The 67,219-nt window shown below is 33.8% G+C and overlaps 2 protein-coding genes across 2 annotated transcripts; one reads left to right on the plus strand and one right to left on the minus strand.

Annotated features, from left to right (window-relative positions):
- Positions 1-48,361: 48,361 nt before the first annotated feature.
- LOC132544120 (uncharacterized) lies at positions 48,362-49,540 on the plus strand. Its single transcript, XM_060207687.1, has one exon. The coding sequence runs from the start codon at positions 48,362-48,364 to the stop codon at positions 49,538-49,540; it is 1,179 nt and encodes a 392-aa protein (XP_060063670.1).
- A 5,127-nt stretch (positions 49,541-54,667) lies between these two features.
- Positions 54,668-60,705, minus strand: LOC132544164 (uncharacterized). Its single transcript, XM_060207737.1, has 12 exons — positions 60,648-60,705; positions 58,920-59,027; positions 58,635-58,724; positions 57,952-58,041; positions 57,333-57,482; positions 57,032-57,109; positions 56,610-56,672; positions 56,330-56,425; positions 56,069-56,149; positions 55,675-55,914; positions 55,144-55,366; positions 54,668-54,824 (listed from the first exon to the last, which is right to left on the minus strand). The coding sequence occupies exons 1-12, from the start codon at positions 60,703-60,705 to the stop codon at positions 54,668-54,670; spliced, it is 1,434 nt and encodes a 477-aa protein (XP_060063720.1).
- Positions 60,706-67,219: the final 6,514 nt, after the last annotated feature.

Here is a 67,219-nt window from a genome sequence, read left to right on the forward strand (position 1 = left end):
TCAATATAAGTAAATAATGTCACGTTCCCAAGTAAGAACAAGGGAAACAACAATGGAACAAAACAGGTATACTGACAAGCTTTTAGGAAAAATACAACCAAATTGAAATGCATGTCAATGTGAGACGTGTTACTAATATAAAGATTTATTCAAATGCGATTTTTACACTAAGTTTATAGGTGTTTATTATGCTGATGTTTCGTATAGCGTACTCTTTAAAACGTAGAAATATTGATATTTGGTTTTACCTTTGGGGACAGGTGGATCAACAATTTTTCCTATTTCCAAGGCATACTTCTCTGCTGCAAATAGCAATATATAACGATTTATCATTTAGACATGATACGTATTCTGCACTTTGTAACTCAGATATGTAATGTAAAAGTCACTATTTATTGAAGAAAAGCATATAATATATATTACAATTATATCATAATACCTTTACGAGAAAGATTATCAAATGTATTCTTGTTACGATACAAATCAATCAATGTCTTACACAAATACGAATGTCACCTAGCAATCATTCACAGAATAAAGATATCAAAATATGTATTATAGCATCTGTAGGTCAGAATATATTAAAGAAATAGTATAATACATCAATGAGAAGCATTTCATTGTTTATTGAATCAAAATGGTTTCACATCGAAAGTTTACAGCACACCTGCTTATTCAATCAAATTATACATAGCATTACGTATATCATAATTGCATTGTGCTAAACCATTAATTTTCGTTAGGATCATCTTTCTTGGTTTGAAAAATTCGTTTCTATAGACGCTTAATATTGGTGGATGAAGAGTATTCAAGAAAAAGGACCAATAATTCTAACAACTTGTACCAAACGTTTATCAGTTCATTGATCCAAGAACAAAAATTAACAGTACCCATGAAATCAATGAAAATAACCCCCTCGAAATAATTGACTTAACAGTGTAAATAAATGTTTTAAGTTCTATCATATTGGAAGTACATATATACATATACATATATCTTCAAAAGAATAATTTTACCTGTAACTTCCTTGCACTCTACATCCTGACTGATGTCGCATTTCTTCGTGGCAGTGTTAAACCTAGTGTTACCTGGACACGATATTACATTGGCTCTCACGGAGGAACCAAAACGTACACAGTTGATAAACTTTGTACAATCAAAAGGATACCACACATTTTCAGCGTCCAGACCGAAGCGGGTATCCACCGGTAGATTAGAGCATATCCTTGTAATATTTGTACCTGGTTATAAGTATATCGGTAATTAAGATAATATGATGTCATCTGTATCATTTGATTTTTTTTCTGCTAACATATCATTAGTATTTATACCGTAATATATAACCTCTCATATCTTTCCGTGCAAGTTTTCCCCCTAATTCCATTTAAATTGTTCTAGACCATAAACGTGTATTAACATGATAAATATATAACAAATAAATCGTTACTTTTATAATTAATGATGTGTGTGGTACTCACGGATGTCAAGACGAGTAGGTTTGGTAACAGCTGTAATGAGAGGTAACTACGTCAAAATACATGAGAAAAATACAATGTACGTTATCTTAAGGGGATTCTGTTTATCTAATTAATTAGATAAAAAATGTTTGCACACGTTTCCATTCTGAGGTAGTATAAAATTCTTGTGTAAATTATAAATCAATGTTTTACGTTTTCTGTTTAACAAATAATGCGACAAGTTTGAAACTTATTTTGCAATATCTTTCTAAACTTACCATCGCAGACGGCGTTACCGAGAAAAGCTATGCTCTTATCGTAGTCAACAGCATTTATGTTATCAACCATTATCAAACTTCGAGGCTTGTTTCTTGTAAGTCTCTTCATATCAGCAATTGCGGCATCATTGAATTGTCCTATTCCAAACACCACAAACTCAATATACGTGCTAAGTTTATCGAAGACTTCGAAGGAGATCCCACCAGCGGCAGATTCTCCGTCAGTGAAGATTATGGTTATCAGGTTTGACCGACCTGTGTACAAATTGGTCAGTCTAGCGTTTACCTCTTCCACGACACTCTCAAAGGCCTTCGGATCGGAACTTTTCAAATCAGTGGTAGCTTCAAATAGTTGTGAATTGTAGAAGAACAGGAATTTGAAATTGACGTCATCGCCAACGGATCGGGTTATATTTTCTTGGAAAGCTTCAAACACTTCACGAACCTGTAGGCTGGAAGTCACACCGATGCCAACTTGAGCATCTCCATTGCACACTGTGTGAAAAAGGACAAACGATTAATTGTTTATTGACAAATTCCATCGTGTATAATTAACAAAATTGTGTAGAATGTTATCGCGATTAGTACTGGTTTTCACTCAGTCAACTTGATATGGTTCGTGTTGAGTTCCTTTTTGTCGTTGTTATACCTTGCAAAGATTTCGTCGAGAGCTGTTGTTGTGGAAACGCTCCATTACTTATTTAATGTTAGTATTCATGTTACCATATATAGAACTTGTAAACAAATGTCCTGTCACAATAAATCAAACGATACATTTAATCTTGCACTTAATCAACCTTAATTCTGATTAATGAATTTGTTCTGAAAAGTGTTTCGATGTTTCTCAGATCCAAAAAAACATCATAATACATTTATCATCGATGATACTTACGTTAATAACGCCTACAGTGTTATCAAATAATGACACTGGAAATGAAACTGTACTTAAAACAAATCACAATTGTATGACGCACTCAATATTCCTGGTTGGGTGTGATGTTTACAAATATTATCGTTTAAAAGAGCAATTTATGAAAGGTCAAAATCGGTGTAGCCATCTGTTTTAAATAAGGATATGTATAGGAATAGCCATTAAAATATCACAACTTCTTCCAATAATTGCAATTACAGTTTTATTTCAAATACCTGTATTATAAAAGTCACCACTGATGTGACAATTCATAAGAAAGAATTTAATTAACAAAATGTATTTTGTCGGGTATGAATTCGAGTCGATATTTCACAAGAGTAAATTGTCAGCAACATATATTACTCAAATGATGAAAGGGTGCAATAACATTGATGCAATGCATTTATTACGCCGAAATTTGTGACTAGCAAGTGAGAAGCGCAAAAACGTATAAACAAAGAGGTAGTTTTTGTATTCCGTAACCTTGGCACAGAAGCAAAATCAAATTTAACATAGCATATTCTGTTTCAAAAGATGTCATGTTCTCCAAGAAGAAAACATTCTCGTGATTTCAGTGTTTATTAAATTGTCATAATCTATTTTTGATAAATGCATATTCATAACCATTTTTGGAAAATTACGTGAACAGTATCTGTTTTCTGCCGTGTTTGTTGCTAGAAGCAGCTACAAAAAAGCTCATAGCAAGATTGCTCACTAACTGTTAATTGTTACAATATGCCAAAATTTTAATGATGGGTATTTGCAATCGATCAACAATGACACTATTGTGTAATATAAATTGCCAGTGATAATAGTATACTGAGTTTGAAATCGTTGCCATGCATTTTTCTGTTTTACTTTTAACAATCGGGCCCCTGAATCTAGCCTATCACAAGCACCAATATTAAATAGTCTTGATTCGGTAATGGGTGACATGAAACAAACAATTTGTCCTTTGCCGGCCTACAGGAAAGTATATAAAAGACGATGCCTTTGGTGTATAGCTAAGCATTTACAGCCAGTTTAAATCAAAGGCCAAAGCGCAAATTGAGCCAAACATGTAAGGAGTAAGCACGGCTTTTCGATGACGGTGAAAATGATTAGACAACAAACGACTTACTTACCATGCATAGTAGGTGTTACGGTAGATTGAGCTGACACTGATGTTGCTGATGTTGTTGTTTTTGTTTGTGTGATGGACGACGTTGTTATTGCTGTTTTCAATGTTGGTGTTGTTGATAACGTTGTTGATGGTTGTGCTGTCTTTGAGACTGATGTTGCTGCAGTTGTTGATGATTCTGTTTGTGACGTTGTTGATAATGTTGTTTGTGACGTTGTTGATGATGTTGTTTGTGATGTTGTTGATGATGCTGTTTGTGCTGTATTAGAGAAGGATGATTTTGGAACTGTTGCTATTGTTGATTGTACTGTTGTTGGCGTTGTTGATGATGTTACTGATGTCGATAATATTGTGGGCACTGTTGTTGCTGTTGTTGTTGATATTGATGTTGTTGTTGATAGTAATGTTGATGCTATAATCCCAACCAAATAGACAAATTTTAGATCATATTCCTTTCTATTGAATATTCTGCTGTATTATTTAATAGGTAATGAACTCCCTATAATTAAAGCAGGAATTGTCAGATTTTCTTAATCATGTGATGGAGCAGTTCCAATGAAAGTGAATTACCTATCAAGCCAAAAATTACAATATTATTATTACTGTTATTGTTTTGCAACATTTAATAAATACTGTTTAAATATAATTTATGATATATACGGCAAATTTATATATCCATATGTTATTACACTGGTACGACTAAGGCAATTTTGTAATTATACTTACAATGAGGATCGGACGTAAATGTAGTTGTTGACGAAGTTGATGGTGGTGTGTTTGTTGCTTGAACAACAATAATTAGAATCATTGAAAGGACGTTTTAAGCCATTTTATATAGAAAGAGGCTGAATCATCAAATATATCTTGTATTTTTTTTTAAATCTGTTTAAAAGTCTGATTTGAAAAAACAAAATAACGAATTGTTTTATTATTGTAAAATGATTGGTGTACGATTTCGATAGTGTTGATTCATAATACGTATAAATGAATTCGGTCAATGACAAAGACTTCCTGACATATAAAATTGCATACTCACTAGAGTCATTCGGTTTAATGGAAGTAGATGCTGATGCTGTAAATTTATCACAAAATTGATTTAACAATCTTATCATTTCAGTTATTATGTACGTCATTTAAGATTTGTGTCTTCAAATTTTGTTTTCCCTTTTTCATTATGTACATTTAATGTCACACTAGCATATGTACATGGGTGATACTGTATTTAATTATTAGACATTTGTTAATTTTTTGTCAAATGTGAGAAAACAATTGTTGTATCTTGCTATAATATAGACGGTGCGCGTATTTCATTCCTTAACAGGCCGCTCAGAAAGCATACAGTATACTTACAAAGTGTAGGGGGATAGTTAGTAGTTACAGATGGTGAAACAGCTGTAACAACAACGGCGGGTCAATGAAAACATACCAAAACAAAGATAGTTAAATGGAAATGCTTTTTTTTCCTCATTTTTTGACGTAGTGAATTCTAATAACGCAACTTATTATCCTATTATTGATTAACGTAAACGTGTAAATGATAGTGATGACGATTTGAAACAAAATTTCGACTGTGTGACTATAATTAAACACATTAAAGATATTTTCTTAACTGATTATATTTGATATACATACATGGTACGAATGGAGATTCTGTTGTAGTTGTTGGTTCCGTTGCTGCAAAGTGAAAAAAAATATAAAGAGAACGAAACCACGACTTTATTCGCCAAATTCATCATAAAACTCATACGTCATGAAAGCATGCTTGATAAAGAGACGTAATAGAAACATTTAGAGGTCACTAAAACAGTGGACAACACAGACAGCTTTCACACAGTGTATTATTTGATATTTTTTATGGGTACACAAATGGTGATTTGCTTGTACGTTCAGACAAGACATGAAATTTAGAACATAACTTAATAATATACCAGTGAAATTGACAAAGACAAAAGTAATAACACCGCACAGAACTGTACGAGTAAATCGTATATAGAGGATATCTCATTTCAATTTCAATATAGAATTTAATTAAACATTTCTTTTATCTCAAATCTTCAATACTGTTGGGCGCACTTGTTAAAACAACATATTAATGGATATATGAAATATGAATGGGAGAAACTATCACTATTTCTCTTTTCCCGGTGTCATCACATTAATTATGACGTCATAAGTTATGGGAACTTAAGACAGTCACTTATTAAATATATATTAGTACAGTTCTGATCATAACATAGTCTCTCCGGCCGAATGTGTAATATTTGCTTAAAAGTCCTGGATCTAGATTTCTCCCTTGGTTGGAGAAAATTGTTAATGGCTCAAGACATTCCATTCAGTTACATCGTTTACTTCTAGACAGGGTCCAATGATATTTATATGTGATATCATTTACAAATAAGTTTATTCAAGACAAAAATGCATATAATACTTACATGACTGTAGAGGACTGATTTTAGGTACTGAAATATCAAGAAAAGGGTAGATGAATTCATTTTAACAACACTTGTCCTGGCCTATACGATAGGAAGAATAATATTTTAAGAACTTCTAACGTTTTTGTTACAGGAGTGTATGTTGTATTGACTACTATAGATATTAATGAGTAATATGTTAGGATTGTACATTGTATATATAACCCAGAGGATAAACTGAACTTAAGATGATGTATCTCAAGCTTTTTTTCTTTATATAAGTAACAATTTACTCCAGGACTAGAAAAACACCTTACGCGCTGTCAAGAGTTTTAACAAGGTTTCCGTATGAATAATATATTCCTTTTTTCCAGTTTTGTTATAAATGGACGAGATCAGTATTTCAGCCAACTGCAAATCACGTTGAAGTATAGGTCTGTGTTGTTTAAAGATTTTAAATTTGAAATATAAAATTTCTCCATTTCAGCTATATTTAAGATACAAAATTATCATAAGTTAACAAACAAATTTTACGTATTTGTTAATTGTAACCGTTGAACTAAACCTGGTATTACTGTACGGGCGAGGCTGTATTAATTCACGTCATACACATCTAGTAAATAAATGAGTCTTTTGCCCTTGCAGAACAATACTACAAAGGTAGAGATAAAAGAAAAAAGTATAGTTACATGTCCGTAGTTTGTTGACTAGCCATCTTACACAACTGTTTCTGAGATCTTCCCCATCTGAGGCAATACAGAGATCGTCATCTCCGACGTTGTTTAAGGATAGAAGGTTAGATTGGTTCAGATTGTCTCCGACGCCAATTACTAGTGTATGCTTGGCGTCGTAATCTCTCGCTTTGTCAGCTTTGCTGGCTACCACGGCAGGGAATTTAGGATTTTCATCTGTTATTATAACGCTAACTCCCTGTTTCTGTGTCTGTGACATTCTGCTATTGAGCATCCCTGTAGTAAATTCTATGGCTGATTCTGACCCCCTATCACTAACTTTCATCAGTCTTCTAAGAATGTTTATTATTGTATCCATGCTAAGATTAAAGAAATCATACATCGCATTGTTTTCCAGTGTTATCAATCCAAAATCTGTACTGAACACATAACCATCTGCGGCGAGTTCGAATGCTTTCAGCATGTTTTCAAAGAGAGGGAAATTCCCTTCTAAGGAACCAATCTGGCCAACAGTGAAAACAGTGTGAAACTTGGAATATCCTGGAAAAACAAAACAGATCAATATCAATTCAATGATTTATCGAGACCTCTATATCATTTGTTTATACCTTCTTATATCGTTATAGAAATAACGCAAAAGTATACAATCTTATCACTAACACACTTTGGTCCCTTAGTATTTCAAATTAATCTAACATATTTGTCAATCACAAAATTAACCATACACCTAAACTATGAATTAAGGATAAACAAAAATCCAATACCAGATCTACATGAAGATATATAAAAAAATGTATATCAGTGGATAACATACCAGTCGAAATCATGAAATCCAATATCTGTCCTGGAATGTCGGTCAACTCCAAATTCTTTGCTCGAATGATATGCATAGGATAAAATGCTGAATCTTGTTCCAAACCTTCAATATCGCCTCCAGGAGAGATATCGACAACTACCAGTGTTGTTTGGTTAGCATAGATGTAGTCCCTGAATAGATTGAGTAAGCCTATATATCTCGGACCGTCAGCAATGAACATCACACCAACTGTGCGGACATCTTCATTTTCTTGTGACATTTGAGCCATTTTCTCTACAGCTTTATACAATGGTGGCTTAAGCATCAGATGGGACATCCTGTACAGTTTTCCGACAAATGCATTTCTCGACGCGGGGGAATACTCTGTCATGGGTATCTCAGTGTGAGCGTTGACATCAAACGTACTGACCTCTACTTGTACTGTACTACTCAACCTCCACAGAAGTAATGCTGAAGTTTTATAGGCTTCCAAGAAATCCTCCTTTGACACACTTTCTGAAGAGTCGATAAGTATTGCTATGGAGCTACCATCCTTATCTGTAGAATCAAAGGAGAAAAATATTTATCTTTTCTGTTTATAACATCTCGGTATCTTAATAGTAAATTGATATTTTTGGTGATTAAATATGTTTAAAGATATATATATTAGTTTTGGCGTCTGCGATTTTACATTTAAAAATAACCCCTCGAAATAGATATCTTGACTACTTACATTAAAATAACACATTCTAGAAATAGCAATGTGATATAATATTCGGTAGAAACATATAATTTTGTGATATTTTGTTAATGTAGTACTGTAAAATACAAACCAACCTATTGCCGTCATGATACTCTCCACGGGTGTACCAGAATCTCCCACCAGACCTAAGAAATACCAATTAATCCAAAGTTTAAAAAGACACAAATGTTTTTAGTAAATTATGAAGTTATAAAGAAATACAAATGCATTCTGTTTCAGAACTATACTGTTGTCCACCGTTGGTTTAGGTTCATAAATGTAAAATGCTTTTTAGTAAATGGCGTTGCAATTTTAATGATCATGAAATGGTTCTTTACTTCTGAAAAATAATTTCATGTTGGGGCTCACTATATGATTGCGTTTTACCGTGTATAAAGATCAATTACATATGAGTCACACAGTGTCTTTTATAAATGACAAATTTGTTGCATTTGTGTAAAGCGAAGATATTAAATATATGCATATTATCATTGCATAAAAAGAATCAACTATTGGCGCGTAATATGTTTTGTAAATCATTTGGCCAAATATCTGTAGTGTTTTATATTTCTAGCTCAAACATTTCATCAAAAAATATATTTCAACTAGTTGGTTAATAATATAATACTTGATTAAAGGGGTGCATGGCCGTTGTGGACCTAATGATTGCTAGTGCCAAGAATGTGATTTTACCTGTCAAAAAGACCTCAACGCCAGTTTGACTGGCTTTAATGATGGCATCAGTAATCAAACCCATATCTAAAGGTGGCCTATTGGTTATGATAACCACAAAATCTGGTGCTTGGATTGTATTCACGCGACTGTAATATTCTATTCTTCGAAGAATATTTGCTCTTCGTGTAACCTCTAAATTGTTAAAGAGGTCCTGCTGAAGAGATTGCGTATACTTCATGTCTGTTATCACAGAGTTAATCATTTTTTGTAGATTCTGCAGTGCGTAATCCACGCCAGCTAATTGTTGTTGTGACAAGGTGCCGTCCAATGTAATTCCAATCATTGTCTGAACTGGTTCTTTAACTGTAAGTAGAAAACAGTGTATTAGATTATAAGGACTGTACAAAAGACGCACAAGCGAATGGCACTTCTTATTTCATTTTCAGAGTTAGATACAGTTAAACAATGAATTAAGCTGCATCGTACAGCTTTCTCGACCTTCTAGGATTAGAGGTACCATATTTGAGAATTACCTAATGTTGACATTATGCTTAAACCTCTTTCTTCAGAAGGGTTTAGCTTTCTGTCGTAGTCGACTACAATACCATAACACATTTTACAACACTTGAAGATGCCCGAGCTTTTAATTGTGTAACCTTTGTATGATAAAAACTTTTTTTCCGGAATGATCTGAAAGACGTTGTTTGAAAAGGTGAATTACAATGTAAGCCTGAGTTAAATCCTTGTATTGAATAAAGCTTTATTTATTTATTCATATTGATTTAAATCTTTCAGCTGTATATAAACTTTTATTCAAAATTCTCTATTCAACCCGAATAACGAAAATGACGTGCGTCATCAATTTGAAATTACACAAAATTAATAACGAAATAGACTTCAGCGATTCACAAGTCAAAGGTCATTTATTACCCACAAGATTTACGGTGAAAGAAATATTCGATTGCCGTCTCATTCCTTCATATAAAAACGTGCATTGTGTCACCATTTCGGGTAAAGAAATACACGGGCGGAAACATGTTTAAGGTATCTGAAAATAGCACCCTAGTATTGCCGTTCTTATGAATTAAAAAACGGTCGTTTTTACTGTGGCATTAGCCATTTGGTTGAGGTCTCTAAGAAGACAAAATTATAAAACAAAAACAAAAAACAAATATGTAAAGAGAGATTGAGAGATGAAAGTAACTCATTGATTAAATTATTTGTTTTCTTATTGTAATAATTGATTTTTTCAACACACCATCTGGTAGTTGGTTTTTACACATTTCATACTGCACTTTATAGCCAAAGACATCAGAATAAACGATAAATATCAGGGATTGATGAAAATCCGTACAATTATCACGTTTCGATCTCCAATTGTTAAACAAATAGCAATCAATATAACGTGCGTTTATTGTATACTAACATAAACTAGGGATTCGTTGAATGATGACCTTGACAATACCGGGCATTATGTAGAGCTCATCAAAATTCATATTTGCATAAGCTGCATCGATGATAGCCGCTTTCTGTGCCATGGCTGTACTCGGCGCTCCACTGGCGGTCAAAGTTACAGCCATAAGCATAATATTCAGTGTCCTCGCTCTATCCACGGCACTCTGCAATCCAAATTCTTCATATTCGTCTGTAATCAGTATGATACCCACGTTTCCTAGCGTACTGTCCCACCTTTGTATTACGTCATTAATTATTGTGGTAGCTTTCACCGTTCCAGGCGATCCATCTCTGGCCCAGCTGAGGGAATAATGACTTTCGTAGATATACTCTCGAGACTGAGCAATGATGTCTACTCCAGAGCAGTATGTAAGACTTGCTGTAAGCGAAACGTTTGACGGACCAAAGACCAGTTTCTCCGCTAGAAGTGCCGTGAAATGTCCGTATGTGCCGAAAAATACGTTATTTTGTGGGACTTCCTGGCAGACATCAAATGTAATGTGGACATCCAATGCTCCGCCGAAACTATCAACTGGCAAAAAAATTTATTTAATCAAAACAATTGATTCCATATGAAAAACTGGACATGGCAACAGGCTTTATGTCTATCAACTAACAACTTAGGGAAGACAGACAGAACAGTATTATTGTTTAATTAGCTTTGCCATGTTTGCTTACATATTATATATAAATAACCTGACAATATTAAACATTTGAATGAGAAATTGTAAAACAGAAAGGCACCTGCTGAATCACAATACTTGTTTGTAAATGTATAACTATTGATGGGATGATCTTGTGCAAAGGCCAGATTATCTACCTGCTGTTTACCAAGGATACTTACTTGTCTGCGGTGTGGTCGCTGGTGTCGTTGTTGTGGTTGACGTTGTGGTAACAGATTTAGACGAAGACAACACTAAAACAAACAGAAAGGATTATTTCCCCTTCCACGAATATCGACAAAAGTAGCAATAACAAGCAAATGAAAGATGTTCTGCTCTCATTCATCTACTTAGTTATGTTCTTACGTCATTACGTAAATAACAATATATATCTGTCTACCATACAATGAAATACCTGCTATATAAAGGATTTTTTGTTGCGTTGATGAAGTAATGCTGTTTTTTAGATAGGTTTTGATCAATGAAGTGATAACAAGATTTTATCTATGTAAACGTACTAAGCAAATTCAAACTAGCACATATTCCCTCGATGTTTGGTTCCAAAACATCATTGTAGAATGCAAAATTGTTTATTACTCAATCATATACCAGATGCATGATACATTTTACACCAATTGCGCACAAGAAATTCGTTTATTCGAATTTTTCTGATATTAGATAAAACAAAAAACAAAACAAAAACAAAAAAACCGCATTAACCGATATACCTGTGCAAATACGTTTCAAGAGTTGATTAAAACCGGAAGTGACTATAGAATCCATATCCGCAGAGTTGACCGACAGTTTGTTCACAGTCCCGAATATAGATTCGAGTACCTTCTCCATGCCTTGGATTTGTCTTCCAACAATCAGGGCAATGACGGTAATATCTTGTCTCCTTGCTCGTTCAACTATCTGCTTGGTGCTGATAAGCTTGTTTAGGTTCAGGCTGTCTTTCCAAAATGTATCTTAAGGAGAAAACATGTACATTCACAGCTTTGAACGTGTGATGGTTAATTTGAGGGTAGATATGATGGCTGAATATCAAAATAAAGCAATGTTGATTAACAGCTGATTTATGAAATATTTTCATATTACGTATTCGTATATAGAATTGATTCTCCATAATTGAAGTTTTAAACAGATCATTAAGCATGCTTCATTGTGATGCAAACCTTTACACAGTGATTATAATGTTTAATATATTTACTACACCAATGGTAACGATTTTATTCATATTGTAATGGTACTTGCGTCTTTGAGAATATAGAGTACTGAATTTTCACTTCAGTTGTGATAAAATGTGTGCTTGTCTACACACAACTAAGCCAAGGAACTTTAGTTTCGATACAGGGAAATGTAGAAAAAAAAATAATGTTTTACGCTTAATTTCCTCAGTGTCATGGATAATAAATTCTTATAAAATATGTCTTCATATTAGAATAAACACTTTGCTCAGCGATAAATGACATCATAAGTCAACAACAATACCAATCGTATCCCTGTGTTTGGATGTATGACATCAAAGCTGATTTCCCTTCTTTTTCGGGACAGAGACAGTAAGACAGACTTAATTAAACAAGCCAAGTTACCATAGCATGTTATGGACAAGGATGTAATTGTGGATCGAGTTATTGTGAAATATTGTAAAAATCCAATGATGAAGACCAAGTATATTGATACGTTTATCATAGTTATTTGAATGACCATAGTTTTAAACTGACCATCAATGATCATAACAGCAATTTTTTGCCCAGTTTGCTGCCTATATAGTTTGTCAATCATATTTTGAAGCATCTTATCCGCCGGTATTGCAGTTGTAGTAATATCAGTGATTGATCCCCTTGTGAATTTTGTCACTCTGTGAAAATCGGTGATCATCGTTCTATTTGATAGCGCCGTATAGGTCCCGGGGCTCAGCATGTTAAGTAGTATCAGTAGCTCTGTCTGTACTTGCTCATTCAATGACGAAGATACTTCTACGCCAATAGCTATGGTACCATCCGTCTCGCACGCTAAAAATAGAATTACGTATACACAATATAAAATAATGTATTTAACACCAAATGTTATTTGTACGTTTTTAACATCTAACACTAAATTCACATGCTATATATATGCATTATTAGAGAGGTATAGCATTACATAGTCACTGAAATGGAAAGCTTCGTGTTTTCGTTTATCTATTTTTTTCTACAATACAATGTATACAGAAGGAATTACAGAATAATACCAAGGAGCACGAGACCTTACCATATTGTGATAGAATTACGCTAAAATTTCTACAACTGTTAAAACACAAACGATTAAAATTCCACTTGTAGAATTAATTTTTATTACTTCATATGGGAATATTTATGATTTCCACGCGTGCGATATGTTTTGTCTTACGAGTTAAATGTGTATTTAAATTTTAATAGAAAACCAGTAAATGTCTCTTAATTACATTCTAGAGGAAAAGCAAATAGGACAAAAATTCAAACAAGGCATAAATCACTGTTCAATAACGTTGGGGAAATAGCAGCGCATTTTGACGTCAGATATTTGGACAAAACGTTTAACGTCAAGACGATGCCATTTCGTTAGGGATGCTTTACGCAATGATTCAACATTTCATGCTTCTATCTGGTTCAAGTTACAAAACTATGTTATATGTAAAATCATATAAAACCCTGCAATATACATGGGCCATATCAAACTTATTCAACGTTCGCTTCATTAACAGGAAAATCTTTTCTCTAAGTCAAACAAGAGAAACTCCAAAATAGACACAGAAAATTAATTCATTTAACATTCCATTCATTAGCAGGAAAATCGGCGAATTTCAATACAGAAATACATCATCATTGGCGAAACTGTATCCTCAATATGTTTTTATCAAATTGATGAGTTCCAGTATTCCACAGGTAAAAGTGTAACAAACAGTAAATTTTCTTGTGTGTGGTGTGGTTATAGTTTAAACATAATCACACTTACTTGGTCTTTCGATGGTGTTATCATTGGGATTCGTCACGGACACTGTATAAAGGTGAGGAAGAATAACACATTCAAAACATAAATAAATGTATGCACTAATATACTACTTCTTTAATTTATAGTTATAGAAGTATATTTTGCATAGATACGTCATCAAATGCTTGATTGGCTGACTATTCATGATCGATGATACAATCATCAAAATAATACAAAATGAAGGTAAATTGTGTTGGCTAAACTTAACAGTTAGCATTCTATTTATTTTTTTCCTAACACTAAATCAATCAATTTATTATCTTTCCAGGTTATTCAATATTTAATTCACACAGAGTACTTACAGTGACAAATTGTTTTCAAAGTCTGTCCTAACACCTCAAAATTGAGGTTTGCGAATGTTCCGTTGAGAACATGTTCCCTCCTGCCGACCGTCATGGATAGCAATTCTTCGTAAGCAAAATCATTGCCTACTCCTATAGCTACGATGACGATGCGAAGTCCTGCCGCCTTATAAGCGGCCTCTGTGACAACCTGAAGACCACTAGTTGCCCGGCCGTCTGTCACGATAAACATGACACTAGGTTTGTACGGGTCGCCCTTCATCTTCAGAATTTGAGAATTCATGTCTATTGCCAAGTTCGTATTTGTTTCTGCGATTAATCTTTTGTCGAAATCATCGATGGCTGCTATGGTATCGTTCACGTTCAGTTTATCTCCTACAATTACGTCAACATCTCTGGCGAAAGCAACGGCAAAGAAATTGGCTGCAAAAATGAATTGATGACGATTACAATGGATGTTGTAAGTCTTCATATGTTTAGCTTTATATAACCACCAGACAAATCATAATCCTGTAAAAAGACAAATAATAAGTATTTTTAACAAACGATAAAACAACACTTGTGTATGTATTTCTTTGAAGATATGTAACATTTGCCTTGATATTAGATACTTAACCCCAATTAGATTAAAAATCCCATCTCTATCATATTAAGTCATGAAATGTCAATGAAAAAATGTACGTAAAGATTTTTTTTTTAAAATGATTTGTTAATTGAGTTCATCAGCATAGTATCAACACAGTGTGCATAGGAAATATGATCTTGATTTAAATGAATGTATCCGAATTTCTATGTCTGCTAATTCACATTAGCTGAGAAATACAATTGAACTTATGCGTCATTTAGATAAATAAGTAAATTTCGTAAACAAACAAAGACGTCAGAGCAGGTTTAACTGATCCCAAAAGTGTAATGAAGGTTTAATAAGACCTTTCCTTCACCGTATACATCAACATATATAACATTAACTTATGGTATGGGGTCTATTCTAAATAAATCTCAGAGCGTTGCCATATTTGTATATTTTGACCCGTAGCAGACATATAGAATATCACAAATATACCAACATGTCAACGTAACTGAAACTACATAAAACTATGGCAAAATATGAAGAAAATAAAGATTTGCCCAGAGACTCCAGTAACAGTACACAAGAAATCGAAATGTTTTATAACAAATAATGTTTAAATGAAATGTCTTTCGAAAGTTGATAATAACAGGTTTATAATATATCACATTGAGAAGTTACTAGATCATTATCACTGATTTAACTCCGGTGTTAGCTAATTGTACAATAAGAATAACGTGACATTTGGGTTTTAAAAAAGTTTTACACCTACCTTCATCGTTATCAGTAAGTAGGTTTTCGGCGATCGATTTTGTGAATGCCTTGACGTGGAGAAAGTTCAGCTTTCCGAGACTCTGTGATGCGTCCATAGCAACCGCCACGTTGATTCCTCCTTTACATGATGCTTAATACGTTCAAGATAAAAATGAAAATTAACTTGGGATTGAGCTACATTTTAATCTGAGGACTGTAACAAAGACACAAAAGTAAGCAACATCTTTTCAACACAAATTTATACTTAGTTATAGTAGAGTCAAATTATGAATTAGATTATATCAGAAAGTTGTCTCGTCCTTCTAGGACTCATCAGTGATGTATGGGGCCTTTGAAAACCAAAGGGTGATTGATTGAAACAAAATTAATTGAAAAATAATGAAATCAAGGTAGGGTAGGATATTACTGATATTGTTTGTATAGCACACGCTCTTTAAGTAGGTTCAAAAGCTAAAATAGTTCCTTTTGAAAATTGTCATAAGATATTAAAATATGGAATTTTGATATAATGTATTAACATATGATAAAACGGAATGAATTTTAGAGCGTTGTGCATTATTCATATGCTATGCGGCGTAGCATACCTGATACTTGCTGCCATGACGCAGTGCATAAGACACAAAACAGGAGGGCCAGCGGCAACATCCGCGGCTGTGTCACCTCTCTCATACTTCCTATTTGGGCGCTATCAGTCTGTAACCTGAAACATATGAAAAGTGCCATTTATTTATTTATTTGTTCATTTTCATTTCTTTATTTATTTATCTTTACTTTTTTTCAGGTAAAAAAAAACGTTTCGGAATTAATTGTATTTGTTCATATGTTCTAGAACATTAATCTGTGGCGTGATATATCAAATTTAACACATATTGTATTCCTTAACTGACAGATCCACCTATTTTTCAGAGTATGAAATCGGCACATACACACGCACCAGAGTATAAAAGGGTAAAAAGACAATATATATATATACTCAATTTATTAGGATATTGTTTTCAGAAAATAAAAAAATGTCCGTTTGATTAAAATTCTACTAGATCTTTCATACTACATGTTTAGCAAGTTGAAAAATTATCAACAGAAATAATTATCTTAAAATAAAAGGTAAGGTTACCGTTTGACATATTTTCTAGTTATATTAGTGTTTGCTATTGGTAAACAATATTTTTTGTACTTATATTTTCTTACCTTTTCTTTTGTACCACTTTTAATCCGGGAGTTGATTTGCAAGAGTGTCTCCCTTCGTTGTCTTATTCAAAATGACTACATTTTTGCACTACTTTACAACCTCTGTATTAACATATATGTATATATTTCATATTTAAATATATCTGACAAACAGATCAGGGATGGACAAACCATGATCACAAGAGATAATCGAATTCCTTACTTACGTGTCGGTTCCTCAGGCGTTATGAAAACATATGTAACAATTGATATTTTGCTCGAAGTGAGAATCACAGTATTAGTCAGTGATAAAATATTTTAAGTATCACTAGTACGGTTGTAAATCTATTGTTTATTTCACATTATTTTTGTCGTCTTGTTCTGTTTCATTCATTTTCGTTTTGTTCCGTTGTTGTCTTTGTCTTTCCCAGAATATTTTTAAGATATCTCAACCCTTTCTTAAATGCTTGATAGAAAAAAATCTAACTAACAAGACCGGTATATTTTTGTCTGTGCCCTCGTTTCTAGTACTCCCAGACCAGCAGTATGACCTGAGGACATCATTTATTTATTATCAGCATGCCTGATTAAACATAAATAGTACATATATCTCGATCATCCTTCTAAGTATGCATAATGTACCTTTTTAATATTACATTCTTTAAGCCATCTGTTTATTATCAATAGGTTTTGTGACATAGTACAGTAGTAATCAGTAAGACAATACCGTATAGATAATCAAGTGAATATTTCGGATGCCATTAATTGCTATGTTTAGCTACAACATTTGTCGTCGTATTATTATTTGAACTTATTTCTTTACACTATATTGCTTTTATGTAGTAAAATATAGAAAACAATGTTTAAACAATAAAACATTAGAATCAATTGGTAGATACTAACTTCCGCAAATGAACAAATCCATGGCTTTAATTGACTTTATGTCGTAAAACATATGTATATAAAGAAAAGCAATGTTTTAACAATTAAAGAGTAGAATAAACTACCTGATATTAGCTTCAGGGAATGACCAAATCTATCGTCTTGACTCGGCCAAATTTTCGATAGATTATACATTCAAAATTCAACTCATTCTGATTTTGTGATGCATATTTTTTGACTCAGTCAAATTTTCGATTGAATTTATTCTCTAAATTAAACCCATTCTGATCTATAATGCTATGAGTTTAAATGTAGAATTGTATATCTTAATAAGCCAAAATTTAGATTGGTTTGATAATCAAAACTAAAATCATTCTTATTAGTGTCTCAAGGGATATAACCTTACGTTATATTTGACCGAGTTAAATTTCCAATTAACATAACATTAATGGTGTCCAGATATGAAAAAAAATATCACCAGAAAATATTCTAGAAATATAAACAGGAATATGTAGGGTCAACATTGAATAAGTAACAAATTTCTTGCTGGTAAAACATGCGCTCTTTATAGACAGACGCTAAAGTACTATCCATTGATCATCAGTTTAAAAAAAAATCACACAGAGCCAAACCAAACATCAAATGTCTTCTCATTAGGACGTATACGCAAGCCGGGTATCTAATTTGCATTCAATGCCTTATCGGTCTCAGTGATTTGGAAAAAGGTATCTGTCTTACGTTCTTCTCATTCCGCGAATGTTTTGACAAATTGCTAGCACTAATAACCATGTCTGGCCAAAATTATTTGCCACGATTGATTGCATAAGAAAATTTTATCCTATTATCTACGGTAGTAGTATACGAAAGGGGTTAGAATTTTACATGCTGCCCAAATAACCTTATCGTAAGAGGCAACTCAATTTGGGATCTGATATTTTTCCTCTCTCCAAATAACAACTTTCCCTAATGTCTTTCTTGGTGCTGCCCCCTTTTTGGGAGTGATCTCACATCACTTATATAGGGAAGCTGTTCTTACATGACCATAGGTGGAGATGGGAAGTTAAGTGTTATTAAACCAAGTCAAGAACATAAATAAACAAAAGACTCTTTCCCATTCGTATAGTTACAGTATCAAAAGCACGATAACTACGAGGTTGCATGATACATGTACATAATTGTTTGGTGACCTACGACTAAGACGGCGTATCATCATTTCTGTGATAGATGTCAACTTTTATTTTTTTTAAACCACATGCAGTTTTTTTATGGTGATGTTCACAATTTTTACAGCAGTGGCTATAATTCATTTTTACATGATTTGAGCCTCATCTTCCTTGTGTTTCCTACCCAAGTTCTCATTTTGTTTGTTTCATTTCGATTCAAGGTAAATATGTCTCGAATAGACGTAAGAGAACAAGCGCATTTGAAAACAAATTCAGACTTACACTGACAGGGAGGGTTTGTTAAATGTGATATTTCAGTTTGTCTGATTTAGAACATCTTCCGGAATCCTTTATGCTGGCCCAGGCCCATAGTAGACAAATCAAATATGGACGCCAGCTAACCGTCTTCCTTTTTTCATGACAAACGAGGATCTGTATATTCTGCTCATATATAAATTCACACACTAATCTCACGGATGCTTCTGCACACAAGAGATTAATTGACAGAACTATCGAATCATGAAGCCATCGCCGTGTATCTCAGACTGTGCGATAAACCTTACTGCTTGCGCTAAATATCAAATCCAGTATGTTGGGAAGACTGGTTTTTCCATCAAGCACAAATGCCAGGACCTGCCGGTAAATAACTAATATGTATGCGTATATGGTAGTTTTCTTTACGCAACCAGAACACGTATCAATTATCAAAGCTCTTTCCAACAACCCAATATCCTCATCTCTGAAAAACGCGTTTCTGTCAAAATTTTGAAGTTACCCTATGACTCATCGACTTGACCAGTGTCTTCTCACACAGACACATCTTTCCTCTAGCCACTTAATACATTAATACGTTTTGATATTTCCCCTGAATCCGTCTGAATTTATATTACTATCCTTCTATATTTTGCACAATAACATATGAGACCCAACTGTGCTCCTTGTTTGTTGACGTGTTTTTGTTTTCATACAAGGCTACATTTATTAACGAGATTATCAAAACAGGACATAAATACTTCTCAAAGTCCTTCAATATCAATTCCAGGTGCATTGATGACGACTTCTTTTCAATAACAAGGGATTTATTCATTAAATATTATGAATTTTCCATTATTGGATATCATATCCATGGGCCTGTTCTCAGTATCACGATTTTCGTGCAAGATCCCTTACACTGACAGACAAACCCATGACAAAAGGTTTCTAGCTAGACATGTTTGTTAGTTTGCCTATTGGTCCATTGGTTGAGAACGTCACATATCTTACTTGAATTGACAAAACCTTATGCTGCGGGTGTCATGTATGAAGCAGAAATGCTTACTAATCCGGAACACCTGGTCTTATTCTCAGTGCACTTATTCATGATTCTTCATGTAATTGTTTCGTTTGTTCATATTTTGCTCTAGTTTTATTGAATTTGTAATAAGATGATGATTATGTTTACATTTTGGGATGTTGGTATGTCCTTGTCGTTTTCCACTTTTGTAGAGCCGTTGTTTGTGTGACTGTAAATAGTGTTTCATGTCTTGTATGGTTTATGCCTTGATAAATGTGCGGACAAATGTATTGGAGTAAATTAATCTTAGAAAATTAGTTGACATTGCTGTTAATACTTTCTGGTACTTTTATGGTTTGCATATGTTGAAAGGGATAAACATTTATTATATTTTGTTGAGAACAAGTGCCTCTATTGGGATATATGTATACTGCCTTTGATCATTTATTTGCGTTTAATTTCGTAAAAGGTGCCTTCCAATAAAACCGGCTGACTACCACCAATTTCCACTTTGATCACAGATAAAAACATTACTCACTATTGTTATGGCTTGTGAGACTTTGTGTTATTGTCCGTATTCGTTAAACTTACCTTACGTTAACTTCTTCTTGACCTGGTTTACAAAAACATTTAAAAAACTACAGCGAATAAATGCGGAAATGTCCACAGAATCTTGATTCAAATTCAAACATATTGTTTTATTGTATTTACCAGTGATACACTCACATAAGTAGAACAAACCGTTGAAACTGAATCAAGAACATAAATCCGCTTTCATAAATCAATACCTCCATTGTTTGTTTTAACATGCAAAATACTTTGTATCATACTCGGTATCCACATCAGTTATTCATTTACTATAAAGACAGTAACTGGGATATCTCTACCCTTATATCCTGTTATTGTAGCATATTGTTATTTACTTTTTTCATTATTTGTTATTTTTTGAAACGTTATGTCATTCCAGGGTTTAGAAAAGGATAGAATATACATGTATACCGTTCCGACAATTATTTGGTCTTTTTCTCGTGATGATTGTACAAACGACACAAAAATGAAAAATAACTGAATATAAATTTAGTGATAGATATATCAACCAAATATTGAATCAAACTGCATCATACAGTGGTTGCTATTGGCTCCAGTTTTCAGTACTAAGAGTTTTCCACCAAGCTGTGTGATAAAGGTGAGGATTTAAATTTTCCTATTGTGATTTTTCCACTTCTGGATAGCAATATTCCTGCATCCCCAACCTATGGTGTTTTTACATGTCGCAATTGGTTAGATATTCGAGGACTTGTTCCCTTCATCACGATTTCAGTGTGAGAAGTTGTAAACAAACGGACAAATTCGTAACAGGGTTCTAAATTAGCAGGTTGATGCATATAATTACAGTTTTATGGTCGTCATAGTGATCTCATTGAGAACTATTCTAGTTCTTTTGAGCGATATGAAGCAGAGCTGAAGTATGAATTATGATTATGTTGACATGGTGTGTTTTTTGTTTCATTTTTATACCTTATGGGTATCTTTAATAAAAACATCACTTTACCATGAAGTCATAAACAATATTTTTCTCAATTTTGATGTGGAATGGAAAATTAGTCATTTCTCCAAGATATCTGATAGTAGTTTTCCCATGAATGGGTTTAGTATGTTATGTTTTTTGTCGCTTCATCTCGTAAAATTATCAAAATCACCTCAGACAGGTTTGAATCTCGAGATTATGCCAGTAGATTAGATTACATCGGGGTGTTACAGGGAGAAATGGTTCTATAATTTGCTTAGCAGTTTCTATTGAGGGAAACGTTCCTTTTCTGAAGAAACATATTTGTCATGATGCAAGCAAGATTTTTTTATGAGTGTTAAGGTGTAAAAGGCGACAACGTGTTAGAAAATAACACAATTTGTGGATGACTATAACACCGCTTTTCTTCCAGGAGGTGGAGTGGGGGGATCCGCATGTCTCCACGATCGGTCATGGAATACCAAAGGGCACTTTAAAACACGTCATTAACGATTGCGTCATGTTTCCATCATCCATTAACGAATCAGTATGGCTGAATTGTCGGATCGATAAATATAGTCTCTAGTATCGCGTTTAATTTTCAAACCAGACATTGTCTCTTGAATCTACAAATAGATCACTATATCTGCACTATTACCGTTGTTCACGCCTTTTGTTCGAATCTCTATTGAGTCTCTTATCGATGTCAATTGTATGATTCCAATACAAGGATAGATTTTTATGTGTTTTACCGAGTAATATGCATATGCAATTTGTCACATTTCATTTGAGAATTAAATAAAAAAATACCGGTTCCTTGTGACGTCATTTTTGATAACTCACATTACAATGTCTGCCTTACTGCCAAATATGCAGCCTTAACAGACAGACAATGCGACGTAATGTTAATATTCATAATGGGAATGCTAGACAATTTCTGTCAAAATGGACTGATTTATAGCGGAAAGCTTTTAAATATAGGTTATCTAACCCGACCATTCAAACAACCACAATATCATTGTTGCCCTTTGGGACGGTACGGAGGAAGAGTTTAAACCTCATATTTCAAGGAGAAATTAAAACGATTCCCCATTTTTTTCGTCAGAACGTTTAATTTTTTTTTCAAGCGAACTTTCCGCATTATCTTACAGGATTTCATGATCGCCGAGTGTGCTCAGGAATCATAACTGGGTGGATATATCTGCCGCTTATTTGATATGTTCTGGAAAAAAAAAATTTGATGTTTTCATCATTAAAAGTGTTTGACGTCGGCTTTCGGCAATAACTTTTGATTTATCTTAGCTCGACAAGGAAAATGAAAATCAGTATTTGTTCTTGCCATGAAAAAAATGGGTGCGAAACTACGCTTAAGTGGACCTTCAATGGAGAACATCGTGCTTGCTTCAATTTTTGGTTACTATCAAACCCTTGTAAAGCTGGACGGAAATGTGATATCGTACATTATTCTTCAAATTAGTTTAAGGTTCAGCTATAACAGTAATTACGGAAAACATAGAATGGGATTTGTGCAAAGCAAGCCTACAATGCAATGGTAAAAGTTTCCTAGTTCTTCGTGACATTTGACAAATAATACACAAAAAAAAGCTATTGACGGAAGGATCATGTGTTCAATAAAATTCATTTTGTTGTGAATTTTGCTTCTGCTTAATGCACAAATAAGGACCGGTATTAAATTTACCGAACTGAAAGCACTCTACTGTTACATAGGTTTCTGCTTTCCTTCAGCATGCGATAATCGATTTAGTTGTCAAATGGTATATAAATAATATCCGTTCTCCATGAATTTCACGCAAAACCACAATAAATGATAAATGCTGTCGGATGTTCGTGAAGCTGCAGAAAATGTTTAATTTTAGCAACGAAGCGCCTCAGCAAACCACGCACCGGAAATAACCGTCATTTATTATTGCAAATTATTGAATGACTAATCGAATGCGTTATTTCTGAGTAAAGCAAGAGACAAACTCGATTTCAGATTTACAGCCGTCTGTTTTATACAAGAACCTGCCGGGGACAGTCAGTCGCATGGTCCGAGAAATTCCTCTCACTAAACAACACGTCTCTGTAAGACCACCCGTGATTAATTGAGCGTTTGCGTGCTATGGTTCTGTCAGACATATTCACCCTTGGTTCCTTGCAATAACTTTAGTGTAATGCGTGAACAGAGTAATATCTTTATATTTCTTATATAAGGAGACTTTGTATGGTGACTTATACTTGACATGTCGTCTTTTCACTTTGTTGGCCGCTAAAAGACCCCATCTTCTGTAAACAACGTATCCATGTTACAGTGGCTAGTCTTGGTACCTAAAGCACAAAAGATATGTAAAAAAATGTAGTATAATTCAATAATGTTAATCGTTTTCTCGTGAGGACTCGATTTCATTACTCTTAGCCTGACACCAGATTGCTAGGTTGTTTTATCAACTATTTGTTAATGTTCAATTTACTTATGCTACAATGGTTAGATTTCAACTAAATCGGCAGTGGAAATTCGTCTGCCATTCACATGATAATACATTTCCAAAAGAGACTAATTTCTCTCACACTACATTTGTATTCCACCGTTTGCAAGATAAATCTGTCTGGCAAACGGCCGTTCACCCGCTCAAAGGTCTCGTAATCACTTTCTGTGGCGTAACCATGTCACTATTGAACAACATTATCACTTTCAACGTAAACAATTCACCGTCATGGTGGCTCGATCTATTCTTCCAATATATCGCGACTGGCTGGAAAGTATAGAGGGGACAAATAATCACCTTGGAGAAATATGGACCGCTCACTCCCCAACAAAGCCTTGTGTTAAACTTAAAATAAGCTTATCCTTAGATTAGGATAACTCTGTCCACAACACACGGATGTGAACGATTCAATGCAATTCGATAATGGCCGATGTCCGAATAATTAAATTAATCATAATTTACCTTATTTTTGTGAAATGTAAGTAACTATTTATTTTTGGTATAACAATCTGATATTGACTGTGTTGATAAATGGAGAATGTTCCTAACACATACGCATTAACCGATAAATCAGGTGTATGGCTCTTTTATCGTCATTTTTTCATTTTTGATCTTTAATATTTAATATTTACAATAGGTGTGTTCCTGTCTTGGAATCGATTTATTTACTGATTAGAAAATTACGTGTTTATCAGCAGTGATTAAGAATTAAAAAGACCAATTTATTTACGTTATTTGACAACATTGTTTACACACGTGATCATTTGAAATTCTTATAAATTATTAACGTAAAAAAAGATAATTAGTAGAAGAAATTTTACGATTTGCCAACGATGCACTTTCGAGGTATGCATATATGCACGATATACAAACGAGGTACAGACGAAAATAAAACTGGGCGACATTAGCGTTCGTTTTTATGTGCGCATAATGGGTGAACAGAGTTCGATAAAACCACGGTCTGTCCATTCAATACTGGTCATTTAAACTAATATCATAAGTTTTAATTTCTTAAACGATATTTTTCCGTTACACAATAATTTTATATTGTACCGTCACATTTCGACCAATTTATTTACTCTCCTCAGACGTCTCTGAGGCACTGAAAATTTATGATTCTGTAATTACTAACCTGCCATAGGACAAAACAGCTGTAACATTATGCATTTCAATTCATCAAAGCATCCAATTAAGGTGTGTGGTCAGGTGACGCAGTGAGAGTGCACTCGTCTCTCAACTAGACGTCCGGGATTCGATTTACTGAATGAAAGTGACAAGTGATGGAGTGACTTATCCGACTGTTGTATTGTCGTTGCTGCTTTTAAATTTGATAAATGACGCTAGTCTCGTGTGTGTCTTTAATACAATCGACTATACAACCATGCGGCTGAGCTTAACATTGATAACGATAACAGCTTATGTATGCATCACTGAGTTGAATAGAATATCTAGTTGTTAGTACAAAACTGGGCGTTACATTTCCTAATGTTTATCAAACAGAAGAAACGGATACTTATGCAGTAAGACCATTTACAGGATCGGGCAGGATCGGATAGAATCAGGTGACGATTTACAGGATCGGGCAGGATCGGGTAGAATCAGGTGACGATTTACAGGATCGGGCAATATTGGATATAATCAGGCGACGATTTACAGGATCGGGCAATATTGGATATAATCAGGCGACGATTTACAGGATCGGGCAGGATTGGATATAATCAGGCGACGATTTACAGGATCGGGCAATATTGGATATAATCAGGTGACGATTTACAGGATCGGGCAATATTGGATATAATCAGGCGACGATTTACAGGATCGGGCAGGATTGGATATAATCAGGCGACGATTTACAGGATCGGGCAATATTGGATATAATCAGGTGACGATTTACAGGATCGGGCAAGATCGGATATAATCAGGCGACGATTTACAGGATCGGGCAATATTGGATATAATCAGGCGACGATTTACAGGATCGGGCAAGATCGGATATAATCAGGCGACGATTTACAGGATCGGGCAATATTGGATATAATCAGGTGACGATTTACAGGATCGGGCAATATTGGATATAATCAGGCGACGATTTACAGGATCGGGCAGGATTGGATATAATCAGGCGACGATTTACAGGATCGGGCAATATTGGATATAATCAGGTGACGATTTACAGGATCGGGCAATATTGGATATAATCAGGCGACGATTTACAGGATCGGGCAGGATTGGATATAATCAGGCGACGATTTACAGGATCGGGCAGGATTGGATATAATCAGGCGACGATTTACAGGATCGGGCAGGATTGGATATAATCAGGCGACGATTTACAGGATCGGGCAGGATTGGATATAATCAGGCGACGATTTACAGGATCGGGCAAGATCGGATATAATCAGGCGACGATTTACAGGATCGGGCAAGATCGGATATAATCAGGCGACGATTTACAGGATCGGGCAATATTGGATATAATCAGGCGACGATTTACAGGATCGGGCAGGATTGGATATAATCAGGCGACGATTTACAGGATCGGGCAATATTGGATATAATCAGGCGACGATTTACAGGATCGGGCAGGATTGGATATAATCAGGCGACGATTTACAGGATCGGGCAGGATCGGATATAATCAGGCGACGATTTACAGGATCGGGCAAGATCGGATATAATCAGGCGACGATTTACAGGATCGGGCAAGATCGGATATAATCAGGCGACGATTTACAGTGTCGGGCAGAATCGGGAGACATGTTTTTTTGTATGTGTAGCATCATATTTTAATCATTATGAACAGTTTTCAAGTACTTATGTGTAACTCTGCATATGACAACACGAAGTTGCGACGTCACAATGGCAGCAATATAAACCTATCACGTGTCATAGCAAAACTACGTTACCGATAGGTCACTGATCCTGACTATTTATAGTCTTTTTCGCACTATTGTATAATTTGAGTTATTTTAGGAGAGAGTTCGCCTTAAAGGTTCTACAGAGATTTATAGTAACACCCTACAAGAACCATAGGTCAAAGTTGGCTTGCATTATATAGGGAAAAACTCGTGCACGGTACAAGCTATACTGTTCACAGTAATTTTGGCCCATTCTCCAGGGTCCACTTGATCACTCAGTCATAACAACTGAATACACTATTGCCTCAAGCGTTTCATTATCGAGATTTGCAATGGATCAAACGGAAGTCACTGGCCTCGAGACGCTTTATAGTTCAAGTAAGTGAAAATAAGTTGATTTTTACCACCTACTGAGTAGACATTTCGTCGGCTTGTGCATTATAAATGTAAACACTAGTCCCAAAATAAATTTTTCTGTGTTATAGGCAGACTGAAAATTCATTTCTAAGAGGATTAATTGGACTAGTAATTTCTTAGTCAGAGGATTAATTGGACTAGTAATTTCTTAGTCAGAGGATTAATTGGACAAGTAATTTCTTAGTCAGAGGATTAATTGGACTAGTAATTTCTTAGTCAGAGGATTAATTGGACAAGTAATTTCTTAGTCAGAGGATTAATTGGACAAGTAATTTCTTAGTCAGAGGATTAATTGGACAAGTAATTTCTTAGAGGATTAATTGGACTGGTAATTTCTTAGTCAGATGATTAAATGGACTGGTAATTTCTTAGTCAGAGGATTAATTGGACTAGTAATTTATTAGTCAGAGGATTAATTGGACTAGTAATTTCTTAGTCAGAGGATTAATTGGACTAGTAATTTCTTAGTCAGAGGATTAATTGGACAAGTAATTTCTTAGTCAGAGGATTAATTGGACAAGTAATTTCTTAGAGGATTAATTGGACTGGTAATTTCTTAGTCAGATGATTAAATGGACTGGTAATTTCTTAGTCAGAGGATTAATTGGACTAGTAATTTCTTAGTCAGATGATTAAATGGACTGGTAATTTCTTAGTCAGAGGATTAATTGGACAAGTAATTTCTTAGAGGATTAATTGGACTGGTAATTTATTAGTCAGATGATTAAATGGACTGGTAATTTCTTAGTCAGAGGATTAATTGGACTAGTAATTTCTTAGTCAGATGATTAAATGGACTGGTAATTTCTTAGTCAGAGGATTAATTGGACTAGTAATTTATTTGTCAGAGGATTAATTGGACTAGTAATTTCTTAGTCAGAGGATTAATTGGACAAGTAATTTCTTAGAGGATTAATTGGACTGGTAATTTCTTAGTCAGATGATTAAATGGACTGGTAATTTCTTAGTCAGAGGATTAATTGGACTAGTAATTTCTTAGTCAGATGATTAAATGGACTGGTAATTTCTTAGTCAGAGGATTAATTGGACTAGTAATTTATTTGTCAGAGGATTAATTGGACTAGTAATTTCTTAGTCAGAGGATTAATTGGACTAGTAATTTCTTAGAGGATTAATTGGACTGGTAATTTCTTAGAGGATTAAATGGACTAGTAATTTCTTAGTCAGATGATTAATTGGACTAGTAATTTCTTAGTCAGAGGATTAATTGGACTAGTAATTTCTTAGTCAGATGATTAATTGGACTGGTAATTTATTAGTCAGAGGATTAATTGGACTGTTAATTTATTAGTCAGAGGATTAATTGGACTGGTAATTTATTAGTCAGAGGATTAATTGGGCTAGTAATTTATTTGTCAGATGATTAATTGGACTGGTAATTTCTTAGTCAGAGGATTAATTGGACTAGTAATTTCTTAGTCAGAGGATTAATTGGACAAGTAATTTCTTAGTCAGAGGATTAATTGGACTAGTAATTTCTTAGTCAGAGGATTAAATGGACTAGTAATTTCTTAGAGGATTAATTGGACTAGTAATTTCTTAGTCAGAGGATTAATTGGACTAGTAATTTCTTAGTCAGATGATTAAATGGACTGGTAATTTCTTAGTCAGATGATTAAATGGACTGGTAATTTCTTAGTCAGAGGATTAATTGGACTAGTAATTTCTTAGTCAGAGGATTAATTGGACTAGTAATTTCTTAGTCAGAGGATTAATTGGACTAGTAATTTCTTAGTCAGAGGATTAAATGGACTAGTAATTTCTTAGTCAGAGGATTAATTGGACTAGTAATTTCTTAGTCAGAAGATTAAATGGACTAGTAATTTCTTAGAGGATTATTTGGACTAGTAATTTCTTAGTCAGAGGATTAATTGGACTAGTGATTTCTTAGTCAGAGGTTTAATTGGACTAGTAATTTCTTAGTCAGATGATTAAATGGACTCGTTATTTCTTAGAGGATTAATTGGACTAGTAATTTCTTAGTCAGAAGATTAATTGGACTGGTAATTTCTTAGTCAGAGGATTAAATGGACTAGTAATTTATTTGTCAGAGGATTAATTGGGCTAGTAATTTCTTAGTCAGAGGACTAATTGGACTAGTAATTTATTTGTCAGAGGATTAATTGGACTAGTAATTTATTTGTCAGAGGATTAATTGGGCTAGTAATTTCTTAGTCAGAGGATTAATTGGACTAGTAATTTATTTGTCAGAGGATTAATTGGGCTAGTAATTTATTTGTCAGAGGATTAATTGGACTAGTAATTTATTTGTCAGAGGATTAATTGGACTAGTAATTTCTTAGTCAGAGGATTAATTGGACTAGTAATTTCTTAGTCAGAGGATTATTTGGACTAGTAATTTCTTAGTCAGAAGATTAAATGGACTAGTAATTTCTTAGAGGATTATTTGGACTAGTAATTTCTTAGTCAGAGGATTAATTGGACTAGTGATTTATTAGTCAGAGGATTAATTGGACTAGTAATTTATTAGTCAGAGGATTAATTGGACTGGTAATTTATTAGTCAGAGGATTAATTGGACTGTTAATTTATTAGTCAGAGGATTAATTGGACTGGTAATTTCTTAGTCAGAGGATTAATTGGGCTAGTAATTTCTTAGTCAGAGGATTAATTGGACTAGTAATTTCTTAGTCAGAGGATTATTTGGACTAGTAATTTCTTAGTCAGAAGATTAAATGGACTAGTAATTTCTTAGAGGATTATTTGGACTAGTAATTTCTTAGTCAGAGGATTAATTGGACTGGTAATTTATTAGTCAGAGGATTAATTGGACTAGTAATTTATTAGTCAGAGGATTAATTGGACTGGTAATTTATTAGTCAGAGGATTAATTGGACTGTTAATTTATTAGTCAGAGGATTAATTGGACTGGTAATTTATTAGTCAGAGGATTAATTGGACTGTTAATTTATTAGTCAGAGGATTAATTGGACTGGTAATTTATTAGTCAGAGGATTAATTGAACTGCTAATTTATTAGTCAGAGGATTAATTGGACTGGTAATTTCTTAGTCAGAGGATTAATTGGACTAGTAATTTCTTAGTCAGAGGATTAATTGGGCTAGTAATTTCTTAGTCAGAGGATTAATTGGACTAGTAATTTCTTAGTCAGAGGATTAAATGGACTAGTAATTTCTTAGAGGATTAATTGGACTAGTAATTTCTTAGTCAGAGGATTAATTGGACTAGTAATTTCTTAGTCAGATGATTAAATGGACTGGTAATTTCTTAGTCAGATGATTAAATGGACTGGTAATTTCTTAGTCAGAGGATTAATTGGACTAGTAATTTCTTAGTCAGAGGATTAATTGGACTAGTAATTTCTTAGTCAGAGGATTAATTGGACTAGTAATTTCTTAGTCAGAGGATTAATTGGACTAGTAATTTCTTAGAGGATTAATTGGACTAGTAATTTCTTAGTCAGAAGATTAAATGGACTAGTAATTTCTTAGAGGATTATTTGGACTAGTAATTTCTTAGTCAGAGGATTAATTGGACTAGTGATTTCTTAGTCAGAGGATTAATTGGACTAGTAATTTCTTAGTCAGATGATTAAATGGACTCGTTATTTCTTAGAGGATTAATTGGACTAGTAATTTCTTAGTCAGAAGATTAATTGGACTGGTAATTTCTTAGTCAGAGGATTAAATGGACTAGTAATTTATTTGTCAGAGGATTAATTGGGCTAGTAATTTCTTAGTCAGAGGATTAATTGGACTAGTAATTTATTTGTCAGAGGATTAATTGGGCTAGTAATTTCTTAGTCAGAGGATTAATTGGACTAGTAATTTATTTGTCAGAGGATTAATTGGGCTAGTAATTTATTTGTCAGAGGATTAATTGTACTAGTAATTTATTTGTCAGAGGATTAATTGGACTAGTAATTTCTTAGTCAGAGGATTAATTGGACTAGTAATTTATTTGTCAGAGGATTAATTGGACTAGTAATTTATTTGTCAGAGGATTAATTGGACTAGTAATTTCTTAGTCAGAGGATTAATTGGACTAGTAATTTATTTGTCAGAGGATTAATTGGGCTAGTAATTTCTTTCAGAGGATTAATTGGACTAGTAATTTATTTGTCAGAGGATTAATTGGGCTAGTAATTTATTTGTCAGAGGATTAATTGGACTAGTAATTTATTTGTCAGAGGATTAATTGGGCTAGTAATTTATTTGTCAGAGGATTAATTGGGCTAGTAATTTATTTGTCAGAGGATTAATTGGACTAGTAATTTATTTGTCAGAGGATTAATTGGACTAGTAATTTATTTGTCAGAGGATTAATTGGACTAGTAATTTATTTGTCAGAGGATTAATTGGACTAGTAATTTATTTGTCAGAGGATTAATTGGGCTAGTAATTTATTTGTCAGAGGATTAATTGGGCTAGTAATTTCTTAGTCAGAGGATTAATTGGACTAGTAATTTCTTAGTCAGAGGATTAATTGGGCTAGTAATTTATTTGTCAGAGGATTAATTGGACTAGTAATTTATTTGTCAGAGGATTAATTGGACTAGTAATTTATTTGTCAGAGGATTAATTGGGCTAGTAATTTCTTAGTCAGAGGATTAATTGGACTAGTAATTTATTTGTCAGAAGATTAATTGGGCTAGTAATTTATTTGTCAGAGGATTAATTGGACTAGTAATTTATTTGTCAGAGGATTAATTGGACTAGTAATTTATTTGTCAGAGGATTGATTGGGCTAGTAATTTCTTAGTCAGAGGATTAATTGGACTAGTAATTTATTTGTCAGAGGATTAATTGGACTAGTAATTACTTAGTCAGAGGATTAATTGGACTAGTAATTTCTTAGTCAGAGGATTAATTGGACTAGTAATTACTTAGTCAGAGGATTAAATGGACTGGTAATTTCTTAGTCAGAGGTTTAAATGGACTGGTAATTTCTTAGTCAGAGGATTAATTGGACTAGTAATTTATTAGTCAGATGATTAAATGGACTAGTAATTACTTAGTCAGAGGATTAATTGGACTAGTAATTTATTAGTCAGAGGATTAAATGGACTACCAAGATATCAGAAAGAGACTTATTGAACAAATAATCTATTAGTCAGAGGAATAACTGAATTATTTATTTCTTGAAAGAATTATTGCTGATTTGACGTTTTAAATAAAGACGAGAGACTCCGTATGTTATTTACGGTGTCGTTGGGGACGTAGAAAACTCTTACCATTCCGAAAATTTGGTTTGAGTACCATGTACATTCTAAATGGTGTATATGAAACTTGCTTTTCTTTTTTTAATATATTTCGATTTTAATTTAGTTTTTGAACTTTTCGAAAACTCAGTTTTAGGATTCTGAAAAAATCCATGAATTCTGACATCAAATCTGGTATCCTAACACATTGGTATCAGTGAATACCGTATACAAACATTGTAAAAACAAGTGAGAAACTGCAATATTGGTTTGACTACAACGGCCATAAGACGGATTTATTTGTTCACAAATGTTTCTTTCGTATGCAACGGCGCGTTAATAAATCTACTTATTGATTTGTTCACTGTTTCAATACTCTAGTGGAAGATTCCAACATCTATTGTCGAATTTGTTACATAAAGGTCAACAGTTTACTAACTGGTTAAAGAAATGTGTCTACATCAACTCTAGAATCTGTTGTCCAATAAAATTTATTGAATGTGTGAAAAACACAGTAGAAGTTTGCCATGCTAATAAGCCCACCGCTGTGCGCTACACCTAATGTTACTATACACCTCCCGGTAAACGATGGACACCTCAAGACGAACGTCGAGATCGATACGGGCAAATATCGATCGCGTGCGGTGGTGGAGGAGAGAGTATTCTGCCAAATTGAGAAGTGATTATAGGTTTGATCTGTATAGTTACTCAGATATATTTATACAACAGTTACTGTAACAAGTCTGACGCTGTTAGGCGGATACATAAAAAGGACGGGTATTTGGAACAATGACGTACTCGCTCAATGCCATTGTCTCAAATATTACTTGCGTTGCTCGAAGCCGATTAATATACACTGATCGTGTCCAGCCCTTGATTTAGCTTGGACTTAACTGCCTTTTTAGTGCAAATATAAAGACGGATTTGTGTCAATATCGAATTTTTGATATGAGAATGTTTTGTAATACAAATACCTTTGTGGCTGCTTGATGGACATTTTATATATATAGATTATATACTTGCTGCAATACACCACAGTTATCTATTCCAGAATGCAGGTTTCAAGTGAATTTTAAAAAATACCAGTGAAATAGGTCTGATTCTAACACCTAAAGGCTCTATAACCCGGGATGCTTTGCTGAACTCTACAAGTTACATTGACATATTGATTACAATGAAAACCAACATTTGTGTTATAGCGCTTGAGTTGACAGTGTAACAAATCTCGAAAGCGATAACACTGCATTGGTTTCACATTAAGTTCGCAATACCGATTTCTACGAGATCCCAAGCCTATCATTCTGGATGGAATGTTTGTGAGAAACTGACAGTTCACTTCTCTTTTCATGGAAGTAATGATTTTATATAAGTACGAATGTGCGAGGTATAAAGGATTGATACAAACACTTAAAGACCAAGCGCATACATTCATATGGTAAAGAGTTCTTTGGTGATAAACCGACTGGGATGTCTTTTATTTATGTTAAGAGGGAGATATTTCAGCTGAACACGTTGAATTAATTGGTTCCCCCATAACTCGGAGACTATTTATAAAGTCAACTGTGCGAAGCACGATCGAACACTGCTGTGATTGTTTACTGTTGTCACTGGTGACGAATCAGAAGGCCATTTGGATTAAACACGGGATATAAAAGACGCTGAAGAGTGGATGTATTGCACGTTCTTTTCACCTTTGTCAAACTTTATATGATTACCAGATGCCAAGTGACCATCATTGACGTCACCTATGCTTACTGACCGAGTGAAAAGATATTTTCCACACATAAAACCTGGTAAGTATATTATGTATATTGTATTATCTTCCCGTGTAACTTTACTAGACAGGTATGTCGACTGTGTGGGTGTACTCCCATTATACATAGCTTATATGTCTTGTTTATTATCGTTATACAATACACCATCTTACTAGGAAATAAAACCTTTCTATAAATTCTTTATCAGTTCCCACTATCAAATCTAACACTCATCATAAAGTAACTCTTAGATTCACCTAAAGTTGTTGGCTTAATGTCTTTGTTTCCCACAGCTGATTTTTTCTATGTATTTATCCGACGTGTTCATGTCCTAAACATGTCTCGTTTTCTTCTCTATCTGTTTAATATGAGAAACCGGTCCACTCCAATGCTGAGAATGTGAGAATCCTATTTCATCATCTTATCTACACTTGTGGCTGTTGTAAAGAAAAACTATCTGGAAGATTGAGCATAAGACATAAAAGGGATTAACACCATTTGATATAGTTTTACGGTTAGATACATTTGAGTCAAGAAATGAAATGGACTGCAAACAACTGTTTCGTCCTTTTAGCACACCAATTTCCGATGGTAATAAAAAAGCAACTTTTCGTTTAATTTTTTTCACCAATTCAGTATGTTTTTTTTTCATATTTTGTTCCGAGTATTTGAACATTATACCTTAATATCCATATATATGACACTAAATACATCAAGACAGCTCAAAGGGGATAAAGCTTTAAAAACACAATATATTTATTTCACATTGAGATTCTGTCAAAGGGGAAACTATAATGAATTGCATGATCCGGTTTTTCAACACCTCGTCTAATTGACGTACAATATGTTTAAACTGTGTTAATGAACGATATGTTACATTATAATTAGCTATAACAATGACTGCATTCTTTTGTGATTCTGATGCAGCAATGTAATAGCACTGTCTATACCGACTGACATGATATTTCAATACATTTTGACAATCAGTTTCAATCATATTTAGATATAATTGATAATCCTGTTAAACGATAAGAACCTTTTTTACGTGATATCTAAATATGAAATATATCTCATTTCTTTAATATATAAAAAAGGTAATTTGTATTACAGCAACAATTTTGTTGTTGGTGCTGCTTTGTAATTTTAGTCAATTTGTAATGTGTTATTCAAGTTTTGGAAATGTAATGCCATGTTTTTGGAAATGTAATGCCATGTTTTTGGGAATGTAATGCCATGTTTTTGGAAATGTAATGCCATGTTTTTGGGAATGTAATGCCATGTTTTTGGAAATGTAATTCCCTGGTTTTTGAAAATGTAATGCCGTGTTTTTGGAATGTAATGTCCTGGTTTTGGGAAATGTAATGCCTTGTTTTTTGGAAATTAGAAATTTCATGCCCTCTTTTTGGAAATTACCACGTCCTGTTTTTGGAAATCTGATGCCCTGTTATCGGAAATTTTGGAAATGTAATGCCCGATTTTATGAAATATAATGTCCTGTTTTTTTAATGTGATGTCCTGTTTTTTGGACATGTTTTGGTTTTGGAAATGTAATGCCCTGTTTTAGGAAATGTCATGTTTTTTTTTTAAATACAATGCTCTGTTTTAGGACGTGTTATTTTCGGAAATGTAATGCCCTGTTTTTGGGTATTCCTGTTTTGGCTACAAATATAATCCTCTGGAAATTTGTTTCTTCTCAGGACTATGGTTGGTGCTGCTTTGTCATCATAGTCCATTTGTGTGTTTGATACAGGATATGTCTTCTTGAAACATGCTGATGGAATGATTCCCATGGTATCATACAGCAACAATGCATTTTATATCCCCTTTCTCTTATTGAATTAGACTGGATCTAATGTTAATTTCTGGATGCATTATACTTCAATGCTAGTAAATAAATCATAAGAGTGTCAAATTGTTAAGTTCATAGCTGCCATATTTATTTACACAAAAAGCCCTGATGCCATTTACATTGACTTATCTTTTTATTTACTGCACAGCAGAATAGGCAACCACAGCTGTTAATGGCCAAGAACATCCTTTTTTTCTTTTTTAAATAAAAAATGCGTCACTAAAAACACACCGGTACTAACAATAGTTCATATAGCCCGCTGTGGTAATATATTTATATATATATATATATGATAAATATAAAAATTAATATACTTTTGACAGTTTAGTTAATCTTGGACGTGATTTTCTACAAAACATATATGAATAAATAAATAAAAACACAAGAGATTAGAGTGCTTTAGACAGACTACAAATGTTGACAAAACAAGTCAACAACTGTTTGTAAACCTTCATGAACAGTTTGTTGTAAACTCATTATAAACGAAACGAAAAGGATCGGAATTTGTAAATGTTTATATGGGATATCGAATTGGATTTATTAAAAGGACTACAGATCAATTTTTTCACTTCATCAACTTTTACATAAATCAATAGAAAAAGGCACTGACATATATGACAATGATCTGTATTTTGAACTTCCGGATAATCACACTAGCTTTCACACCATTGAGTGGTCTATCAGCGTAATTGATTTTTTTATTTGGTAGACAAGCACATTGCTTTTAGATGCTAGTGAGCAGCATTTTAAAGGGCAAAATGTTCGGTTTGACAGACAATATTTCAGTTTAGGGGAAACATTTATTGATTTTGGTGCTGTATGATGCGGCAGAAAAGTTTTTAAAATGTATTAAATGAATTATACTGCGTGAAATATTAACCGATGATCCGTTGTAAGAACGTTTCAACTGAAATATAATAGGAAAAACAATCTGGATCCTTTCTGCAGTCAACTTTTAGTTTTGATTTATCAATACTATTTAGCAAAATTGCTAAAATTCCACATATTAATGCAAGTATCATATTCTTACATTTGCATGTTAAGTATACTAGTTTTCCTAATAACTTCCATATCATTTTAAAATCTGCATAGTTTTCTATATCTTGAACGGCCCGCTGTTTCTCAAAATAAAATAATTGATTTATAGAGTCTTAATGCTGTGTGTTTACGACAGTTTATCAACTTTTTAGGTTGAACACTTAACTGAATGATTTTGATTTCTTTTTAACCGACTTCCTTTTTTGCCGATATTAACTTTTTCGTGGAAGATATCAACTGACGGACAAACTCATGTCATCGGGTTTGAAGATATGCCTTTTGAAGAAAACTTTGGGAAATATTTACGGTCGTCAAGGAGGTCTCATTGCGAGTTTTTTGTCTTTGTGCGATATGAAGTGTGTTTGATGCTGGTTAGTGTGCTTGTTGGTCTTTGATGTATGTCTTAAATGACAATGTGACACTATTTAAAAGGATTAACATAGAGGATAACGCCGATGCAACAGAAGACGCCTATTTTTCTGAAACTCCTTAGTCATAATGTCAAATAAAATCCAATAAAACAAGGAGAAAATGTGACCAGATTGTTAAACACAAAATACACGAAGACTCCTATTTCCTACATATTTCTGTCTGATGATGATAATAATTTGTTTTAACAAAAAATTACTATCGCTAACGAGAGTGTATTCTGGGAAGTGAAACAACCGTCTTGACTTCAAGAGTCGCTGCTGCTGTGCCCACAATAAGGACGTTGATGGTAAAGCGCTGGATTTCATTCATCGTACCTAAAATCACAATCGACCTCTTGTATCTATATCGAGGCGTTATCATATATTTGAAAATATTTATAAATAGACTTTAAAGGTAAAACAAGTGCTAGACACTATAAAAGGAACATTATTCTAGCGGTAGTACGTGTAATTTTATGCTCCATTTGGGTAACGTTGACCACATAAATTGAGTCATTCCAAAGTGTTTACAACAATATCGCGCAGGAATCAATAGGTTTGTATTACTATTAATATGCCTATTTACTTAAGGTCTCAACGGAATATGACTTAATCGATATACAACCGGAAGAAAACAGCTCTGGGCATGGTTTTCACACCTCCATTAAAGATGGATGGAAACTCGTTTATTTCCAGAGACACATTGAGAAAACAATGATTAATGACATGAGTGTGTAATCACAATAGCACAATGAAATGAACTGTATGATATATCAACCAGACTTGTTTTCGCCTTTTTTCAACGGAACATTTTATGTTTGTTTTGTTCTCTTGTATATTGAGTGTCTTCATTGTCACAATTGCGGTTGTAAGTATATAAGTTAACCTGTTTTAACCTAGATTTTATACATTGGATACGGCTGGAGAAAAACCTAAGTCATATGTATTTTTACAATGGACTTCTTTTAGGTTCAGACTGTGATTTAATTTCAATGACTTGCTGTTATTCTATGCTGTTTTGATACTATATTGCTGTCTCAATGCAATAAAGGATCATTTACTGACTTATCGTCACGGGAAAATGGATAAAAGGACAATACTTTGGTAAGGCTCATATGGTGTTTTAGTCATATTATATGTTTAAGCAGGCAAACCAAAACAACCAATGTCTAAATTTCTGCATATGAAGTGATATGATATTGTTTGGTCAGGACTTCAGAATGGAAATTAATAGTCGTCGTTATTGGCACTTCCAGGCAAGGCAAAAATTCTTTGGCACAATTGCGACACTCTAATATATAATAATGGTGGAGCGAGTTTGTGACCACTGCCAACATGTTCATTGTACACAGTTTATACCTACCATGTTGTGATTGTAAGAGAGCGTTTACCCTGGATATGGGTTTGTGATTTGATGCTAAACCAGCATTGGATGTCACGTCTTAAATACATCTTACTGTACTGTAACACATTTAACAGCTATTGTAACTTTGCATGGTATTTAATCTTACTGTATACGCCCAGTCTTTAAATCTCAAACTATTGGATTAACTAATGTAATTTAGTGAGTCTCCACGATTCCAAGTAGACGACATTGCATTCTTGACAATGTTACACTCGCCTTCATTATGATGAACATTGCTTCGATAAAGGATAATTAATGAAAATACGAAGTCTCACTGTCAATCATCTACTTGGAAGGTTCACATTTAAGTATGATATATTAGAAAGATGTTATTTGAAGCTTTTGTATTGTGACACCTTGTCGCTGGCATAATTCGTTACTTGGTTGTATCGAGTCTTCAGATTCATTGAGGCTTTTGGTTTCCCTTCATCCCTGTACATCTAGACACCTCTGTTTTCTGTAGATAAACAGTAAGCTACCCGATAATTTATAAGATATAGGTGTAGGATGTACACTAAGCCTTGAAAATATCTTTATTCTAGGTTGTGTCCATTTGAAGATAATTGATCATCAATAATTGGAGGATGTGTTTCTGGACATCCTTGTGGTCACACAATGACAGTGCTACCATGTCTGCGCCCGGAGACCCCCAGCTGGCTTATGCAACACCATAACTTATCCAGGTACGATATGCACGATTTAGAGAAGGCTTGAAGTGGCACAGGTAAACATTATGAGGTGTTGAATCGATTCACTAAATATTTGATACTATGTAGGTAGAAACCAACACTTCAAATATACACGTCATTTCGGAATTATATTGTATTTGTTCTTTAAACATCGGTTTTGACCGAGCATTGTTTCTGCTGTTGACTCATTACAACATCTCAATATTATTTTCCACTTCACACCCAATAATGAGCTTATCGGTCGCAAGCACCTTAAAAATCGATATATAGATATCAATTTGCTTACATCATTACGATTCTTTTTAGAGACTTTGGCTCATTAAAGAAAGTGACTGTTTACAATCCACCACAGTTATATATTACAAAATAACTCTTTTCACCAGGTTTGTTTGTAAATTGATTCCATTTCAGTTTGAACACTTTAAGAACCCTATTTTTTTAAACTATATGCAATGTTTTATTAAATGTTAGGAAACCCGCTGCACAGAAGACAGTATCAATTTTCATTTCAAAAGCTGCACCATACAGCTGTTTCATCCCTCTAGGACTCGTTTGTAATACCAAAGTACAATTAAAAAAGTACAATTTTTCAACGTTTGAAACGACTGCGGAAAATAGAAAATTGATCAAATTCTAGAGGAGATACATTAGCCTTATAATTCAATTATTTTGTTTGGGTAGCTTCAGTGCGTCACTATGATTAATTTCATCAGATTCTTAGTTGTTAAGATGCCGCCAATTATCTTGCATTGAAAATAATTTGCGATCTAATTGCATTGCCCGTTCAGGTTAAATTGCAAGATTTCCTGCACTGAAAATAGCACCTTGCTTTATATCGCGTGGTAGTCGTGTGCAGGACTAATATACACAGATCTATTATTTATGAATATGCGGGTGAGTCTCTCACCACGAGGCCAGTGGGTCTATCAATATAGGCTTATTAAGTGTTAACTACACACTAATGTTAATCTAGTAGTCCAATATTGACTGAGGGCTAAATAAACACTGGTGATATTTCTGTTGGTCGTTGTCGTTATATAAAACATAAAAAAGATTCCATTCTAATGAAATATATGTTTTACTAGTGGTTTTTGTATACTTTTGTACATTAATAACATATTGTTCGGTTCAGGAATTGTTGCAGAGTGGAAAATATGAAAACATACATGTCATATATACAAGTCTTTATATTGTTTTATGTGTTAAAAGGAATAAACAACTGTAAGATGCGAAGAAATTCAGTGTGTGGCTCTACTGGATCTAACTCTAAATTTGTATTAAATCATGCGGCGCTATTCAATTGTGTATCTTTGTGTAACTCTATAAAGATCGATGCAATATTTGGTAATGTGAAAGAATCCTAAACATTCATCTATAAACTTAATCTCTATATATATATATAAGAGAGATTCATTACATTTTTACCAATGAAATATAAAAACATACATGGAAATGTTTCTTTCACTAGTAAAAATACGAGTAATATTTTACTATCTTTCACGAGTGATAAGTTTAGCATATTAGACACATGAGTGAAATATATTTGTTACTACTATAGACGTACTTAAATATCCTTTATGGCTATAAAATGAGAGAGAAAAAACAACCTACGATCCCAAAGTAGAATGTGAGCATTCACGTATAAATAGGAGTCAATGAGGATACCCGTTTTGAGTAAGCTATATTATTAAAACTATTTACCAGTAATACAAATAATACGTTATGCTTCATAGCATAATTGATTAGCCTTGGTAAACTGCCTGGTTGACATGTATATTGACTATACAGGTTTGAAGTATAGATTTTAGCAAACAAAGTTGCGTTCTATTATTTTTAAAGCTTGAAGTGTTTCATTGTGTTGTGTCGTCTAATTAACTAGCCGTGCTAAATTGTAAAATATCTTTCCCAATTCCCAAGTATCGTTTTTTCGGCTAGCTAAACTAGTTGTGAAATCATTATAGGCGTTAGCTGCTAGACAAGCTATTTTAAGCGATGCCATCTAGGCTAGAAGTTACGAGGAATAGTACCTACATTTGTTATTTGAATGTTCCGTACGTATTCGACCTAATCGCAAACTTACGTGAGGAACAGACATTTCATTCTTAAAGCTGTTTTGAAAAAAGCGTTCTGTCACTAAGGACGTGGCGATAATAGAAATATCAAACCTGCATCGTTTTATCCTTGGGTAGTTACTATAGATGGTGGTAGTCATGTTGTATGAGCACGTAAGTACTGCTACATTCTATGTAAAGTAACCCGTACCTACACACGATGACGTAAGGTCCTTCCAGAATTCAGTAAGACCGAACTCCAAGGATTACCAATTGGTTCAACACATATCTCTTGGATTTTTCAAATTTTAGTTTGCTCTGAAAAAGCATTTCATTAACAATGGTTTACATAGACAAATGTTCTGTAAATATGTACTACGTGTATCTGTTAACGGTTAACACTGGAAGTAGTACTTCAAATTTACACTTTTCACGATAATGTTATCTGCATATATGTACACTAAACTCTGGTAGAAATAATACCTCTTTACACATTACGCTTGTAATGTTAACACATATATTTGTTTACACTTATACTTAGTGTTAGTTCTTCCTCTTAAAACTAAACACTGATGATGGAACGTCGTGTTTATTATTAACATTGTTTGTTTCCACTTTACACTGGCAGTTACACTTCCTGTTAACATTTAACACTTGTAGTGATACCGTTTGTTTCCAATTTACACTGGTCACTGGTAGTTATACTACCTGTTAACATTTAACACTTGTAGTGATACTGTTTATTTCCAATTTACACTGGCAGTGATACTACCTGTTTACATTTGTAAAAGTGTACATTTCAAACTGATATTGGTTCTTACTGAAAACATTCATCACTTGTACTATTAATAACTTTTGACACTGGTGGTGTGATTACTTGTTAAAATTTAACACTATTGTGATTTTAAATTGACCTTAAATTAAATTTTAATCACAAGTTTTAATTCCAAATGAATCGATTAGAAATACAGGTACATATATTTGCTGCTGTAGTACATAAAGAATTTAGAAAATGTTTGAAATGATTTGTTAGAAAACCACGATTTATTATTTTCATATCATATATCCAAGCCAACTCTTGATACATTGAATACGCAGTTGTATATCAGTCATTATTATTTGTTTTACTGTATGTATGTTGCTCTATAGGTCATGGATTCGGACAGCACGTATTGTCTGTATTTAACTGCATTTTTTCACAAAGTGTCTGACATGGATTGAATGCTAGTGTGAAGGTAAATAATGCAGTAAGTACAACACGTTACCGTAACAACTGGCTGGTTGCCCCTAACTACACGTGCGTCATTACCTGTAGTTGTTTCACTCGCGTAAATTACAGACAAGAATAGAATGTTAGTACTTACTTTTACGGTTATATGATGGTTTCTTTTACCTGATCAAACGGAGAAACGATTCAATATTGTTGACTTGCTCATGCAGTGTTGATAACTTGTTCACGAGAAAATATAGAGAGGTTGAGGAAAGTATAAATTGATTTACATATATAGATACGCATAGGTAAAGGAGTGTATAATGCTCATTTTATCATGGTTCTGTAGTTTATGGTGACATTCTGCTAAAATAAGTTTTGTTTATAAACCCACAAACTTCAAATAAACGGGTAGTCGGGTGCTGCCATAGTAACGTCCGCCTTTCACCTAGCCGTCCGCGGTTCGAATTCCGGAACGAACGTGAAGAGGAATTGGGTCACGTGCCCGACCACTTGGGTTTCTCACAGTACGAAAACCCCGTTCGCATTCATACAAGCCAACAACAGTTAATAATATAAGCTGACAGCTTTTTTCTCAGTTGAAATATGAATAAAGTTTATATTTAAATTAACGGCGGATTTGTTGATCAAATATTCACATCCGAGCATAGTTTAACATTCTCCTTAAATTTGATCACTGGAAAATCCATACGATAATGACTTATTGTCGTGATTCAGAATACACACATCGATTTTCTTCTTAAGTTATCATCTATTTGAAAATATTAAAAATTAGGTAGTTAGATAGGACATCTCATCAACTAGATTCTGACATTTCAATTTTTAATGCCTTCAGTCGCCTCCAGGATTTTACAATTTATGCCCTTGACATCAAGGACGAGTTAGAGAAGGACGAAGCGACTGTTACTGGTGAAATCCAATTAATCATATTCCTCTATTGTATCTAATTCTATCATTTGTTAATTCGTTTATCATTTTTTCCTGTTTTATCAGTTCAATAATTACATCCTTTAATTTTCTTCTTCAATACAAAAAATAATTATTCCATTCATTGCAATGGCTTTAAATGAATTTTCGTTTTCACAGTCTGTAGTATAACTGAATTATGCTTCCCATTATTTTAACTCGACGAGACAAGAGTCTGTATTTTCATAATCGACACGATTTACATATAAGAATTGCGACGACCTCAACAAAGCTAAGACACTAAAAATACAGGTAAATAGGTAAAACGCAATCTTTCTATCGTGCAACTAAAACAAATAGACATAAAAGAACACAGGGGAATTCAGTACCCGGTGGTAATTGAGTTTTGTGTTTTTCTCTTTTGAGATAATTGACCAATCATTATTTATTGATAGGCAATACCGATCGTACTGAAGGAACCTGTTACCAGCCATGTCAAGCATGTGCTGGGTATCGGGTATTTATGTCGTGTTACATGGTAAGATAACCCGTAATATATCAAACACTCTTTGTGTCTATTATAAACCTGGTTTAAAGTCCACCTGGGAGTTTAATGCACTTGTTAAAGTTTCAAACAAATGAAGTATCGGAACACGCGAGCATTGCATATATATTGTTTCTGTAACATATATCTGTGGTATTTGATAGTGCTATTTCAGCGACACTTCACGTGAATTATAAGTGGCAAATAAAACAAATAAATGGACTACGCATGCGTTAAGTGCATCGCAGAGTAATCTATATTAAGCATAGTGCTAAAGCATCTTTGATCTTACGACTTAATCATGACGTTTACCTGGTTCATGTAATGTCTAGTTGTTTTAACTTTCACTGCCGTACCTGTATCAGGTGATGCAATTCACACGGATTTTCATCACGGTATATGTTTACATACAAATAGATCAAAGACCATTGTATATTTTTCTACCTCAGTGTTAAAACCTGAAAAGGGGTCAAGTCTAACCTAGCTGTTTGATACTTATCTTAATTTTAGTAATGAAGCCTTGCGTGTTAGCATGGTATATATCTCTCTGTTGTGTTATTGGATATTCTCATCGTAAGTGACTTCCTCTGAAAGTATTGCTACAATACTCTGGATAGATTAGTTTCTTCCATGATTTTGTGTTATATTTGCTAAAGCCATTCACTTCAAACGGTACTGTATAACAATTAAGCTATCTCTATGAGCCTCTGTGGTATTTTAGTGTTTTAATTGTCATAATGTAGCCTCAAGAAAGGAATTGTTGTATGGAAACTATGCTATGAAGCCAAGGTTCAAAACGACTATATCTGTCCGAAGAGCAACAAACACAAGTACACTTTCCACTTGTTGGTTGTGTAGAAATAGTTTAATGTTCAATATTGTCTACAATAATACTCTTTTTTCGCACAACAGTATTCCATCATACTGATGTAGATAGTATACTCTATATAACTGATTAAATTGATATTTGTTCCTGGAACCAATTAGATTCTAAGTTACACCAAAACGACCACAAGTTTGTTAATATCTGGCATGGCAAAAAGAAATGCCTTTTGCTGGTGGTAACAGATCCATTATTTTCAATTAAACCTGCTACAAAAATTTCCCGAGTTAACCGTTGGCATTTATAAAATGATAACCAACAATTTCTTTACGACTGATTTAAAGTGTCAGTTCTAGGAGTTGTTAAAGGCAGATTGAGTAATTGCAAACATTGTAGAAACGAATTAAGATTTTGTTTTCATTAGTGCTGTTGTGGCTCTGAATTATGGCTACGACTTCAAACTCCAATGAAAATCAATTCCATTTCTTAATTTAAGCACACTTAAAACATGCATCGAATTTAAATGTACCATTGTAAAGGGACATCAATTATATATGATCCTAAAGTTGCGTTTTGAAACCCCTATTTAGTATGTGTACCCCATAATGCTTCCTTCATCACTGGCTTAAAGAACAGAACACTCTGAAGTGTAGACACCGTAAGGTGCAAAACGTTACATCGGTTTCTATATTAGACAGTAAATGTGGCAATATGCATATAACATTAAGTTCATTTCGTACTTCAGTAATTCAAATATTTGCATCAATTTCTGTCCCGTCGTGATGAAATTGCAGAGGTACAATATCCATGTAAAACAGTACAAATATCCATGGCTCCTGCCCAAATAATCCGATTGAGATCCATGTATGACACGACTTGGCACTCTTACAGACTTAGGTGCAATAAAGTACCATCATGTGCTATATCTGGAATTTCTCTCGAGATTTACCAATACATTAGTGATTGCTAACGTAGAATTAATCTACAAACTCGATAGTAATAGTATGTTTCGACGTAAAACATTCGAGTGATTTATATATGTGGTACGTGAGTAACAAGAAAACTGAGTCAAAGAAGTCTATGGTATTGCTTTACAGTTGAGGAAATTATTTTATCAGACAACGATTTGCCATAAAAAGGGAAGGTGTATGAATGATCGGGTGGTGTATTGGTAACGCATTTGCAATTCGATTTCAGCAACGGACATTACCTCGTGGTTTTTCCCAGGTGTTCTTGTTTCCTCCCAAAGCTTCCATGCAGGCCATCAGAATCATAATAGAAGAATATGAAGGTGGAGAGGAGGTGGGTGGATGGGTGGGTGTGGTCAGTTGGGAGGGGGATATGCATGTGTTGTAAAACATTAATTTTGATATTTATGTCAAGTAAGAAAAGCCATTGTTTTTTTTTTTTAATTTTTATCGATAGTTAAATGTCATCTACGGTTATTGATTATTGATAGTATATATGTAGGTCAGAGATCATTTATTTAAGTGTGAGGCGAATATTTGTGAGCGGGTCATGGTCTTTTCATCAAGTCATTTAGATTTGATGTCGGTTTTTTATTTTATAACATTTTCCATTTTCATTAATATTATTTGTTCGGAGTAATGCATATAAACAATTACCGAATTACGTTAGTTTCACCGATAAGATGTAGTAATGAACAAAGGATTTACTTTCAAAATAATATCAAGTTTATCTAATAATTATTCTTTATATACGATATGAAAAAGTCTGTAATTTAAAATAAATGCTATAACATTACATAGTGTGAAGCCATACCACCACGTGACACACGTTTACCTTGCATGTTCATGTTCAAATGAATAGTATAAGGTCGGAAACGACGCCATATCAAGTTTGTCCGAAAGACGCCGCCCTTCGAAAATTGTTGTCATTGCTGAAATGTGTTCTTTGGAGCGTCCATTCGTATGTACAATTGGTTAATTTAATCCTTCAAGTTTGCCGTAACCTGCATGTCATGTTTAAGTTTGAATAGTGACACAATTCAGAATATACACTTGCAACTGGCGTGGTGTTGAAAGCATCTCATATTTAACTTTTGGACGTTCTTGAACTTTGGGCTAGTGTGCCTCCAAATCTGGGTTTTGTCATTTCCTTAGAATTGATTTTAATTAACCTCACTTGCCTCCTCGGCTTCAAACTTTAGGTTCCCAGTATCACTGACATGTTCTACAAAATAGCTATATGATGCAGCTTTCATTCTCATGTGGCTATATTATATCTAACTCTGAATTTGTTCTGTAAGGTGCTTTTAACTTATATGTATTTTGTAGAATCTTGATGTACTCGTGACACACCAAAACGTACATGATAGAGTATGTTAAGCGACAATGATACTTCCACACGCAACTTCTGGCTTGTTTGGAAAATAAAAAAAATCCAGAAAAATATTGATCTTTGGTCAAACATGATCATGCATGCAAATGTACACATAGTTCTTGTTAAAACATATTCACCCATAATTTTCATACTACCTCACACTTCAATGATTGTACAAAAGACATACAAGAGAACGTGCCACCTTTCAATGCAAATTTAGAATAAGATACACTAGATACTAACCTTAATTTGCATCTAACAACCGCATTTCTTGTACTCATCCGTGAATGATAGTCTAAAATTTTAAAATCTTGGAGGCGACTGAAGACATCAAACAAAATCGAAAGAAATGTCAAAATGTAGATGCGGATGTGCAATTAAAACATATCGCAAATTAAACAATTAAGGTTTCCTTGTCTGTGATGCTTAGCTTAAGAATACAGTTATTATAATTATGATGGCGACAACATTGATATATGTATATACCACATGTTTTTCATTGTTACAGACATGCTTGAAAAGGGAATTCTGGTAACACTTATCACTGGTTTCACGGCCGTCATTGTCACCGTATGGATCACCGTCGACTTCTGTTTGTACAGGAGGAAAAAAGCTGCCATTAGAGCTGCCAAAGCAGATACGTTTTATAGAAAGCCGCATGCAGAGAGAGTTGTACAACCCTTCCAAAAGAAAAAGGAAGACAAAGGCAAAAAGGTATCTTCCACTCCTAAGCCAAGGAGAACATTAAGTGTCAGACAATTTATGAATTTTTTCAAGGGTAAAAAGAATGACGGTATAATTGATGACAAAGATTCAGTTATTGAAAGCGGAAATGAGACAAAAGAATCTGGAACCAAAGTTAAAAAAGGTGATTCAGTTCCAATATCTAAAGTGGAAGCTGGCGGAAGTAGTAAAACAGCTTCTGTGAATTCCGATGATAAGAGAAACAGCTCTAACAGATTATCAAAAGATGTCATTTTAGAAGATGGGGCATCCGAAGCAAACGTTCATAAAAATCCGTTACTAAATGGCGCAATATTGAGCAAAATACAATCTTCACCGAACTTTGCTGGTAAATGGACAAACGCTGTGGGTCCTTCAGAGCTTCCTGCCGGTAAAAAAGCTCTGCCTCCCTTAAAGGGCAAAGCATCATCTAAATCAATACAGGAAGGGATATCTGCTCTGGCGAAAGAAACTATCAATGAAGGTATTGGTAATGTAGATGATGCACAAAAGTCAAATACAGATATAGAACTTAACGAGATGAAGGATAACAAAATGAAATCAAAACCTCCATTCAAACAAAAAAATTCAAAGTCGAAAATGAAAACAGAAAGTGAGGTTTTTGTTTCAAAAAATGAACAAAATGATACTGAACAGAAAGTAAATACTAACGACGTCCAAAAGAAACCTCCATTATTAAAGAGAATTTCCAGGAACCGTGTAGACTCTATAAATGATGGCAGTACGTCAAGTACGGACACGAGAGAAACATTCGTTGAAGAAAGAGGGTCCTCAGCTTCATCATCGTGGACGTGTGATGAAAGCGGCAGGAAGCGAACCGGTAGTTTTTCAGACTCCACCACGTCATCCGGAAGTATCGAGCTGGAGAAACGTAAATTCAGATTAAAACCTTTAAAACGAAACCAGTCTAACATGAGCATGTCAGACACGACACCACTCACGTAGTTTAGAGAACTTGGTTTCGTTCATTTTCCACTCCTAACCCCAGTCAAAATTGTATGTCAACTGTGATATATTGTGACGTACTTCCGGTCTGTGATAAACGTTATTATTTTCTCTGACACAATCATGATTATACGTATTGAACAGTTTGATATTTACAAGTATACATATGCAAGCGTTGATTTATTATGTTATAGAATAATAAGAGTTTTCTTGCTGCGCAATACATTGGGAGGAGACGATAGCATGTTACGACACAAAAGGGGAATGGCCGTTTGATTTCGTTATGCAATACATTGTTATCCATTTGCACGTCAAATCAATATTATTCCACATAAGTTTGACTTAAATCATGTCATCAACAAAACTATTTTCAGATTGAAATCCCAATTGGACAACTGGTATCTTGTGCTATGTTAATAAAATCCCCCTTTTCTTAGAGAAAATGCTCGGCGACATTTATACGGGGAATACACATTGACTTGTTGTTTGCGTTGCTTGGAGCGATCGATAGAGACTCTGCAGGAGAGAGCGGATTTCTCACACCTGGAGCCAGTGTTAACACAGAGAGGGGTAGTGCTGTTTGAGTAAATGAATTATTCACTAACTTTATGTGGCAGACTTCCCTCGAGAATGCCTTGTTAGAAACGCGTTTAAGAACTGGTTAAGTGGTTGTTTTATTTACTATTTAGATAGCCTCAACACCAAATCATCACGTGTAATCCACACATTTAACACAGACCCACCAAGGATACCAAACACGTATTGTAGAGGTTAAAATTGTGGGCGTACATGTAAGTTCTCTTGCCACGGGCCTAGCACTTTCTCTTCAGATATTAGGTAGAAGAATTGACCATCGAAGCTGAAATAGGCACAACGTTGCTTTCTGCATTACAACAACATAGGCATCAAGTACATTTGATTATGATTATGTTTTAGAAGTGTTAATGCTTGTGAATGAATATTATAATGTCGCGACCATTAAATAACACCAACCAGTAGGTTGATGTGTGACAACATGCCCCATAGATATATCTAACACCGCCTTCATTTCAAAAGAGTTCCTAAACTATTGTTACATTTTGTTTAAAATATCTTTCTACCGATAACATTTTAAAAATGTGTAAATAGCTTACTTGAATAATTTATGTGTTTTCGTTTTTAACTATATTCATTTCAAGTCCACGAGGGTTCCTAACAATGATATACTCAAATACGCAACGTATCCTGATCCTTATCATCATAATAGTAAAATATGAACTGTGAAGAGTTTTGCTTTTTGTTTTTTTTCGTTTTGTTTTTTTCCGAATGCCGTTTCATCAAAAGATGGAAACAATAGGGGTGTTTTTTCACCGAAGACATGAGACTGATAATGGCATTTGTAGTTAGCAAATGTTGCTGGGGTAAATCACTAAAACGATTCAGTGTTTCCTACAATGTAGGGAATCTTCTCAAAGAACAAATCGCAAACTTGCGACACATAATCGAACGCACCTATTACAATCATCTCAGTGATTCTAAGAACAAATCGGTAATTCGTCAAGTTTCCGTTCCAGACTACTGACTGATTAGATACCCAGCTTCTATATGTATAATCTGCAGAACAACTGTTGTAGAATTAACTCAGTCAATGACGTATATATATTACTCACGATATTTATTATTTCAACACACATAAAGGAAACAAAAAATGTATGTTCTTGCTATAACCACGGAAGCTGTTGGAGAGTTTTGTTTTATAAATAAAGTATTACCTTATAACATAATGCCTTCTTGTTGATTATTTATTCTTTTGTTATTAGAAATATCAATAATGATACTTCAGCGCAATGTTCATTGCAGTGATAAGTCATCATCTTTCAAAGAATTATTCTTGTCGCTATATCGTTTCATGTAAAGAACTTCTGAATGACAAATGATATAAAAAAGAAAACAATCGAACCAAAGAGAAAAACAAAAGAAAATGAAATAGAAAATAAAACGTAAAACCAGGGATTCTGTTTTTGAGACAATAGTAATTCTGATTTGCATTTCTAGTATTAGGGCCATCAGTTTCACTGAAACATCTTTATGCCGGAATGTCGGAAAACAACATTGCTGTTATAAATCATGGCAAAGACAAATACAAAAATAAAATATAATCGTTTCCCAAAATAAACAAATAAATAAGAAACCATCGACATTTCAACAAAATTATTTCAAAATTCAAATTAAATGAAATAAAGATTTAGTAAATTCATGTAAAATATACAAGGCTAAGAAGATCAGGTGATCCGGAATGGTAACCGTCTTCTGCTTCACCGGCGACAACTGCTTCGTAAATTTAGGTTAATTCAAGTAAGTAATGATATATTATCAAATGATAATTAATTATTCCATGACGGTGTATGCATTGTATCCCGTGCGATTTCTATCTAGTTTACATTACCTAAGTTAATATATGAAAGAAAACAACGTTGGTTTTGAAGTTTTTGTTTAAAAGCATAATAGATCTTACAAGGTACGGCAGGGACAAAATTTTAAAAATCCAAACTTAGAAGCTGATCCTTACATATGTAACTGGGTGATTCTTTTTATCTTATATTTGAAGGTATGTGTAGGTAAACGCAAATACACAGCTGTGGCGGAGGTTGATGTTAATGAATATATAATGTGCTACAATATGGATATGATCAGTGCTATCGCTATGTTAGAAAAAATACAACTGAATAAAAAAGAGTTGCATGGGAGATAACAAAGTTTGGTCAGATTTGCTTGAAGAAAGCATATTCGTTCCAAAAGACACATCTAGAGTACTTCAAAATGATTGAAACAAGTCAAATATGGACTTAATGGGCGGGACAATACTGTCAAAATCCATGCTATAGGTTATCTGTGGACTGAAATTTATTTCCATTAGATTACCCCATCATAAAGGTTTTAATTAAAATTTACAAAAAAATAAATCCTTGCTAAAATTGGTCTTGTCATGTTGAAGTAGACAATGTTGGGTTTCATATTTTTCAGAAAAATATTTTAGCGTTGTTGGAAATTACTATTTTGGCAGTTTCGAATCTGTGTCTACGCATCGAAAACCAGTTTTACAGAAAGTGAAGTTTTCATAGTGTTTACATGTGGTCATGTTTTGAAGGATTTCCGAGTCGGAATTTGCTGAAATGTAAGCAGTTTGTTACCATGACAGTATTGTTGATTTTAAGACAGGTGTTCAGAAATAAATTTCTTACATGAAGTTGTAGTGTTAGGTTGGAATTTGCAGTATTTTTGCATTTTTTTTCAGTAGGTAACCATGGTAAATCAAATTTTAGATTAAATGATTATCATGGTTTTCAGTATTTACGTGAAAATCTCTCCTTTCCGATTTTGCATCTAAGATAATGTTGTTGAGGTTGATTTTGTTTATTTAAAAGATATCTTATTCGTTTAGGGTATTGAAATATATCTTTATTTGTTCCATATACAAGAGAGAGATATACTTGTCCGAGTCTAAACGTTTTCTAGACTTGTCATCAATATATAAATGGAGGATATATGTTCTGTACAATATATTATCAACTATTTAATCAAATGTTGTAACGTACTTATATATGAAATAGGAAAATAAGCATCAGATAGCATATCCACATTTGGATAAAGTATGAGCATGATAACAATTCCATAATAATTGCTTAACTAGACAGTCAAATAAATGAGTGTGGTCAACACAATTTAGCAACATATTCATTATATTCCAGATAATAACTTAAACTCCATCATAAAACATTTTCATCCTCTCCTGTCTCGTCCTTGTGTGAAGATCCACACCAATGAAGACAACCGCGAATGTTAACAAATCGATGGAGCCCGCCTTGCTGATGAACCCGGTGTATAAGTACAACATAATTTGATATCAGCTTGAAGATAAATCTGTTCAGATGTGTGCTGTCAGTGTATAGAAATTATAAAGATTTAGTATCTTACTATTGTTTCATACTTTTATACCTAATGTAGTGTTATTCAAAAGATATTTGGTTAAATGAAACCATGACATTTTATGCAAATTAGTACCAAGCAAATTTCGACAGAAGGGAGGTAACTCTAAGTGTGAACTTATTTTACGATACACTGATCTTGATATCTAATTGAAATTACAGGAAATCGGTAACATTTGATAAGTCAGATTAAATTTACTGATCAAAACATAAAAATGAGATTATTCATTTTTGACTGACAAAATTTCTGTGAAAAACAAGAGAGGTTTGTAATTTGTTGAAAGGTATATCCAATTACAGGAATGCTATGATTCCGACTACTAAAGCGAAAGGAAATAGTCAAAAGTTAAACAATTTGTCGACTCATTTTGGATGATAACTGATTATCGATGAAAACTAATCATAATAAGAGTTTCAAGCTTTGTATTTTTGTTTACCAAACACATCGGTTATGTATCTCTCAGAAAAAAAAACTATTCAGATATAACTAAGCCCTGCTTACTTGAAAGAACAAAATATTGCTTGTAAAAACTGCTTATTTAGAAAATGACCGCCATAGATGATTAGAGCCCAAATCGTATTGGCTACTTTGTAAATGTTTATGATCAACATGTAGACCGATTGACTTCGAGAAATGAATTTTAAGTTATATGATTTTATCATTGTTGTGATCATCATTGTTTTATCTATGTATCTTAGATATATGAAATCATTATTTCTATTTAGAAGTGATATCGATTCAATGTTTTACGTAAGGATAATATCGTGGTGCACATTTTACAAAAGAACACAAATTGAAAGGGGCTGATAAACAGTTATAAATATCATTTTATTTATAAAATAAATATCACCATGTGAAGATATACACTTAGCTTATATGATATGTCATTGAGAAACAAGAAGACACGGGAGTAAGGTCGCTTTGTTTTTATTGAGACCTCCCTCCGTGATAGTACAGGTAAACAACTACTGCAACGTAACATGTTGTGATACAGGCTAACATAAAATCCAAAATTCTGACTCAGAAATAGTTCAGTTAACAATTGTACTATAGGTTAAATATGCATTTATATCTTGATGGTTAAGTGTTGTCTTCAACTCCATGTTCGGATGTTTGACGGATTCCCTGTGTTCTACGGCATGGTTATATTAACAAGCACATCTACTCGAGATCGGCGCGTCTGCCGTGCCTGCACTTGTGGCGGATATGGTTAAGGAAGGGGCTCCTGCTGACTGGGATACGGGCTTCAAACTGCTCGTGCATGACCTGTTGTTCCAGCATCTGGTTCCTGGCGGCAAGGACACGGGCCTGGAGTCGACTGTAATAAAACAAGATGAGACAGTATGAATAACAGACAGCATAGAAATAAATCCGTTTAAAATGATGTTTAAAGTGACACTATATAGTAGATACAGAAAAGGTCACAGACATTGGCACTGTATATTCGTTATGACATACAATACTGACCGCAGAAAGAGGAGAAATACCAAATAGCTTTTTATCAAGCATCATGTCTTAATCAACCAAAGCTTACCGTAACATGTTGTGTAATCGTTGATTTTGTATTTAAATTCATATTTATATATAATTCATATATAAATATATACAGTAATGAATTTAATTGAAATGTAACTTACGCGTGCATGAGATCGGTGAGTAGTTCGTGGACGGCTTCCTCGGATACAGCGCCATGGCTTATTCCTTGTTGCACAGTCATAACGTGACGGACAACCTCTTTGTCATCACCATAAGCGTGCATGAGGGCATCCTCTGCACCTCGCAAGTAAGCAGGGAAGGCAGATGGTGGCCTGTAGGAGTTCTGGCCATCAACGTTGATTTCGAAGTTCATGTTCATGGGGGCTACAATAACAGATTAATATAATGATGATTTTAAAAAGCACATATTGAACTTTACATAATCAAGCTGGATATGAGATAACACATGCTTATCCTGGTTTGTAGTCATTTTCATCGATTTTCATTTATTGTTCAAAACCATTATCTCAATTACTAACTTTAAAATTCTGTTAACACGTGAGTATTTGCTTTCTTATTTATGTGCAAACTCATGACGGCCCGTTTAGTTTTGCATTAGTCAAGGTTATTCGATCTGACAACAAAATTCTGATAGTTTAATATCATTTCAAAACCAGTCAATATATTCTTACCTGGCATTCTCTGCATCACCATCGGTCTCTGCATCATCATTTGCCTCTGCATCATCATCTGTTGGGGAGCCATTTGCATCTGAGGCATTGGCTGTTGTTGTTCACCCATTCCCATTCCCATTCCACCGAAACTTGAGAGTCCCTTAACAAGCATGGGCAAGAATTCCATGGGGTTCTCCAGAATTCCGGAATTCTTCACCTTACTCATAAGAGCCTCCTTGATCTCATCGAAAGAAGCACCTATCAGAAACAGATGGATGGAATTATCAGTTAAAATTCTCCATTTAATTCAAGCCTAATGTGAAAATATCATGAAATTGTAATATAACCTAACTTACACCTTAAAAAAGAAAAAAAAATGTAGAAACTACAGTAAATTTTAACTTTATCTCACCTTCTTTGAAGTCGAACCCGTAGCTGTTGGCAGTAGAAACGAACTTATTCTTGAGCATTTCCATAGCCTTCTCTGGTGTTTCTGTACAATGAAATGATAATATTAAAATACGGAGATGGGTAATAGTGATCTGGTATTCGAAACCATCTAATGAAAATTCGAAAAGTTAACCAAACGAAAAGAAATGGAACAAAAAATTTTTGATCAATCTCCTGATCAACAAAGAGAGTTTGTATATTAGTCAACGTAGCCTTGGCTTACCCATATCTTCATCATTGACCTCAATTCCTAAATCGTCCATATATTCCCTCATCCTTTCCATAACCTTGGCCCTCATCTCTTCTTGGCTAGCGTTTTCTGCAAGACAGCGAATTATACGATATTTACTCAATGCATTGTATTGTATATCATATTAAAACTTATTCAAATTGAATGCTTTTGCTTTGAAAACAGATTTTTTATATAAAAAAAACGTTTTGTTTTCTTTATTTTATATGATCAAGGAATTACTGATATAAAACAGTTCGTTTGCCTTCATTACCTGGGATTTCAAAATGTTCCTTGAGAAATTTCTCAACCACGCCCTGGATGGATTCAGGGTCTTCTGTTAAAAAAGAATAATGTTTGTTAGTAAAACGACATCAATTTAATTGATTAATTTCGGATTTTTAAAAAATTGTTTATAATTCTAAATGTTTAAAGACTTTAAATTTTGTTAAACTAAAGGAATGCACGTGCACGATATAGCCAGAATAACTGCAGTTAGTCCATTGCTTACTTGTTTTTAATTCAAAGCTGATCAACTACAAATTTGGACAGTTCTTGCGCAATGTTGAATATTTTCATTACATTGTGTTTTACGATATACTTTTTTAAAAACAACGTTTAATCAGTGTTTTTATTACCGATTCATTCGTATCGTTATTTATTCTGAATGTATAAGTATTGTTCGAATCAACTTACCCACATCCATCTCAATGCCCTGACTCTTAAGTTCCTTTTGGAGGTTGCCAATCATTTTGGGGATGGCAGATTTGATATCTATAGTACAAATATAGATTAATGAATGCTGGCAAACGATTTCGATAAGATACAAAGAATATATTTCTACTTGCTGAAGAAAGCAAAATACTGCGTTTCAGAGAGCCAAATACATACACAGTTTCAATACTCGAAATCTAGTTTTAGTATGACATAAATTTTGTAAGGATTGTACGTTACTTTCCATGAACACGCTAAGGTTTACAAAACATGAATAAAATACCTTTAAAGTCCTCGGGATCAAGACCGAATTGAGCCATCTTCTCCCTGGCTTGGTCAGTCAGGGATTGGAAAATGCTGGCCATATCATCCTCTTTGGGAACCTCCATTCCCATACTTTGAAGTTCTTCCTTCAACACCTTCTGCACATTACCTGTTGATTGAGAAAAAGGGAGCAAACTCAATTATGGTATTCGTCTCTATTCATCTTAGTCATGTTCTTGACTGGGTAGTAAATATATATATATATATATCTATTGGGAGGTTTCTGACATATCTATATGTTCCTGTTTATCAGTAAAACAAACGTCCTTCTGAATATTATTTGAATGAACAACAAATATACAAATGCCATCGCAATCTATATATGACAATCTTATTGATACAATAGGAAAATTATTAACAGATAAGGGAATACAATTTTCTGTGGGCTGGCGAACTTTGAATGGAATAGGTTTTTCATTGACGAGACAACCGTTTGATATAAGACAAAACGTATTACATGAAAGAAAAAGAAAGAAATGTCAGTTAATTATGAGAGCTGATATACGTGAATCGGAGCGTCTTATGAATGATGCACTTTGACAACGTGTTCTTGACCGATCAAACACTTTGCTACATACCGTTCTGTACATCGCCGAGCATACCCTTGATTTCGTCCATGTGCTCTGGAAGGTGCTTGGCGGCATCGCTGATATCCTCCTTGCTGAGTCCTGCAAACGGATCCATTTTTATCAGTTGGTAAACAGACTTATTACGTTACTGGAATATGCTTCAGTTTAAATGAAGTTTATAGTTTGCTTCGATTTGATTAGATACAAGTGTTGGACTCGATATGTTTAAGATAAGATTTCACTTAATGCGCTCCTTTTGAATATTAACTATATTCACATGTAAGACAAAATATCGACACTTTCACAAGATTAATCGAAAATGTCGTTACATTCTAACAAAAGAATGAAATGACACCATTATTTTTTTCTAATTTCTATATCTTTAATAAAAAAAAAAAAGAAAGAAAACGTGCAATACAAGTGCCAGCAGTGATAGAATTATGTCGAGTTATATAGTGATTATGTCATACTTGACAACAGGTTAGCGTCATTTAGGAATAGCCCACTTTATCCCGCATTTTCCGTTTGATGCCCATAATTTAATCGATTTTTTAATTTGGATAAATCTTGCACTTTCAATGAAGCATCAAGTACATATGTATATTCTGAACTGTGTCACCGTTCAAATTTGATCACATTGAAAGTTTATGTTTTTTTCTAGGAAATACGTTATATAAGTAACAGAGACTTACCCATTCCCTCAACCATCTCCATCAACTGTGGGGGCATATGTTCGATGATTCCCTTCAGCTCATTGGGATCAACATCCTTAATGAGGGATGCTGGAAAATGATAGATGTGATTTGAATGTACCACAGAGAATATCATTGTGTCCAGACTACGTTATCATTGAGTATCAATTCATGAAATATTTTATACGCGTAAAGGATTAAAAATTAAATAATTTACGGAAAAGAAAATTCTTCACATCTGAAATTTACAAACCAGATTTACAATTTTTTTATTTGTATACTTACAAATATCGTCCATGTTAAGGTTTGCCATTAAGTCCTTAGCTTGTCCCATCAAGTTTCCTATGCCTCCCATGCCGCCGAGACCTCCAAGCATCCCCTGGATATTCTTCACTACAAACAAACAGGTATGTAACGTATAAGTTGTGCTTGTTATATGGAGCTATATTACAACATTACTGTACAATATATCATTGCCGTTGGAGTTATATTTTCCTAAAATCATTTTACATGTCAGTTAGATGATCAACTGTTCAAATTTAACAAGACTATAGTATTAGTGTGACTCGTGTGCACTGTTTTGAACGAAATGATATCCTCTTGAATAAGGATTTTTTAAAACTACGAAATTTAAACCCCATGAAAATTTATTATTTTACAACATCTTATGGTGTTTTACAATCACAGATTGTAAACATGCACACAGTAGGTTGTTATCAGTTGCGTAGATGTGTAACGGAAAGTTACCATGTTTTCGTTAACGTCGATAAACCTGTTTATTCTATTGGTTGATATGATAAATTGATTCATTATTTCTATATTTCCGAGGATGGAATAGAACTAAGTAGCAATTATGATAATTGGAAGGAAGTGAAATAGACATCAAAGTTTTTGCTAAACCATCACAAGACAATACTTAAAGCAATTTGTGGTAAAAAGTATCCATTCATAGGCAATGTGTTCGACACCACAAAAAAATAAATGTACACTTCACAAAGCAATGTGCAATGTATAACAAAAGGATAAATGTTGGCAAGGTGAAAAAAATAACAAATATAATCGAGTACATTAGGTTTCAATTAATAATCATATTGTTTCTGTTAAAGCTGCCTCGAAATCACGAAATAAAAAAAATGGATGCTGTTAAGCCTTTGCTGCAGATACAGCTAAAAAGAATAATTATTATTCCTAATTTGCAAAAAAAAGTATAAGGCAAGTATAAAAAAATCCTCCTTGGCTTTTTTTTTTTTAGCAAGAAAGCTTAATTGAATTGTCGTTTGTGGTTAACTAGCGATCCCGATTATGGTAATGTGTCACTGATAGAGGTGCGGAGTTACAGTTGATTGATCAGTAAAGGTGATGATCAATCACCGTGCTTCTGCCGACGAGATTTGACGGGTTCCAGGAAGTTGGTTAAACCCGGAAGTGTGCATAGGTACCAAATGCACAATTCAAAACATTCATGGTAGAAGTGCTTCTATGTAGATCATCTTTTATCAAGATATTCTGAACTTTACATTTTACGTGTATAACGAGTTTTGGTGTTAATGTAAAGACTGACTTCCATTTGCTAATTTTGATGTCATCTTCCAATAACCTCCATGTGTAAAGAGATTGTTCCTATTTGTTTCGTTGATTTTGATTGGCCAGTATGAGAGACTATCAATTCCTTAAGTGTAAAATGACGGACGAATGTTCTATTCGACCTTACTAATATTGTACGTATCGATCCGAAATTTTTTTTAAAAGAATCTTAATCAACCACTGCACTATGCTCTATAAATTAATGTTTAAAAAAATCCGATTTTTGCGATGTTGTTTCATAACATCCAAAAATTATTCTGGTAGATATATCCTTAATTTATACAGTTTCGAAAAAAATATATGAAAAATAATGTAAGTCATGCACGTATACCCAAATTAATCTTATAAACTCGTCTTCATCTACAAACCAGCAACTCAAAACGTATGCTCAGCAATGAATGCAAGGTTTTATCTAAAGCTACTACTTACTGTCGAAATCCATGCCCATGGCGCAGGCCACCAAAACGGTCAGTATAACAATTCTCATTTTGGATTTCTGAAGAAAAAAACATGTATATGTTTATATACACATTAAAACTTTCGATATCACAACTACGATAGTTCGATCTAAAACAAATAGATCATTTCATAAAAGTTCATAAACTCTGTTATCTTACGAATAGTATAAATATAAATACTTATTTCATCGCCAAAGTAAAACATGTGTTTTTTTTCTTGGAAACAAACTCTATATGCAAATTTATCATATATAGTAATTAAATGGATAATTACTTGGATGCAAATGAACACTCACTTAGTGTGGACTCCAGTAGTTGCTCCGTAAGTCTGACGGTTGAACCCAACCCTTCATGTTTTATAGTCAGTTGGTCACGTGACGTATGACCATCCATCACGACCGGGTACCACAGTCGGGTATACGTGTCGTTTGTTTAGACCTTTCCTTGGCTCAAGCGGAAGAAGATGGGTTTGGGCGCCCTCAGGCCGGCTCATGTGATGTTACACCATACCACATTGCAGTAAAGTAGCACACTATTACGATGAAGCGGAGTTCTGTTTATATTTGAGTTTCGTGTTGGAATGACGTAACATTATAAAAAAAGATATTAATCTAGAATATGCTGACAGAGATGTAGTAACATACTCATTATTTAATGTATTCGCATTGCGTTGCAATAACACAGTGTATATGCAGTTTGTGTCAATCATTGACTGGATATTACAATGTAAATGTTAATTTCATTACGAAAGCATTAAAATCGTCTACTTCATTTTTGTCTAAATTTTGAAAGATCGTAATTTAATGTTGAAGTTAATTAACGCCTATAAATAATAATTGATAGATAGTGTTCATAATGAATATCCCAATTACAAAGCTCGACTTGATCAAGATAAGGTATATTTCTTTATCCGTCTTTTACAAGCGTTTGTCGTATTATTGCAAGCAATCAGACTGATTCAACAGGATTTTTTTGTTTGTTGGTTTGTAATAACGAGAAAATTGTCTTGTTTACCGACAAGGTTTTTATATCAATTTTGTTTTCCAATATATTCGTTTATCTGCACAACAGTTTGAACAAGCACTCAACGACATTCATGACACTGTAAGAAATATCGCAACTGGGTCAATTCAAGTTGACCAAGTCGCCACAGGTGACAAGACAGGTGTTACTTTATGTCACCATCCATAAAAAAATTTAAAATTTTAAAAACAATGGAGCTCTTTATAACGTCATGTTAAGGTGACTTTTAAGTAAGGGTCATTAAGGTTTTAAAAAACATGTTTGTGTGAAACAATGAAAGGGACACACAGGGTGTTTGAAGTTTACAGGTCTCTGGAAATAAATTACAACCAATCAGGTAGAATAGATAACAAGAAAAAGTATTGGTACACACATCTGATCTGAAAACTACATTGTTTTGAACTTTATCCTGTAGACAATGAATTGTCTAATAGTATAATTAAGCAGTTACATTTTCACGATTGATCCTTAAGGAAAATACAAAACTTGTCTGTAACTTCAAGATACATAGCTCACAATCTTCTGACATCTTATGTTTTCTTGCTCTGTAGAAGTGTGTAATATCCTTATTGTACTGTGTCCAGTATTCCTTAATGATTTTTGTTTCTCAAGCACAGGGATCTTTTGAAAACTTATGTTTTCTTACTCTGTAGAAGTGTGAAATATCCTTATTGTACTGTGTCCAATATTCCTTGATTATTTTTTATGTTTCTTAAGCACACTGTTTCATATTGATACGGTTAAAAACTGAAAATAAACCATCTGACAGAAGAAATGTTCTCATCAAACCTGCTAACTACATAAAGATAACAGCTGATTGAAAGGTCCATCTACCTCATCTAAGTTATTTGCACATCTAGGTATTGTTATCAGAACAATACCATTACAAAACACAATATAACATGTACTTGGAAGATGCCATACATTTTCTATTGGAAATCTTACATTTTATTTAGAACGCATAAAACTATCATAATTTTATAGGCGATTTAAAAATGAAATACTGATTTTCATCAATATAAAAGAATGTAGGATTTTAATTAGCAAAAAGTATTCAATGCTTTGTTTTATGAACATTTGTGAACGTGTTGCTTAGCATGTGTGGAGTCTGAAACAGCGAAATTATGACGCCATGCTATTTTTATGGTTGTCCACAAGTACAATCACAGAAAAATTAAAGATCTACAGTCTCCATAATACAGATTATGTGGAGGCCATAAAACACTGACTGACATTAGACTTATTCACTATTTTTAAACTTCTTCAATTCTTTATATACCAATATTCATTCTTGAATGCGAATTTATTTGATAAGATATTTTTTATTGTAACAACATCCAAAAGAAATAAAATGACGTCACACATTGCAAATTGGTGAAATAAATATGTTAAGATGAATTCGCATTTCATCGTTAAAAAATATGAAAATAATTTCCATTTCATTTTCAAGCAACGCTCACTAGAAAATTGCTAAAAAGAACCATATTTGGGGAGTCATTTTATAAATCTCATTAAGATGGAAAAGTTATAAAAAAATATATAATATCTCGTACTTCAAAGCCTTACTAAAGAGTTCTTGCAGGACAAGACAGTTTTACGTCAGTTTTAACTATTGTCACGGTCACTATTTTCCTGATATAAAGGAGATTCTCAAGAGGAAAATTTAACTGTATTTTACACCCCACAGCTTCTGGGGAACTTCTCCTCCCAGATTCCCCACCGAGGTTTCGCCCTTGGACCATTTGCTACGCATTGGACGGGCTTATTTAATTGTCTTTTCCACAATTCTTAGAAGCAAACTTTGGTTAATTCCAAGTGGAAGATTGCAATAGGACAACGTATTCTTACTTAGAATTTTTCGTGAGATTGTTTCAGAATTTTGAGCTTAGAATGTTTTCACCACAAGCTCAAACCGTTATTGAAGAGTATTTATATTGGCAAGCGTGGAAATGTGCCACATATCAGGAGAAATGCCCATCACGTACAAGAGTTACTATACAAACGAATGGTAGCCATAATTCAATTCAGAACATATCGTTGTAGATGACAAAACATTAGAACAATCGAGGTTTGAGCGGCACCAGTAGTTTTAATTTATTTGTATATCATTATATAAAAACGGTTGGTTTCGATATTAATCATTTTGTTGTTGTGAATCCGGTTAAGTAACCTATTTAATATGAAACATTAACTGTCAGCTGATATGGCTTCTAGCACTTGACGTTAACAAACCATGAATTAAGCGTGCTGAGAACTGTACTGTAATTATAAGTTATGAGTGGTTACACAGTGCCGAAGATTCGAGTCCTGGAGGTAGAACGAATGGTCGTCACCCGGAAGTATGCTTCATTTCACAGAGAATGTCACGAAACCCGTCACACTTCACCGATTATAGCCGGTGGTATTTAATAACCATAAATACACGAGAATCCATCGGAAAATGTTAAACGTTTCTACCATAGGGCCAAGTACAACACAAGGTGGCTAGAGATGTCACAGAGACTCCTAGAGTAAGCGTATAAAGTCATTTTTGAATGAAAGGGATATTTTTTTTATAAATTGTTGGGGTACTGATGCCATTTGGTTCTCTAATAACAGTAATTACTACTGAACGTTTATTTTGATTGTTATTTTCTTCAGCCGTTTGTTACATCTGTTCATCAAATATCAAAACCTATAGTAAGCGTAGTAAGGCCCAACTACCATCTCGGATATACGAACCGACCAACTATCTCACTACTTACTTATATCTCATACACCCGTACTTAAAAATATTCGTTATGATATTTTTCGTTTGTTATGAGGATATAAACATTCATTGGCCAATAATTTAACTTATGTATTTCAGTAGATACTATGCATGGTTGCCCTCATATGAATATTAGTGAATTATAATAAATTGTTGTCGAAATATTTATATGTTATTTGGAATACATGCCTTTTGGTTTTAACGTGTCGCAGTTGATTCAATATCCAAAAAATTCTTCCCGTTATTACGACTTTTGTGCAATATGTCGAAAAGCTGACAGGTAAATGCGTAATACAGAAGTTCGAGAAATATGTGTTGATGGATATAATGAAGTTTTACAGTTGATATCACGATCTCTGGAAAATATTTATCTAATTGTCTTGTGCGATATTAAGTTAGAATTGCTCGGTGCTCGTAGTATGCCTCGTGTTGTTGACCTTGCTCTCATTCGAGAACATCAAATCGATAACTCGGATAGACCAAGATTCATGTCAGGTGCCGTCGAGATAGCAGAAGATGAATCACTTTCCAGAACACAGTTTTAATTTTCTAACACTCTTTCTTGTGTCTCCGTTAAAAATCATTCTTTCGGGTTTGTTTTTCATAGTTTCATTGATTCATGTCAGTGTTCATTGAAATTTTTAAATCAGTCGTGTCCTTTAGTAATTTTCCTGGTTGAGATTGCGTCAGTGGATGTTAAATACGTTCTAGTGTGGCTGTAGGTTTAAAGATCACTGTAAGGCGACGGCAACAATACAATTTTCATCTTAATTTGTGCGTGTAAATTATTTCTAGACAGAGTAATCGCATAAACGCATTTGTATCAATAAAAGTGTTCAGTGGAAAGTGTTCAATGGCCTATGTTCAGTATATCTAGATATCTCGTTAAACAGTTCCTCATTCAAGGAACGAACACCATAGACAAATTCAAGACAAACACATATATGAACAAATCAGAATGCATTGAACAGTACACAAGAACTTATAAGTTTCATATAAACCGCCTTTCCTATCAATTTTCGACCCCACCTTAAACATAGATATGCCTTTAAATGATTTTTAAAAAAAATGAAAATTCTAATTCGACCGACATTGAACAACTTCGTATGTTATAAGGCCAAAGAGAACAGGTTAAACCACCCTCCTCCTGCCTTATCTCTAATAACGATTTATTTGAATAACCAAGGTAAAATCCCCCCCTGCCTTTTATCTAACAACGCTTTATTTAAATGATTAAGGTAAACCCCCTTCCTTATATCTTATATCGATTTATTTAGATGATTAATGTAAAACCCCCTCCCCCTGTCTTTTATCTAATAACACTTTATTTAAATGATTAAGGTAAACCCCCCTCCCCCTGCGTTATATCTTATATCGATTTATTTAGATACTTAAGGTACCCCCCCCCCCACCTCCCCCTGCCTTTTATCTAATAACGCTTTATTTAAATGATAAAGGTAAACCCCCCCCTGCCTTTTATCTAATAACGATTTATTTAAATAATTAAGGTTAAACCCCCTCCCCCTGCCTTGTATCTAATAACGATTTATTTAGATGATTAATGTAAACCCCCTCCCCCTGTCTTATATCTAATAACGATTTATTTAAATAATTAAGGTTAAACCCCCTCCCCCTGCCTTGTATCTAATAACGATTTATTTAGATGATTAATGTAAACCCCCTCCCCCTGTCTTATATCTAATCATGATTTATCTAAATAATTAAGGTAAAAAAAAAACCAAAAACCTCCCCCTGCATTATAGCTAATAAGGATTTATGTGAATAATTAAGGTAAAAACCCCTCCCCCTGCCTTATATCTAATAACACTTTATTTAAATGATTAAGGTAAACCCCCCTCCCCCCTGCCTTATATCTTATAACGATTTATTTAGATAATTAAGGTACCCCCCCACCTCCCCCTGCCTTTTATCTAATAACGCTTTATTTAAATGATAAAGGTAAACCCCCCTCCCCCTGTCTTATATCTAATCATGATTCATATAAATAATTAAGGTAAAAATAAACCTCCCCCTGCATTATATCTAATAACAATTTATTTGAATAATTCAGGTAAAAAAACCCTCCCACTTCCTTATATCTAATAACGCTTTATTTAAATGATTAAGGTAAACCCCCTCCCCCTGTCTTATATCTAATAACAATTTATTTGAATTATTAAGGTTAAAAACCCCTCCCCCTGCATTATATCTAATAACGCTTTATTTAAATGATTAAGGTAAACCCCCTCCCCCTGTCTTATATCTAATAACGATTTATTTGAATAATTAAGGTAAAAAAAAACCTCCCCCTGCCTTATATCTAATAATGATTTATTTAGATAATTAAGGTAAAACCCACTCCCTGTCTTGTATCTAATAATGCTTTATATGAATAATTAAGGTAAAAAAAGCCCTCCCCTGCCTTATATCTAATAACGATTTATCTAGATAATTAAGATATCTGCTATTACGTAAAAGTGTGAATTAATGGACTTTCTCTGTAGCTTTACTTCTATTAAACAACATTGAACTTCAATTTCATTACAAGAACTAATTTTTTTTGTCTTTTGGAATTACTTCATATAACGCTATTCCTACACAGATTTTAAACACAGCATTGTGAATGACCTGGATCTAATTTAAGTTGGGAATTCTGTGTTGGTAACATTTTTATCAAGGTTTTATTCATATATTGGTTGTCATATATATTGGGGGTACATGTTAAATCTTTGAACCTCAACCATTTGGAATTTATTCATTGTTTTTAATTT

This window comes from Ylistrum balloti, unplaced genomic scaffold (assembly GCF_031769215.1).
Source record: "Ylistrum balloti isolate Yb309-2 unplaced genomic scaffold, AGI_CSIRO_Ybal_v1 Utg369782, whole genome shotgun sequence".
NCBI classification, from domain to species: Eukaryota; Metazoa; Mollusca; class Bivalvia; order Pectinida; family Pectinidae; genus Ylistrum; species Ylistrum balloti.

Coding starts and splice junctions, on each gene's coding strand:
- LOC132544164 (XM_060207737.1), bottom strand. CDS start 60,705: ATGAGAATTGTTATACTGACCGTTTTGGTGGCCTGCGCCATGGGCATG. Junction 58,042..58,634: donor GGAGATGGTTGAGGGAATGG/GTAAGTCTCTGT, acceptor ATCCGTTTGCAG/GACTCAGCAAGGAGGATATC. Junction 56,426..56,609: donor GGAACATTTTGAAATCCCAG/GTAATGAAGGCA, acceptor GCTGTCTTGCAG/AAAACGCTAGCCAAGAAGAG.
- LOC132544120 (XM_060207687.1), top strand. CDS start 48,362: ATGCTTGAAAAGGGAATTCTGGTAACACTTATCACTGGTTTCACGGCC.